The following is a 59,226-nucleotide window of genomic DNA, read 5'->3' on the forward strand; positions in this document are numbered from 1 at the left end:
CTTTCTATGAAGAATTTTACTCCTCATGCACAACTTGAACCTCCATTGGTGCACTTTAATACCATGTCTTCTCGTCCTGTTACTTGTTGCCAGGAGAAAACCTGCCTAAATCTCCTTTCGGGTGGTTGCAGGGAGCGAAAACGCTCCCGCGGAACCTCCGTCAGGCTGAACTCTCCGAGCTCCCTCAGCCACTCCTCACGGAATTCCTGCCCCAGCGCCCCCGCCCTCCCCAGGGGCGGAGCCGGGCGTCTGCCCCGCCCACCCCAAGATGGCGGCGCTGCCGCTTCCGCCCTTCCCGCCACCGCCCTCCCAGCTGCGACGTCATCGCCGTCGTCATCGTCGTCATCATCGGCGGCGGCGCGGGCGGCGCGAGGGCCGCCGGGAAGGGCGCGCGGAGGCGGTGGCGGCGGCGGCGCTCCCACGACGGCTGTCCCGGCGCGCGGGGCGGGAGCGGCGGGTCCGCGGGGGCGCGCGCCGCTCCGCGCGCTCCTCCCCCTCCTGCCCGCGCCGCTCCGCGCTCAGGCCCGGGAGGACGGACCCCCCCCTCGCCCCCTCCCACCCTCTCCGCCCCGGGCGGCGGCGGAGGAGGCGGCGGGGAGCGGCGCGGCAGCGCAAGGAGCAGGTGAGTGCGGCGGGGCGGCCGCGGGCGCGGAGGGTGGGGCGGAGAGGCGGGGCGGGACCCTGCGTTCCCCCGCGTTCCCTTCCCCCCGGCCCGAGCCTGGGCCCCGGCCCGTGGCCGCCGGGCCTCTGGCGCGCTCGGCCTGCGAAGCGCAGCGGCGGGGAAGGGCCGCGGTCTCGCCCGGCTTGGTGCGGGGCCGACGGCCACGGGGGGCTCCCCGAAGAGGGGTAAGGTGAACGCCCGGAGGCGCCATCCCGCCGTGTGCCCGGGGTGCCCTTCCGTCAGTCGGTGGTCGTGCTGGAGTCTGCTTCCCGTATAGTCGGATATTCCCTGATCGTGGGGGTTTTTGGTCAGATTTTGGTTTTGTTTGTTTTTTTTTTTTCTTCCACTTCAGTAGTGCTCTTCTCCCCCTTTCTGGCAGTAAAATAGGTTCTGCTCTGTGTGCTCAAGAGAGACTACTAATTTCTCTTGTATGAATTCATGCATCACCATCCCTTCAGGTAGCGCCTACAGCTAACTCCCATCCCTTCCAGAACTTGTAGCCGGGCACGTTGGGTTAGTGTGTTGTGGGCGGTCTGCTCAGGGCCTCGCCTTTGGCTTCTCGATGAATTCTCACTCCACCGTTGATCTCTTGTCAACCTTCTGCAAGAGTGCTTGAAGGTCAGGTGTTTGGCTTTCAGTGAGTTAGCAAACAGCGCTTTGAGGGATCTTGGGCTGGTGATGGAACACTCACGGTTCCTTTGTGCAGACGGGAGTGGACAGACTCAGCCAATGCACCTGAAAACTAAAGGTGTGTGGCTTTCTGTGGCTGTGCCCGAGATAATACACCCTGCTTCCCAGCATGTTTGCTGAGAGTGATGGCATGCAAATGTGCTGATCCAGCTCACAGATTGGAGGCAATGTGTATCCAGCAAGCTGGATACTAAGGCAGAGTGAACTTGGACCTGTCCACACCAGTCTTCACAGACTGTCCCTTAGTCTGGGGAAGCATCTTCTTTGGGTGTGAAGACTTTGTTAGACAAGGCGTGGAATACTCTATGTTTCCTGATATGGTACTGGGGCCTGATGTTTTTATTCACCTGTGGAAAGCCAACCATAATTTTGTACTTGTGCAAACATAATTAGCAGTTGCTTATTGCTACTAATGGAGAATACCATACTTGAAATTAGAGGGATAGGTTCAAGTTACTATGGTGATGGGTTACCAGCAAGAAGTTTTTCAGTTTGGATTAATTTCTAGTTTTCTGTCTAACAGGCTTCTCTGTGTGAGTATTTGACTTCTCTTTTGGAAGGTTCATTATGAATGCATTTTACCATTTTTAGTAATATTTTTAGGTAGTAAACCCCTGGACCTTCTTCAAATACCACTGTTTTATTAGCGATGTGACATGGACATGTTAACATTGTAATAGGACCCAAAAAATATTTTCAGGTAAAAGCTCTTAATTTTAAAAAGTGTAGGGAGTCATTCTCAAAGCTGTTATTCAGTTTTCAACGCATATTTAGTTTATCACGGAGTGTTAATAATGAGTTTATACCTGAACATCTATAGGACTTTGAAGTAATTTCACTTGTTATTCGAAATGGCATATTATTTGTCTCCTCACAGGTAGGATTTTCTGAAGTGATGTTGTGCGTAGCTTGTGTGTGGTGTGGTGTGCATGTGCAGACATTGACATGCTTATGAGTGATGTCTTGGACTTCCTAAAGAGATTTTTAATCTCCCTAAATGTTTTCTTGTTTTCGAACTTTGCTTTTGTTCTGTTACATCTCAGTTTCAAGTTTTCCTGTAGAATCCTTCAGGATTCACTTTTTAGTGGGCTGGATTAGGTTTTTCTAACAGAAAACCAGGCGTTTCAGATATCTCTTGATGATGACTTAAGTGGTATCACACTAATTTTGAAGAAAAATGTTAAGCATGCTTGACACCAAAATATAAGAATGTTGGTAATAAAAATTACAGAATTTCAGTGAATGCTGTCAATCATATCATGCCTCATAGATTTCAGTTCATTGGTCAGTGCTCAATAGGTGCACTCACTTTTCTCAAGTCTGTCACATTGTAGATGAATCATGTAAATAACACTGTGATATGTTCTCCTTCAAATGCTGTTGTAATTAATGTCATTAACAGATTGTCTCTCACCCTGGGAAAGTTACTTCCTTTAAAGAATAACATAGATGCATCTGTGAATGAGTTATCCTAGTGTTATGGTATTTCTAATTTATTTTAAAGGCTGTTATGGCTCTTATTTCTGCATGGAAAAGTGATAATTTACCATTAAAATTTTAGGTATAGAATTTATTTGAGGAAGTTAACTTTAACTTTGCTTAGTTTTAGAAACTTTGTTCTGTTTCAGAAGTAACAGAAAGTTTAGTGCCCCTCAGTAGAGTCAGCAGTGCAATGTCATGTACCCAAAATAGAGTAGTGTATAATATTCTACCTAGACTTTTTTTTTTTTTTTTTTTTTTTTTTTTTTTAATCGTGGTAGTAATTATTTGAAATGTTGAGAGTGCTTAAGGCTCAGTCCACACTGGTACTCACAGCTGTCTAATCCCACATTAGTGTTTTATATGGAGATGGTAATTCAGAGTCATAGACATCTGATGGGAAGTCACTGCACTGGCCATCAGCGTGGGATTGATAGCAGGGCTGTGATCATCAGTGGTAAAACAGCAGGAGGTGAAATGTTTCAGAAGGGAAATCTTTATGGGATGTTCCATTTAAATTGTTCTTGGTTGTCCATTCATGTGCAGTCTGAGAAATTTGGAAATTAAACACATATTTTTTTCCCCTTACAGTACTTGTTTATGGAACAAAAGGAGGAACCTTCTCAGAAACAAAAAAAAAACCTGTCATTATCCATCTGAGGTTTTCAATATTATTTTAATAGTCTCTTGGTTTTTCCAACTCACTTGGTCCTCAAAGAATGAAAATGGGACTGACTGCATTTGCAAACACAGTCTCTGAAATGCATAGTTTGACAAAGTGAAATTCCTCAATTTGCCTCAGAATAATGTGTCTGGACTCTAATCCTGCAGCCTTTCATAACATCTATATTCACTGAGCAGTGGAATTGCAGTTCTTGTTACACGAGTGAGGCCCTCATGGGATAATGTGTGCATACAGAAAATAATATGCTGTGCACTCCCAGCATGCTGGGTTTGTTTCTTTAGAGCAATCTATCATGAAATATCTCTTCTGTTAATAAAGGATCTGTTGTTAATTGTAAACTGGTAGATAGGGGCCAGACTTTGAGGTTAGAATTGACAGATTGCTACCCAAAATAGCACAGGTTTTTGTTTCTCATTTTAAGTTGTTTTGTTTTTTTTAAATAGGGGGTTTTACAAACCTTAGAAGATTTAGGGTTGAATGGTATTATTCTTAATTTCCATCTGCAAAAATACAGGGGAAAAGACCATTGGAATTAAATTGTCTGTTCAGTTAGGATGATGTTGCTTCTTCATCCTTTCCATGTTTGTAACTATCCTTTTTAGCCTAGTCATCATCATAACTTCCTATACAAGTTAATTCCAAGAAGGCACTAAATGCTGGGTAAAAATTAACATTTAAAATGAAAGTTTTGCCTCTGTTTCTTTGAAAACAAAAGTACATTGGAATTGAGGCAAAATGAATGTGATTTTTCTGTATGCTGCTACGATGTCAGTGTGTACTTGTGTATTAGACTCATCTGTCCTTCATGTGTTGAACCTTCTCCCTATGCCATTGCCATTTATCTAACTCTTTTTATTTCAGATATGGCTCTTTTAACTGTAAATATTGAATTCAAATTAGGCATTTTTTATATGATTGTCGTATTAAAAATGCTTTTGCATGTGTCAGTTAATTTTTATATCTTCTATAGAAAGAATGTGACTGTGTGAAACTGTAGAAATTTAGTAGTTTTTTTCTGAAATTCTCTGAGAATCCTGAAATGGAAGGGCACTCAGCTAGGTGAGATGTGGTATTGTTTTGCTTTCTAACTTTAATGGTTTATCCTGTCAGACTTTTTAAACTATTGCTGCACATTGAGCTGTCCACAATGACTCCTAATTATTTTTCTCAGAAGACTGGACTAATTTGGTCTCATCAAATATTTTGACAAAATCATTTCTCCTTGTGTGCATTGCATTATATTTATTTGCATTTCATCTGCTGTTGTATTACTCAATTCTCTAATTCAATTAGATCTTTCTACAAATCTCTGTTCCCCACAGTTCTTACTAACCCAGATAATTTCATACTACTGGAAATTCTAATGTTTGACTGTCTGCTTCCACTAATTGATGTTAACCATTGTTTTTAATGTTTGGTATACACCATATGGTTAACTTCTACCCTCCCTGAACATCTTGGTAATGTCTTGATTATCTGAACCTTTTTTATGAGATAAAATTCTTCAGATAATCAGGGGCTTGGAGAAGGAGTCAGTAGAGCAGAGGTCTACTGAGAAATCTCAAACAGACAGTGTAAGATTTCTTTCTTCCATTGTTTATAAAGGAGCTACAGTGCTTCACAAGAGCTTCAGCACAGCATTTGTTTGTAGAAAGTGCACAGGTGTCAGACTCCTAGGGAAATCTTGTCATGGAAGTAACTGTAGGGTTCAGATAATGAAGTGTCTGTGTTTTTACATGATAATATTTTGTTTCTCTGAAATGTAACCTTACCCTATGGAAACTGCGGGAACATATTGCTGATCAGATGGTGAAAATGTGTATTAATCCTTTCTGGTGGATGCTAGTTTAAATGTGTATTACTCTGGCTATATGGATGAATTTTGTCATTTGTAACCTGTTTTTGTATGAGATAGTTTAAGTGTGTGTATTCTAAATGTGGTGACGTGTGCTGTGCCTAGGAGCAGAAGGGTAGGAGATTAGGGTCTGGCTAATCATGATCTGCTGATTAATGAGGGTGATGGCACATTGTAGTACAGCAAAGAGGTGTGCTTTTGAGCTGTATATAAATTGCTGAGCACCTGGCAAATGTTCCCAAATTGATTTTATTTTTGCTTTCATCAAATAGAATGTAAGGAATGGACATTAGTTTTGAGGCCCACTTTGCCCTTTTTGTACAATCTGTCTGTAGTCCTAAATATATATGGTCCTTTTTTTTTTCTTGAATTATGGTTTGTTTGTTTGTTTTTTTTCCACTATAACTCCTTCCTTTCTCAGGTAAGATCAATTGTGACTTCTTGTTTATCAAATTTATGAATTTATGCTGTATGTCCTTTAAAATCTGTTTAATCTGTTTTTCTTAATGAGAAGGAGCTACTTTTTGAGCAGATTAAGAAGTACATCATCATTATGGAGTTGTTCGGGTTTTTTTTTTGGTTTTTTTTTTTTCCTAAACTCATGTAATTCCAAATAGTTGTAGAGATCAGACTGATAATAAACACAGGCTGTGGATGATAGCAAGGTGGCTTTCAGTATGTTGTCATGCACAACAAGGGGGAAAAAATATAAAGCTCTCATTTTTTTAAAATTTGTTTAAAAACTGGGAGGTGTTTTTAGTGGTTGGAACAGGTTTCTGAGAGGTTGGTGAAATAACATTAAAGGTTTTATTCACTTTAAGTCACTTGAGTTCGTGCACCAAAAATATACGATGAAAGAAAGCATTTGTCCTCTGTGGTGTTTGCTGCCTAAATGAATAACATGTCATATGATCTTTCCCAAGGGGAATCTGAAGAATCCAAAGCAGGTCATGAAATGAAATGAAAAGTTATCATTACTGGTGTTCAGCTGACTACTTCAAGTCAGAAGCATTCCATGTTATTAGATACATTTCACTCATTTATGACTTCTTTTTCTTTCTTCATCACCTCTGCAGCAACTCTTGCAATGTATTTCGTACTATTTTATTCATGTGAGTTCAGTGTCAAAGCCCCAAACTGAAGGATTTTACAGTTTTGCTTTTTTTTTTGGTTGAAGTAGTACAAAATGTCAAAAATTAGAAGGAAGGTCACAGTGGAAAATACCAAGACCATATCCGATAGCACATCCCGAAGACCCAGTGTGTTTGAAAGGCTTGGACCCAGCACTGGAAGTACTGCAGAGGTGAGTTGTAAAAGTGTTCTTCTTTTCCTCCCCACCCCAGCATCTTCTTTTCCAGGATTTATATGGTGGGAAAGAGTAGCTCAAAAGCAGCAAATGCTTAGATGTTACTGAGGTTAAGTAAAGGTGAAAAGAACTCCTTAACACATGGATGTTCAACAGGCTAATACTAGAATTTTCAAATACCGTGTGTTGTGCCAGCTTCTGGATGCAGCAGTAGTACTGTGCATATGAATAATATTTCCACCAACCTAAATTTTTCTCTGCCAGACCTGATGCTCTTTGTTGATTTTTTTTTTTAATCAATATATATTACTGGTGGACAGAAATTGCAGATAAATGGGACTTAATGTGGAGTCATTTGTTTGTTCTGCCACACTCACACCAATGGTATTTCCAGAAAGGAGTGTGAAATTCACCCAGTAATGTCTGTCTCTTAGACACAGTGCCGTAACTGGCTGAAGACTGGCAACTGCCTCTATGGGAACACATGTAGATTCGTACATGGCCCTTCACCACGAGGTAAAGGCTATAGCAGCAGTTATAGAAGGTAAATCAAGAACTCACTTTGAATTCTTCACATGCTGTAGGAAAATAGCTTTTGCAACTCTGTCTTTTGTTTTGTTGGGTTTTTTTTTTCAAGTGAAATGCTATGGTGTGCCTAATTGTGTGTTATATCAGTAACCAATTGCCTTATGAAGCTGCTTAAAACAATTATTTTGGCAATGTGCAGGATTTTTGTGTGTATACAGCTTTAAAAAATAAATAGTCAACTGGATGCAGATTAACTATATATTACTTGAAATAGGAAGTTAAGTACCTTAGTACTTTTTTGTTTTGGCATAGTGTCACTGCAGCTTTCTGGTATACTTTTCTGTCCTGTACTAAAATGCTGGTTTGCAATTACTTACAGCAGTGCACACACTCACAGCCCTTCTGCCTTTGCTATGTTATGTGATGAATGTCTATCGTTTCTCTCATGTTGTGAGAAAACACTTCTCTTCAAAACATGGCTTTGTGACTTTATCTATCAGATATTGAAAAATGTCATGTATTGTAGGGGGAGATCAAAAAAGTTACCTAGTTCTTCAAAAGAGAATATTTTTTATTATATGTGTCTTCATGTGTTTCTAAAACTTTTTTTTTTTTCAACTGTCCTTTGTGTGGCATGACACCGAACTTATCTGAAGCCAAGTATGGCAGTAAATTTGTAGTGTTTTTCCTATAAAAGACATAAAGATGTTATGGTTTTAGCATAGTATCTCTTTCTGTGAAGGCTTCACAATTTACAAACAGCTGTCCTCCATAATGCCAGCTTACCTATAGATTATGGAGGGGCACACTGAAGCACCAAAAAGTAAAGCAACAAAAGGAAGGTTGGCCTGATGTTAGGGTTCTGTGTTTGGTTCCTTTTCTTATTCATATGGCTTGCTCTTAGGATGATCTTGACTTTGTTTGATCTTCCATTGCTTCTAAGGTGGTGGCAGCTGGGATACAAAATACATAATACTGAATTTAATGTTTCTTTTGGTGTGTAAAAAATTTTACTCTGTTTGCGCTGAATGTTCCAAATGAATAAAGTAAGTGATTTACTGGTAGGGATTAAATTTTAAAACAGTTGAAATGTCACTTTCTCCTTGCTTTTAGTGTTTGGAACACTCAATGCGTAGTTTTGTTTGGTCATTTGAAGAAAAGTGACATTTCTTTTAATGATTAAAGCTGTGTTTCTGCTTCACTGTCACCACTGACATTTAAGAAAAACGTTTATTTCCTTCTTATTGCTAACTTTTTTACTAGGACTATTTGAAAAGTCAAAGGACAAACGTTCCTGCTTATTTGCTTGGCACATTCAGCATTTGATAAAAGTGTTCTTAAAAGTAAAAAGGGGGAGGAAGCCCACCACCCCCACACACCCCCCAAAACAGATAAATGAAAGAGCTGTGCCTGTCTTCAAAAGCTTCCACTAATAGCTCTTGGCCAGGCATAGAAAAAGCTGGTACATAATATATACATAATAAAGTGGTGGCATTTTCATGCCATTTAACATTAGAGAGATTTTCACAAATGTTATCCAGGCATTTCAAATGCAATTTTATTGGCTTCAGGCAAGCCAAACTAATGCTGCTTCTGCATCAGTTCAGTTCAAGCAATATTCTTGTTCAAGTATCTGGGATAGCAGAATGGCAGCGTGTGTGCATATGTTCAGTCACACCTGCCAGGGAGGTCTCGTCTGCTTTGCAAGGAGCTGGGTAGGACAAAGCATGTCTTGCTGTCTTTCTGTCTCCATACCTTCTGCCTCAAGTTCCACACCTGCCTGCAGTCAATCCTGTTGTTAATGGTTTTGTCTGACCATAATGCCTCCCATGGTTAAAAACATCAGCAGACTGTAGGAAAACTTGATTCTGAAGTATGATAAAAATTGTTCCATTTTAGCACTAGTGCTGTTTCTCACAGCATGAATTTTAATCTTGCTATAAAAATAAAACTTAACATGTTTTTACATGAAGCTTACTTGATGATAGTATTGAGAATTCAGTATTAGACCTGCCAGTCTTCCCAATATCAGAATTAAGTAGAAGCTAACTAAGAGTTGTGTTTAAACATGTTATCCCATGAGGAATTTTTCTCTTTCTGCACTTATAGATTGTTGGTTAGTTGCTTGGCAGCTTCCTGGCTGGCTCCTTCATGTGATTGTTGGAATCTGTGCCATTGCTGGGCCCTTTTCTTAGTCTGACTGGTCCTTTTTTTTTGGGATCATCATACTGCATTTAAAAACCAAACCAAGCCAGCAGTCATACTAGGAAAGAATGTATGGATTTTGAAAGTTTCAAATATGGGAAGCTGGAAAACAGGGCAGTATTTTTTGAACAGTTATAACATGTACATAATACACAAATATTGTTCATCTGCCTCTTTGCACGTGTGTGCTCTCACACAGGCACACAGAGGTATCCTCAGGTAGGTGTGTTGCAAGGTGTGCCTGTTGCTGGATGCTTGTTCCTGACACTGTAAGTAAGAAGTACAGGAGCAAATGAAGGCACTGTTATGAATGTGCATTTCCTGAATGCTTTTGAACATGGAGAACTGAACTGTTGCAGGAAGTAATGCTGTTTGAAATCATTTAACTGCCTTAGAATTTGAAATGAGGAAATTCTTCATTTCAGATCTTATTTAAAAGATAGGCCCAGCTCAAAATATTAAAAAGAAATTGCATAATGCCTTTTGTGGAAAAGGTTCTGTGGCAGTTGCAGTCTAGCCACATCGTCTTAAGCTGCAGAGGTAATTTGTCATGATCTGTTGAAGTTCAACAGTCTTTGAGCATGACCTGGAATAACCAAAGATCCCTTTTGGAGTGGGCTGGGGAAACTTAACGTAGAAATGAAGCTGTGGTACACATAAAAGAAAAATTAGCTAGTAGACCAGCTTGTTTTTCTATGCATTCAGCCAAAGCATCTGAAAACAGTCATAGCTTCCTGAGTAATTATTTCTTAAAATTTGACTAATTGTCAGTCTTACTTTATTAGAGTTTTTTGTGGGTTATGCTGTCTTTTGGGGAAGGAGAGATAGGGTGATTACCTTGACTTTGCTTTAGTGTTCTCCTAAAGCTGAAAAAAGCTGACCCTGTGACGGCAAAACCAAACAAAAAATTGTCCAGCAAACTCCAGCCCTGAATGTGTACTTTTTAAATTTCTGTGGGTTTTTTCATAGCTTTTCTAATATTTAAGTAGATTTGAATAATGCTTTAGCACAATACCTTTTTTTCAGCGTGGGAGGGAACAAAAATTTTTTTAATTGGGGGTAAAAATTGGATACTTTGTATCCAATTGGTGTAGATACTTTATTTTTTAACTGTAACTTAAAAATAAAAAAGTATTAGAATGTCAGATGTCACTCTATAAGGTACATGAGCTGCACTTAGTGATGTTCTCTTGCTTTCTCCTTCAGCTAATGGGATTTTTTCCTGAAGGTATTCCTCTCAAGGAACAATATTACAAATACATTATTGATAATCTTTCTGCCTTTTAGCTTAAGTTTCAGTTTCACTAATCCAAATCCTTTATATTTGTGGCTTAAATATTATTAAAAATTAAGGTGTTGAATTGCACTTTAATGCTGAAAGACAGTTTATTTGTTGAGATAGCTGATGGTTGGTTCAGAGAGTTTTAGTAATGCAAATTATTACCTTTTTAATATTGAGGGAGGGGAAAATACTTTGAATCGTAACCTTTACTAAATCCAGACACTTTGAAAATCATATAGTCACGTGTGCAAAGAAGATCACTTATTAATATTTGTATGCTGGCTATTATTTGATCCTTAGTGATGAAAAAAGCAGAGCTCTACTCTTCTATACATTTCCTCTGATCTAGATTGACCTGTTCTTACAATTTCATGGAGAATTAAATACTATTAAAAATGAGAGCAGTCACTGATCTTTGTCTCTGTAGGTCCTCATGCATTTAACCCTGTGATGCAGTTTAAACAATTAAATATAGGAAATAATGCAGAGGAGGAAATGGAAAAAAATTACTTTTTCAGATATTTGCATATAGAAAATGAAATGGTATTAAATTTTTAATCATTGACTGTGAAAGTTTACCCTTTATGTATAATGTGACAGGAAGAGTGGGAGAAATTACTTTCTCAATGGAAACTTACTCAGTCTGAAAAAAAAAAAAATGCAAATTTCATTATTCATATATTACGTATAAGTTTTCTAAAAGACAGCATTAGTAGCTCTTTGTGATTCTTTAGTGTCAACTGATAGGCACAGATGTAGTACTTGTATACAACCATTTCACAGAAGACTCTATAATTACAGCTAACAGCCATCACAGAAGTACTAAACTCAGTATCAAGACAAATGTATATGAAGAGAAAATTTGTTTTCTTGAACTGAAAGATCATCTGAAACAATTCCTACATTCCCTTAGCTTAGGAATTTGTTTGAATCATAAAATCACAGAATGGTTTGTGTTGGAAGGGACCTTAAAGATCATCTGGTTCCAATCCCCCCTGCCATGGGCAGGGACGCCTTCCACTCCAGCAAGTTGTTTGGAGCCCCATCCAGCCTGGCCTAGAACACTGCCAGGTATGGGGCATCCACAAGTTCTGTGGGCAACCTGTGCCAGTGCCTCACCAATGCAATGGTTATTCTCTTCTAACACGTAAGGGGTGAATGAACTCATGAATCCATACTAAGAGGTGACAAAGTTATAGTAGTGTAGGATGTTCCTCCTCCCACATCACAGTGATATCATTTACAGGAACTATATCGTAAAGTTGCACGACTAGCAGAGTTCATTCAGTATTTTGTAATTAAATAATGAAATAGGTGTTAGTGCACGATGGAAAATGGAAGAGGCCTCCAGGAGTTACTTTCTGGTTCATGGTCTTGCAGCAGTGTTTTCCTGTGTAGCAGCCTCACCTAGACCATGGGAGGATGGTGCTTATGATATCTCTGCTTGCAGATTTCATCCACATTCAGAGTTGTGCTTCTCTGTGACTGTCATTGCTAGTCTATAGTAGTTTGATTCTGCATTAATTGTGATTTTACATATATATATCTATATATATAGATATATAGATACATATATAGATATATATATGTAATATATAGAGAGACACTTATATTTATGTAATATAAAAAGTTGTTGCAGCTTAGATTAAGGAGAAGGCTAAATCGTCAAATATTTGGTAGGAGTGATTACAAAACACATCTGCATGATGGTCAGAAAAAGGTTATTTATTCTGGATGGGAAGCTGATCTAGAGTAATAACTGAGTAATGGCATATATACATACAAATATATTTTCTACTTAGAGTCAAGTCTTCCTTGACTTTCTGAAAGGGTTGGGGTTTTTATAATGCTTAAGCCCTTTAGAATGGAATATTTTCTTACTCATCCCCTTTGCCTCTGGGTGGGAGGTTTAGATTTTTCTGGATATACTAATAAAATAATAATTAAAAGATAATATTCCTTTAAAAATAGTCCCGTAGAACTGGTTATATTTTGTTTCTGTATTATACAGGTCACCAGAAAGACCCACTGGAGATCTTCGGGAAAGAATGAAGAACAAACGTCAAGATGTTGAGGCAGAGCCACAGAAACGAAGTACAGAGGAATCATCCTCTCCTGTTAGGGTAAGAGTGGAGTTTGCAGAGCTCCAGAATCCCTCAGTAACAATTGAGCAGTGTGTCCTAGAAACCTTATTGTTGTGACTTGTAATATTGAAAATGTTTTAAGGAACTGATCATTTTGTACATAGCATATCAGATTTTTTGTTATGAAGTGTCTTAACAATTGTACTATTTTGCAATTTTGTAGTGCTTTCTGGTCTTTTGGTTCCCAATGATTTTATAAACCCCACAGACTTAAAATGTGTTATAAATACTGATAAACAGGTATTTAATAACAGTGCAGACTCTTTATTACCAAGAAAGTATACTAACCATTGTTTCAGTCATCCACTATTTTTCCCCCAACACTTATTCATATCCCTTGTATACATGCATCCCAACTTAAGTTGTTCACCCCAAATTTGCTTTTGATGAAACCATGCAGTTATGATTGTGCTGGTTCATTTTGCCCTCCCCTTCACGTACTCATCAGCCACCCCAACTGCTTAATTAATGGATTTTGCAAAAAATTCATTATGTTCTTATTTTGTAAACATCTTTCTGCAACCCTGTGGCCCTCAAATATCAAAATTTAATTATTTTTAAATGGTGTTATCTGTTTCTGATGTTACAAACAAATAGGGATAGAGTTCATAGAGTGGCCCTGTACCTTTGTAGCAATAGCACCACTGTGTTCCTGCACCATGTTTAAGACCATATTCATATGAATAATTTTTAAAAGGTTTTATTTGTAAAAAAATCAGTTTTGCTTCTGCAGGTATTGACAATGTTCTATCATTTCCTCTTGGTCTGTTCCTACTTGTTGTGTAAAATGAATCTCTTATGTCAGCTGTAAATAAATCAGCAGCAGCTGCTATCATTAAATTTAACAGAATGGCTTACCTTCCAATCATGTTTTCAGTTGCTGTTAATTTTTGTAAACCCTCAATCTTTTTACTGAAATGTGTTTCTTTTATTTTCTAATAGTTTGAATAAACTGTTCAGTTATTGAGTACATGGTTGGTGGGAAAATTTTTTTTTTCCAACCGTCATTAAAAATTTGCTGTAACTTCTGTCCTGGTGCAACTCTAATTTTGATGTAATTCTTACTTTTGATTAGTTAACCTTGCTTTTTATAGTGTTTTCTTAATGTAATAATAAAATACTCTTAAACAACTAAAACCGAAGTGAAAGTGAACTGGAAGCAAGAATCTAAAGGAATTGGAGAATTAGTGTTAATGTATCAAAGAATTATTTATAGATTAAGCACATGGCAGAGTAAAAAATGCTCTGTTTCAATCCCATAAAATGGAAGATTGAGGAAACAGCTGAACTTTTGTTTTAGTTCCATGGAGGCAACTCTCAAAATAAAGGATATCAAAGAAAATATTCTGGAACAAATAGATGAAGAGGGACAGTCGTCAAGAGTTGCTTTGCAAAGAACCAGGATATCTAAAAGGACAGAAGACTCAAGTCACTGAACTGCTAAGAAAAATCTTGCTCCATTGGTAGAGCTGCTGTTATGGTGGAGATCTAATATGTTATGTTTCCATATTTTAATAAAGCTTTTGGGGTAACAGCAGAGCTCGATAAGAAAACTTTGAAATAATGAAAGGTAGCTTGTTCCATGAGAAATTTCATAATTTTGGTTAAAAATAAAAAAAGAGACCAATCAGAAACATTCCTGCAGACAAAATCTGTGCTTCACCAACCTACTAGACTGGTAACTTCGATGGAGAGTAGTGGTTAAGAGAGAACTGCCTGATATAGGTCAAACCTGTTTTGAAAGAAGACTTCTGAGGCATATGTATAGATAGTCAAAGAACAGAAGGTGCAGTATTTTAGGTTTAGAAGCCAGCTAAAGGGAAAATTTAGATTAAGTTGAAATTGAATTACACAGAATGCTTTTGTAATTCGTTTAAAGAACTATAATTTTAAATAATGTAGAAAAAAGTTGGACATCCCAAATGTCAAACTTGGCAGATTTGAAACCACTTTGGGATTACTGAAGTCTGAGGAATGCCATGGGGGTTGGGAAAGATAGTTTTTGGCAGTACAATGGCAGATGAAACTTGGTGCTGGCAAGTGCAAGGTAATGCACAGTGAAGAAAGTATTCAAAAAAAAAAAAAGAATTAATTTTTTTAAAGTAACTGAAACCACACAGTAGAAAAATAAGTTATTGTGGACAGCTCAATGAAACCATGTGTTCCAAGTGAAGTCACAGTTGTAGAAGCAAATGTTCAGTTATATAAAAATGGAATAGAAAATGATTGATAATATGCTGTAGAAATTCATGGTCCAGTTTTATTTGAAATGCTGTTTGGTTGTCATCAACTGTATGCAAGGAAACACAGTCAAAGGTCTTCTTGAAGTGGGTAAAGAGGTGAGACATAAACTGGAGAGAAGAAAGGACATGGGATGAATGCATGTAATGTATGTTTGAGAGAATGTGAGTTAGATGCGTCATATTCGTACTTTAACCCAGTAGAAAGGGTGGCAAATTTGAAAGTGACAAGGGGAAATGCTATTTATGTTATATATGATAATTCTGTCTGGTTGCCAGAAGACAGACACGCAAAGCTGAATAGGTTCCACAAGAAGCTAAGACAGTATAACTAGTATAAAATCTTTTCAGAGGAGATTTTTTATTCTTTGGAGACATAACTACTATAATCTGTATGTATTTAGGAAGAAACTTCCTGTATTGGCAGTTTATAGACTATATCCCTTTTTATTTCTTCATGCTTTGTATTATTATTTGCAGAGACAATATGCTGTGTTATGTGGACACCTACATTAAACTCAGTTGTTCTTGTGTTTCTTGGATTTGTGTTTGGAATTACTTCAGTACTGTACGTTAGTGTATGAATCATTATACAAATAATTAGATGAGGTTCCTGCTGTTACTATATTCAGTTGGAAATTTTTATTTTAAATTATGAGAAGACAGTTACGTTGGTGTTTATGAAGTCTTACCAGTCTTACCTAAAGTCTTAATGTAGAAGGTGTGTGTGATTTGGGAGAAACAGTGGGAGGAGCTTAATGTACATTTAGGAAGGTTTTTGTAAGGAATGTGTATCACTTGTTTCATATCTGTGGATTTTGTCACTGTAGCTTTTATTTCCACTGGAAATAGGACTCAGCATTGTCTTCCATCTCTGAAATGGGAACAAATACCATTTAATGTCAGGGGAACTTCAGATTCATTTACTTACATGTTTCTGTAGCGTGGTAGTAGTTATAAAGATATTGCACCTAGAGCAAAGTAGTACTGTGCTCGCCCAAAAGGTTGTAGCTGTAATACTTGTAGCTTACTGTAGGTTTAAAGGAATCTGTGCTTTGGAATGAGTTTATTTTGCTGCTGCATGTATGTGTGCAACCTGATAAGGTTGAAACTGAGATTTCTGCAATGCAAGAATTGTAGGTTGTATCAGTCTTCTGTTTTTTCCATCGGTGTTGGCAAAGTAACACTTCTTGGCTAGAAGCATGTTTTACAGAATGGATGAGTCCTTTTGTATTTGGCCAGGCTTTTGTGGCAGTAGTGGGAAATTTATTCAAGTAGACATCGTCTTGTGCTGTAGAGTGCTGGTCACATGGGTCATAGAACTTCAACTTGAATAGACATTAAATAAAATCTCACAGAAGTCAGCCATAATATCATGAGTTTTTCCCTTTCTTATGTGGCATCTCTCCTAAACATCAACATGAAATTGTAAACATCTATCCAACACCTTCCATAGCAGGTGTTTAGCTGTGAGCAGGTGTTTAGCTGCTCACAGCTAAACACCTGCTATGTTTAGCTGTGAGCATCTGCCTGAAAACAGCATAGACAAAGTCTACTAAATAATTTCCTCTTAAGACAAGCTACATTGTTTTTTAATAAATAAACATTTAATTATGTAAGTGTAGTGGTTCTCAACTAGTAAATGGCATTTTTTCAGAGTCTGAAGAGAAGTTGTTAACAAGAGTGAATATACAGCATCTTCAGGTACCAGTGACAGTCATGCTATTAACCTTTAGGAACTTAGTTTATTCTTGGATTGTTAAGGAGAGACAAAAAAGGTCTGTAAGGATATGGAGGAAATATTTCATTCCCATAGTATGAGGGAATCAAATGTGTTACAAGTGTAACAAGTAAAATAAAAGATATATGTGGAAGATTTTTTAGTGAGAAAAATTAGGTATGTGTTCTAAACCATCATAACTTAAATTCTTGATTAGCATGCCCCTGGAAAAATATACTCAATTTCTAAACTGATATTTATTTTTCTAGGTGCAATGTTGTCAAAATCTTTTTTCTTGACAACTAAGTAACATTAGTGTGAAATACCATGCTTCCCCTATATTGAGTATTTCAGTTTGATAGCTGTTTTTGTTCTCAATTCTTCTGTAGAAATATGATTGTGCCACTACCGAATCTTTCCACTGAAAGGAGAAAATACAGGCGCTTGCAAGATGCTTGTATTGGCTTGTAAGTCTGAGGAGGCAGGCATGATACATACAGGTTGTGTAGTATTTTTAGCATGGGTTATTAAATTGGACTTGAAGCATCGACTTGCTGCATGTTCTGTGATGACAAGGGATTTGATGAATTGTCTTTGGGAGATTTTTTTAAATCGGCGTAGAGAGGCTGTCGTACTGTTCATATTCCAGTTTGCTAGTAAGAGGTAGTGTTGAATTAATAAAAGCTAGTATTCATATTTAAGAAATTATGGTTTTGTTTATGTTATAGAGCGTAGTTGAAGTATGTAGAAGAAGTATACAGCCCAGTAGAACAGCTGTAGCCTTCATGGGGGGTGGGTTAGAAAAATAAGAACAGTGTTATGAAAGAAAAGAATGGTTGCAGAGAAGGCTTGTTATGCTTACAGTTTTTTAGATCTCATCAGAGTAATTTTCTTTTAAAGTAATTTGCTTTGGGGCATAGTAGAATTCTGGCCCTTAGACTGAATGTCTGTAGTACATGTTGAGACGATGGCTTAGTGGATGTAGACTTCTCTGCAGTTGATGTCAGCAGCCAGCATGACTCAGTAACTTATGACCTTCTGCATAATTTTAGAGATTTACATCACTAAACTAGAGATAAGTTTTTAACACTGTTGCTGAATAAAAAGTAAAATAAAAATTTTACTCATTTTTGAGTGACTGACTGCAATTTTATTTTGTTTCCTTAATGTGTTTCTAAGGTGATGTTAAGGGTTTAAATTAAGTAAAGATCTAAATCCCAGTAAGAAATAGCTAGTGAAATTCTCAGGCATCTCCTTTTCTTGGTGTTTCCCAAGAAAAGGAGAATCCCCAGAAAAGCAAAAGAGGGCAATATGTGAGCTGAGAACAACAGGACTATGGGACAGATTTTGCTGTTCTGGTTTCCTATTTAATTAACTACCTGAGATACTTCAAGCTTGAATTTTCTTCTTTTGGTAGTAGTGAAGAAATCTTGTTCTGTATTCCACTTGAGCCCAGGTACATCACACAGAGAATGTTGCTTCAGCAGATGCAGAGGTGCAACTATGCAGCTCTGTACTGGAATTTAGCAGTGGCACAAGAGCAGAACAGCATCAGTTGACTTGAAATTATCTTTTTTCTTTTACGGGTAGTCTCTGGCTTTCTTAGGTGTTCACAGGACATGGGAAATGGGTGCTTCTGCATTAGTTAGACTTTTCTTGGAGACTGTGAAAGTCAAACACAAAGCTGTCAATGGGACTTGATTTGATTGTGTTGCTTTAGAATTTTTCCTCTTCTGCCAACCAAAAGTCTCTGGGTTTATTTATTATCTCCTCCCCTTCCACATTCTTTATCCTCTGAAGAGTGAAATGGTTCCACTTCTGAGGCTCATCTGCCTTGCATATAAATATTCTTATTTACAGCTGAGAATTCTTGCTCAAGCTGTTAAAATTATTCTCTTTAAGTGTTCATTAAACTTCTGGTCTTTAGAACTTAATCTCTTCTTTCAGTGCCTATTTTAAACTTTATTCTCTGATAATGTGCTTGACTCTTGCCCTGACTTTAAGCCTTCTTATTTTATGAGTCCTTCCTTCTCTTTTCCTCATCTACTATTTGCATTCTGATTATATGAAAATGCATTAGAACATGTAGCCTGTGGAGTCTCTGCTTGTTTAGGAAAGTATTTGTTCAACAGTCTAAAGGGGAAAATGCTTTTAGTACTATAAAAAAACCCAGCCAAAATACCATGTAAAAATACACCTGCTTCTTCAGGCTTCTTTTGAAATAAAGTTGTTTACTCTAATGCAGCATTTTTCCCTTTATAGAAAGAGTCCTCTCGAGGAAGACATAGAGAAAAGGAGGATATCAAAATTACAAAGGAGCGAACACCAGAAAGTGAAGAGGAAAATGGGGATTGGGAAACAAATAGAGAAGGTATGTATTGAACTGACAGTATTGAACTGACAGTCCCCTGATGCCTCAGAGAACTGTGAGGTTTCTGGGCTGTGTGTCAAGTGGAATGCTTCAAGATTTGGTTTCTAAGCCGAATACTTTCATGCAGTAGCCAGTAATTTTTTTTTTTTTTAAGGAGAACTAACACAAGTTACCTGAGTTGGACTGCTGCAGTGGTTCAGTGGTTAAACCAACTAGCTTTAAAAACACAAGCTTTTTTTTTTCCACTCCTGACTGGCAATGAGGAATTTTAGTATAATCTACTCCATGATGAATCTCTCACATTAAGGTCACTAGATGAATCCAGGTTGCATCTAAAGTATTTTTGAAACCTGTCAGTCTGAGAAGAAAGTGTAACTCCTTTGAATTCAAAAGTCAGCCATTTTTGTTGCATAATTTTTAATAGTGTAAACTGTCATTAACAAGGTCTCCATTAGAACAACAACAGTTGAAGGTGGACATTGGTGAAGTATTTATGTTCTAAAAATACTTGAAGAATGCTAAGTGTCTTGTATTACCTTTGTAGTCACTTCTGTATGAGTCGGTGGGTGGGAGTTTTTGGGTTTGGAGGACTTTTAGCACTTACTGAAAGTTTCATTGTTGCTGTGGGCACTTTTTTTCTCTCCTAAGTTTCACTTCTGTTAAGAGTCCAGGTTTCCCCTGATAGAGATGTTACAGGAGCTTCTACTGAACTGTGGTGTTTCTGTAGTTTTTTGAGAATCTGTGTTTCAGAAGTAGTTACAACGTTGCAAGAAAAAAAGGCAATTCTGATCCCATCTGAGGGAATTCACATATAATGAATATGTTTGCAATGAAGTTCACCTTTTATGTAGTTCCTGTATGTAGGAAGGGAGTGAAAGCTAATAACTTTTTAATGAAGTTGTCTTTTCTCTGACAGATATTTTCCCAAAATGCTTTTTGAATATTAGACTTAAATATCTATAAACAAAATTAATATAAAGAGAGTGAATAAATTCAATTTTCAGTAAGATTTCAGTTGCCAGGTTGGAAGCTTAAGATATTAACTGTCCATGACTTAATGAAAAGGTATGAGAAATAGCATTTTTTCTACTGTGAAAACCAAAGAGTTGTAATGCTGTAAAACCAGATGTAAACTCTTGAATTGTATGGTTATCCAATGAAAAGGTTAATACATAACTCCTCTGTTATTTTAAAATACATGTTTACATGTAATTGAGTTATCAATTGATTTGTAAGACACTGCATTAAATAGACCCCTCTAGTATTGTGCATCACTATATGAATCTGTTTCATGTGAGTTCCCCAGCTGAGTAGTGCTCTGTGTATTTTCACTCCTTGTCAAGACACACAGTTTTAATTTTTTTGTTATTTAAATATAAAATGGTTTACTTTGTTTCCCTTGCAACCTCGGATGAATGTCCATGAAAGAAGTTAAGCTGTTCTTTTTAATGAAGTTTTAGAGTTGAACTTCAGGTTGTATGGAGCTAACTGGAATTACTTCAGGTTTGCACACAGAATTGGAGAAGAAATTTGGCATGAATGCCAAATTTCCTTGGTCCATTTTTGCAGTGCTTAAAAGTCATGGAAATATTTGTGGTTGGCATCTAGTATGCTAAATGTTATTGTTGTATTTTTCATAAGAAATTGTCTACTAATCTATTTACTTTTTTTTTTCTTCAAATAAAGACTCTGATAATGGAGATGTTAATTATGATTATGATCATGAGCTGTCTTTGGAAATGAAGCGCCAAAAGATTCAGAGAGAACTCATGAAATTGGAACAGGAAAACATGGAGAAACGAGAGGAAATAGTAATTAAAAAAGAGGTTTGTATTATGTAAATGTGAAATTAAAAAAAACCCAGTCGTCAGCCACTTCATAGGCTTGTAATTGTTTCTCAGAAGACTTAAAGTTTTTGGGCCACAAATGCACAACTGTGTTACGTGATAGTAAATAACTGGTACCTATATAATTAGTATGTGACTTGAGTACTTGAAGTGAGTATCTGATCAGTCATCAGATCAGATGTCAAGTTTTCTCCTTCGGGAAGTCAGCTATTAAATGAGTAGGAATTAATTCATTTTAGTGATACAAAACTAGTAAGATCTGGAATAGAGAAAATAGGTAAAGGAAAACACAAGGCATTCCCCAATCTCATTTTCCAGCTTGCCTAGTAGTAACAGAATAGAGCGACAGAGACAAAGCTGTAGCTGTTAGAAACTCTAAAATTTTGGGGAAGACTAAAAAAAAAAATTCTCTAAGGATTTTTCTTTATTTTTCAGACAATTGTGAGGGTTAGTTGTGAACATACTGATTTTAACCCTTAAATTACAGTTTTTGTAACATATTACAGAGTGCATCACTTTCCCTTCCTCCACACTTTATCTGTTGTCTTCCTTTTATGCTGTTCTTTGCAAACAATGTGATGAGATTGAAGTAGAGATGTACATGGTTCTCATACTCTCACTTGCTGAATTTACATGTTTGACACACATATCAGCATATAGTTACAGTTACACTTTTGAGCATCAATATCTTACTCGTTAATTATATTCTTTCCCTCAAGATTTCTCCAGAGGTGGTTAGATCTAAATTATCACCATCACCATCACCAAGAAAGTCCAGCAAATCTCCAAAACGAAGATCCAGTCCCAAATCATCATCTTCAGCTAGTAAGAAAGACAAGAAAGCATCTACTGTCTCTTCACCACTTTTGGAGCAGCAGAGGTCAGTATGTAGATGCATCTTGTAAGAGAGTGAGAACAGAGAACCACACTTACATTTATTACTGAAGTTTTCATAAATAATGTTTTCCATTTTCCTTCCTTTCAGTGCTCCTGATTATATAAATTTAGGAGATCTCTAAATTGTGCATTGTGAATCATCTTATGCAGATAATTCTCATATGGATGTAGTTTTCAGTTGATTATTTTCATGGTTTACCAGCGGATCTTTTCTCTTTGAATCCAGAATCTTTGTGAGGTGATGAGAAAATACAAACCATTGAAAAGAGGAAAACACTTCTGTTTGAAATGCTGCAGCCTGTGAAGCAGCCTCTCTAAATTGAAGTGTTTAAAATCACTGTTCAAGATAAAATGTGTGACTTTTAAGCAGGGAATTTCTGAGAATTCAGGAGAGAATAGGAAATGAGGGACGTGTTGGGGGGGGGGGGGGCAGGGAAGAATTAAGGATAAAATATGTAAAAATCAGAGAATTTTAACCGGCTGCAGTGCCACCAAAGTCAGTCTCCAAACCTGCTTCTAAAGTTCTTGCTGGCCATAAGGTATTTTGAATTGTTGTTTGCAACTTTTAGATAGGAAAGAAATTACTGTAGCAGTGTAACCAGATGCATCTGTGTTTGGGAAAATCCCCTATTTAACCTATTTGTTAAAATTCCCTTTAAAATAGGGACAGAATGACATTGTTTTTGCTACAGGAATGGTTTAGCCTGTGCTGGTGTACTACTGACATATGCAGTGATACCTAGTTGACAGGATTTATCTTAGTGGTAAATAATGCAGAAAATACATAATGTTTCATATTGTGAGATGTGTACTCAAGAATGTTTAGATGCTTCATCCTGTCAGGTAGTTAGCATTAAAATGAAAACATGAGTAGTTTAAGTAGTTTTGTGTGTGTCGTTGGGGTATCACATTGCAGAAGTGGGAGTGTAAACAGACAAGGTACTGTATGGTTTTTGTCTTCTGATGTACAGAGTTCATGTAAGGGCATTTTATCTTTGAAAACTGGTTCTTCTGAACAAGAGCAATTCCTATTTTTGCTCACTTCCTTCAGGAAAAAAGGCTATAAATCGAGGAGCTCAACATAGATTTTTACCACCTCTATTCACCTTTCTGTCAAGTTCTGCTATTGAATGGTGCTTGCTAAGGGAGTTGGTAAATCCCATCCTAAAAGCTTGAAGGGCTTTTATGTTATAACTTTCCTGTCACTGTCTGAGAAATTATTGTTTGAAATAGTTGTCAACTCTTCGTTTTTCTACCCCCACCCCCCACCCTGGTAATTTCTCTATAGGAGTTCTAAAAGTAGCCAGAGTAAAAAGAAAGGTCCTCGTACCCCTAGCCCTCCTCCTCCAGTACAAGAGGAAACTCCGCTGGGGAAAAAACACAAGGAAAAACATAAAGCAAAAGAACGTTCAGAAGAAAAGGCAAGGGACGTGAAAGAAAGAGGGCGTGACTTTGAAAGGCACAAGGAGAAAAAAGAGAAGCAGAGGTAAGTTATGTTGCATCATTAGCTTTTAACTCCAACCTTGCTTTTAAAATTATACTCTATAGAACACTGAATAATAAGGGTGGTATTACCTACTTTGCCAACAACCTTTTCAGTACTCAGTGAAGTATTTTCACTATGTTGTGTAGGTGGGTTGATAGACTATAACTAACAGATTGGTAGATGTAATTGCATTACTTAGTAAGTTTGTAAAATGTCTCTTTGAAAGCTTCATTACTTCTCAAGAATTTGGATCTTCACCAGTGGAGCAGGTTGTTTGCCAAAGTCTTTATTGAAGTCATTCACTTCTGGTTCCATGCTTTTCTGAAATCTTAGAGGACTAATATCTTTACAAGTTGTCAGTCTGCATTTAAACTCTCCCTAATCTTCAGTAGGTTAAGGTATTTTTGAGGTTGTCAAAGACTAGTGACATTTTAGAATTGCTTCATTTTTGCATATATACATATTTATATATTGAAAAAATGGTGGATTACTATGACTATTCTGTTATTCCTGGAGCATACACATCCACTTAAGCTGCAAGATACATGAGCTGCATTTTTATGTCCTGAATTTTCTTGATGAAAGTAGGGTACATGTTGTTAAGTCGTACTTTGTAACTGGCATAGCAGACTAAGGATTGGAAGAACAGTGAATCATGTATTTTTAATTGATTAAATAAATTCCACCATACTTACTTGAAAGTATTTTATTTCCTTCATGATTGAACACTCCATTACTGGAAGGAAGGTGCAAGCAGTAGAAAGGAACATTCTAGGTAGTGCTGAAAGCACCATGACAGTACTTGTCTTATCATGGTACTATAACCAGGTATAGTACCAAGGCTGTGGTGACTACAGCCTTGTATCTCACTGTTGGAATTTTGTCTTTTTTTTTCCCTATGTAATAAAAATGTAGTTGTAATGTCAAATGTCTGTGAGTTGTGGTCAGTGAAATAGGTTGAAGGTTTTGATGGATTACTTTCATTCACTTGCTGCTGGGATTAGCCTTTAAAAATGTGTTTGAGCTTGAAGCTGCGTAAATAAAGTTCTGATATTACAAAAACTTTTTAATAAGATAGCAAAATATTTCTCCATTGGTAAGAATTCTGATTTACCACTGTATGAAATGTTAGGTAAAATTGCAATAAGGTTTTTTTGGTTTTACCATATTCTAGTTTTTACAGTCCAGTGTAGCAAGAAATTTTGTGCATATCTTACATTCTTGAGTTTTGCTAGCTTAAGGTAACTTCCTATGTGAAGTCATAGGTGGAACAAATGATTGTATAACATAGCTCTTGATATGATAATCATAGGTTCTGTCTTGGAGGTGTCTGTAGTTTCTTAGAATAGTGCTAATGCCATCTTAGCCCTGTTATACAAGTTGCTGTTTATGTTTCCCAGGGATCCGTCTGAAAGCTCCCGCAGACAGAAACGTTCTCCGAGTCCTGCAGATCACTCTGGCAGTAATTCTTCCCCTTCCAGGGAGTACTCGCCACCTGCTGCAAGGCGAAAGCAAACCTCCCGAGCTCCAGCCAAGTCAACCACTCACAAACATAACTTCTCACCCTCTCGCAGGTGGGAGGTCAAGTCTGTGGATTTTATTTTCTCTAATACTTCTGGTTTGGAAACTTCCTCTCTTGGTTTGACTGCTTGTTTATGAGTCTGTTGTGAATGTTTGTGCCTCAAACACTTAAGCTCTGAGACCCTTTTTATTTTTATCAATGTTACTACACGGAGGTATCTGTCACCTCAAGAACACAAGTCACAGTGAAAGTTTCCGTTTATCAGTTCCTCTCAAATGTTTGGCCTTCAGGTAGAACTTCAGAAGTCTGATATGAGATGCAGACAGCCTGCATCTCATATCAGAAACTTTCTTTCTTTGGGAACTTTCTTCCTCCCTTACCTTCCCCTTTTTTAAAAAGTGGAACATGGAAAAATATTTTACTTTTCACATTAGAAACAGGCAGAGTTTCTCTGTTCTAGAAAGGGTAAAGTGATACACAGGACCTGATTCTGCACCTCTTTCTTTAGAAGCAAGTACAACTGGCTAAACAGTACTGGACAAAGCTTCTTGCAGGAAGTTTTAGGGAAGGTATCATATCTGTTAGTTCTTGAGGCTTTGAAAGAAATGTTTTACCATCCATTAAAAATGTAGTAGGCTCCTTATTTTGGCCTGAAGGAGTGTAAGCTCAGGTTTAGAATGGCAGTGCTAAATACTACTGTATTAGTCCCATGTTTGTATAATGGAAAACAAGGCATTCTTATTTTCTGCACCACTGTTGAAGTGTGGGGGAAGTTCCAGATGTCATACATATTCATGCAGGCTGATAAAGCAAGCAAAATAAAACCCATCCATTCAGCAATCCAAAGAGTTGTAAGTAAACTGTTTGGCTGTTGTGGTGACTCCATTCAGCTGGAAGAACATTGGATTGTTTTATGGTAGATGGGACTGCTGGATATTTTTGCTATATTGCATTCTTCATAGGGAAGAGAGTTCTTCCTGGAGCAGTAGTATGGAGTCTGCAAAATATCTCTTCTGTACTCTTTTCCCTGTTTTTTAACTTATTCCAGTGTCCTGGTTTCAGCAGGGTTAGAGTTAATTTTCAATTTTCTTCCTGGTAGCTACTGCAGTGGTGTGTTTTGGATTTAGCATGAGAACAATACTGATAACACACTGATATTTTAGTAATGATTACCACAGTTTCCCACACCCTGCCAATGAGCAGGTACACAAAATACTGGGAGGGAGCATGGCCAAGACAGCTGACCTGAACTTTTTTATATTTTACTTTCAGTTTTTAAACTGTTCTTACCTCAACCCACAGGCTTTACTTTTTTCCCATTCTTCTCTCCACCCTGCTAGGGGTGGGTGGGGGAGTGAGCAAGCAGCTGTGTGGTTCCTAGTTGCTGTCTGGGGTTAAACCTTGACATCCAGTATTTTGCTCATCACTGCCTGCTTGTATCAAATGTTGTGCAAGGGAATGTTAAGCATGGAAGATAAATGGGCCTTCTGGTAGAAGCAGGGAAGGGTATTTGAAATATTTTGTCTCCATACCTTTGAAAGCTTTCCGTGCAAGCCAATCTTGGTAATTCTGTGTCTCAAAATAATGATTTCCAGGGAAAAACAGATGTAGTCTTAGTTTAAAGACAGTAAGTCATGAAAGTATTTTGGATTCTGTCAGTCATATCTAGCCCTGACAAAATTTAAATTGACTGCTTTGGAAGTTTTACTACTAATTCCAGGTTATCTGTTTCATTTGCATGTGAATTGTCGTCTTAGAGGGATGCAAGCTACTTGTTTCCTCAGAAACAGTGATATTTTTGAAGATATGTTTTACAAGTGAGGCTTTTTAACCCTTGTCATCTCTGGAGTTTTGTGAAGTAGAAGGGATGTGGAGTTAAGGGCAGTATATATTTCATGAGAAAAGATACTTGCAAGTTACTTTGGTGTTGATAAGGGAAAAATACCCCACTACTGAACCTAAAGACTTGAAGTGTGATTTTGTCCATGTTAGGCATATTATGAGGAAATTTTTTGTTGTTGTGTGAATTATCTTTAGTTGGCGACAGAATTTTGAAGATCAGAAATATTTTGTGTACATTTTCTTATTCTATCAGATTTGAGTTTTCTATGTTTGTGTAAATATTCACATTGGCTAACATTTTAAATAGGTATGGTTATGGTTTTTCTGGATCTAAGAACAGTTTAAAGATCAATCCTTACAATAAAAGGCATTTAGAAGTGTGTAAGGAGGAGACACTGTTGCTTTGTAAAAAAAATTCCATGCTGTTGTAAACAAAAAGTCTTAATTATACCTTGTAAAAATTTTCAGTGTAATTTTATTATGAACTCCAAAAAACTATTATATAGTGAAGAAAAATTGGTTTTTGTTTGGGAATGGGAAAGAAGATAATGATTTTTTTTCCTGACTCCTCCTTTCCTTCCCCTACATTCTGGAAGCTAATTGTAATTGTAATACAATTTTGATTGAAGAAATTTTTCCTGGGCATTAAATAAATAAGAATAATTTAAAGATAAGCATATTTTGAAAACATATACTTGCCACCCTGGAGGGAAGCCAAGTTTGATGTTTTATAGAAACAGCACGTATTTTCAGCAGAGGGTAGAGAATACAAAAATTATTGCTTTTTTGTATGGTATGTCAAGAACCTTTCAAGTCAAATTATTACACATGCCTGTTTTAACTCTTCCTTGCAGGTCTGCTTCTCCATCAGGTCAGCATCATTCTCCCATATCCTCCAGACATCACTCCTCGTCCTCACAGTCAGGCTCCTCTGTTCAAAGACATTCTCCTTCCCCACACCGCAAAAGGACTCCTTCTCCATCCTATCAAAGGACAGCTTCCCCGCCTGCAAGGCGGTCATCTTCCCCCTATCCCCCACACTCTTCCTCTCCACCTCAGAGGAAGCGAAGTCCCTCGAGACACCGATCTCCTGCAAGAGACAAGGGAAGACACGATCGCGATCGGACTTCGCAATCTCATGACAGGCGCCACGAAAGGCGGGACGGTATGAATGAAAATAGCACTTCAGAATCGTTTTTATTGGTTTGCAAATTGCATTTTGAAACTTGATTTTCAAATTGCGGCATTGTGTGCACCCATCCCACTGGCTAGGGGTTAAAGAAAATACTGGCTGTGTTTACTCTGGCTGTGCTGGTGGTGCTGTTTGCAGGTACTGTGTAGTAGCATACTCCTGGCAGAACTGCTTATGTAGGCTCAACTGATTGTAAAGGTGCTTGTAGGTATCTGTGTAGATGTTCCTTGTGTAATGCAATAGTGGTGTCAGTAGGAAAGTGATTTTCACGGCAGGCTACACTTAAGTAACTATTACTCTTTTCTGTGAGGTGCCCAAATCCAATCCCCACTGATTGCTTTCTGTTGTCTTTGTAATTGACATTAAGTGAGGTGTCTGCAAAGAAACAGTCATTTCCTCTATTTGAGTAATATGTGATGAGCAAATATGCTGTTTGCCTCGAGAGACAGATTACAAAGAGTATGTATGTCAGCTGTATTTTAGACTGGCTTAAACTTACCTTCCTATTGCAGTAATATTATAAATATGTTGTAGAAAAAACCCAAAACAAAACAGACACCCAAACTCAAACCAACAGATTTCAGCAGGGCACTGAGGCCTTACAACTGGTCTAAATATAGCACAAATGTTTAGGAAGTGTTTCTGAGTGTGTGTGTAGAAAATAAGACAAATCCGTGATTGGAGGAGTGTGGTATTCACATGCCCTCTGAACAGAGAGAAGCTGTGAGACAAGCAGAGAAGAAAGAAAACACAATTCTTATCTTGCTTGTTGTGCTAAAGTAGAAAGCAGTGTGGAGATTGTTTACCCAAAGTGAGGATGTTTTGCTCCCTTGGCCTGTGTGTGTGTGGGACTGTCACGGGACAGTCACCAGAGAATCAGAGAGGAGTGCAGTTCTGTGCAGTTGTGAGCAAGAGTGAGTGCCTGGCAGATTCAGTTTAGACACATTGTACATAGTATAGTATAATAAAGTAATTCATTAGCCTTCTGATGATGGAATCAGATGCATCATTCTCTCTCCCTCACCAACGTCAGAGTTGTCTTTGATTTACAATAGAGGAGTAATGACCCTACCTTAAAATTTTTGAAGTGCTCTTGCTCCTTAGTATGTTTGGCATTTATTTTTGTTTTTCTTACTGTGTTTTGAATGGGTAAATATCAGTAGAGATTCATATTCAGAATAAGATTGTTAAAACTTACTAAATGTATAGATGGATAACCCAGCATAATCTTGTCCTGTTTATATATTAATTTTGATTTGGTAAGTGTATTTTGAGTATATGTTGTTTAGTGTTATTTGTGTGCTAAATATTTGCTTGCTCAGATTAAGCCAGGTATATAACATTCTTTCAAACATTTTACAGAAACAAGAGGGAAAAGAGAAAAAGAAAGAGAAACAAGAGATGATCGTGACTATGACCAAGAGCAGAGTACCTCCAGGGACCATAGGGATGACAGAGAGTCTCGTGATGGAAGAGATCGGAGGGACACAAGAGACACCAGAGATCGGCGAGAGCCGCGGGAATCCAGAGATACTCGAGACTCCAGAGACACGCGGGATTATAGCAGGGACACCAAGGACAGTCGTGACCAGAGAGACTCGCGCTCCACACGAGACTCCCATGACTACAGAGACAGAGAGAGTCGAGATGCCCATAAAAAGGATGACCAGTATCAGGACGACTTGCGCAGCTATGGAAGATCCCATGGCAGAGAGGAGAGCTCTCGTGCTGAAACAAGGAATGACTCCAGAAGTGACTCCAGAAATGAGAGCAGAAGTGATAGAATTGGCAGAAGTCGAGGCCGAGGTCCAGAATTATCTGACAAAGGTATTGTGTAATTTAAAAAATTCATGTGTCCCTTTCCTTGAAGACTGAGCATTTGCATTCATACTGCCTTGTTTGATATTTGATATGCAAGTACTGCCAAATAGTTCATGCTTTTAAAGCTGTGTTCAATTCTGTTGTCATTAAATTAAAACTATTATTGAAATTTATGGCACTTCTGTCTTCTCCATTCATTAAAGTGGCACAACATTGGTATTCTGCCATCCCATTTTAAAACAAAGCCTAATCCTTACATCACTCTGTTTAATGTTTCTGCAACCCTAGGTTTTCTCCTTGGCAACAAATGCAAGAGGATGATGTGTAGTGGAAAATTCATAGGGGGTAGTGCATCTCAAAGCACTGGGCAGCAAGTTTCTTATGCTCTTTCAAAAACAGCTGCATAGCGTTTGGTGCCTGGAAACCATTTCTCACGCACACCCACCTCTCCCTGCCTCACCACCCTGCACCATCTGATTTCCAAAAAGTGTGACTTTATTCTTTAAAATGGTTTCTGAAGTCTGATGCATTTATAATAATAATAATTATAAAAAATAACTTTTAATAATCTATATTTTGCTTTTTCAGGCTTGTTGTAACATTTTCATTAGGGAAATTTTGTAGTTTTTACAGGGAGAATGATCTCTGCTTTCTCTGCCTGTTGTTGCTGCACTATTAGCTTACAGCCTATTCAGAACAATTGTTAACTGGCTTTTGGACTGGTGCTTCTAGTCAGGAGACCTCATACTGTGACCAGGGCTTGAGGATTCAAAAAGGATTCTTGATTTTGCAGTTTGCAAATAATAACTTCAAATAGTTAAAACAAATGAAATTTAAGTTGTTGGTTAAGTAGAGTTTGATGTTACAATCTTCAGCCCATGAACAGCTAATTGAATTTTATTAGATGTTAATACATCAGTTGGTATAAAATAGCAGTGGATGTCCTCATGTGTGGAAGCTCATGTTTTGTGTTGCTCCATCTCCATTAGGAAGTCGGGGGACTAGAGGATCCCAGGCTGATGGTCACAGCAGCAGTGGAAACTACCACGACAGCTGGGAATCGAGGAGCAGCTACGCTGATCGGGATCGCTATGACAGTCGGGATCAAGCAAGGGACTCCTCCTTTGAAAGAAGACATGGTGAACGGGATAGGCGTGACAACAGAGAAAGAGGTATTTTAATGGCTGGTTTTACTCATACATCTGCAGTCAAATGTGCAAGTGAATGTGTGTGTTTCCCTCCTTTTTCTACCTTGTTCTGCCCCCAGACGGATTCATAAATAGCTCATACACCACACACTGATACTTCTCTTATCCTTAATATGACTTCTGTTGAAAGATCTTTCATTGGTATTGTATGCATGAATGCTGTCACCTTTTCTCCAGCCCTGTGGCTAGGATTTGACATCTTCTGTGTTTATTCATCCAAGTATTTTTTAGACAAACTAAATTTCAAGGGATTTCATTGTGCAACTTCATTGTAAAATGTTTTTGCTGCCTCCTCCTCCACTTCATGGTACATAAGTGTGTCAAGCTTAGAGTCATGATTGCGTTTCATTACTGATTCTGTTTGCCTATATAGAAACATGCTTCTGTTCTGTAAATTGCTTGAATGTGTTTTGGGGAGGGCCTAAACTAGACTGACAGTTTAGTTGAAACTAAATTAAAACTGACAGTTGTGGACTACTTGCTACTAAAGTAAGTGACAGTTTCAATTTATGCTTAATTCAAATATTTATTGTCTGGGGAGTTTAATAGCGATGAGTGCTTTGCAATTGTCAATAATTATTAACTAAGCATTGATACAGATACCAATGATCAGGAAAACAGCATGCAAGACTTACTTTGACATAGTATGCAAGATGTCAGACTTCTGTACCAGAAAGTGCACTGTGTTGGCTTGAAGGAGCTTAATACCAGTTTATACTCTGGAATATATTTGTATTGCTCACCAATTAAGAGAACAGGAGGAGTCAGGGAAATGAAAATAGCATGAAAATTGAAAGAGGAGCTTTGAAGACTAAACATAAAATTACAGTAGGTTATTTTCTGTCTTGAGTTTTGATTTACAGGTGACAGATACATTCTAGCTGCTGTGTAATTTCAGTTTTTCAAAGAGCTATTTTGTATGCCACTTCAAAAGATACTTTTTAGCCTATTGAAACAGATCTGTTGTTGCTTGTTCTTGTGAAAGGCTCTGCTTCAGATGCTCTCTCATCTTCAAGGCAGGATTTCAACAGACCTAAACTCCAGGCTTCCTTTTTTCATGTCAGCTGAAAAATCCTGAAGACTGAACGTGTCCTGGGGGTTGGCTTTTTCAGTGTGGCTTTCATCTCTTTCACCTCCCCAGCCCAAATAAATCTTAAGATATATATAATATAATTCTGTACCCTTCATATCCTAGCAAGTTCTTAATTTATTAAGAAAAACAACAAACATCCACCCCCAAAAAACCCAAAACAAAACCTTAAGCCAACAGAAAAAACTTTGGAAATAAAAGCATGCAATGACAACAAAATAAATTTCTAGGGGGAAATTGCTTTGAATGGATTGAGTTTCCCTTTGAGGGGAAAAATATAGAGTGTAAATTCAAAATTTGTTGTCTTCTTCCTTAAAAACTTAGATCACTTTTTGTAATGATTAGTCCTCCCTTACAATTCAAGACAGTTTCCCTAATTAGCTGCAGTTTTAGTATCTGTCATTCTGAGAAAAATTGAGATATATCTTGATTATGTGATATGCAAGGAGTATGATTTTATCATGCAAGCTTGCAAATTTGAGCTGTCTTTATTCAACTAAGGCAAATATGTGAGTGTTCCAAACAACCACTGGAACACTACTTCAAAAAATGAAGTCACATAAGAAATGCTGACTATCTGCATTTAATTGTGTAGTACATTTGCAGTGTTTGATTCACATACGACTTTCATGTGGATGTTTTGTCACCAAAACTGACATAACAAATAGGAGTTACAGAACTTCTCTATAAAATCTAATACTTGGTATGCAGAGTAAATCATATTGCAGTGCTGTAGGCCCCATTAAAAGAATGTGAAACCTGTTCACATAACCTATTGCGTGGATTGATGGTTTACCTTTTTTAAAAGGCAGAAATGTCACTCAGCTTTGCTTTTAATTTTACATGGTAACAGGGGAGCACTAAATCATTGTTAATTCACTCAGGGATGAAAATTGATTGAAGTGATGGAAATGCACGTTTTATTGATTTAGTTCTGTCCAAACTCTGCCTGCTCACGCCTAGTGGACATTGTCTCAATTTACAACGAAGTGCACTCAGCCTCCGAGTAATGGACCGAGAAATACCAATCTCTGTTCATGCCATTTTTTCCCTCTTTTGTGTAGTGTTTCTATATATATGTTGTAGGAAGATAGTTTTATTGATTTGTTGTGGCTCAAATACTACTAATGCAAGCATAGAACTTGCTATAAAGTAGTCAAAACTTATAGAAATACTCAAAAATATCCAAAATATAATGAAGAATATGTAAATGGGTCTGTAGAGAGTAAATACAATTGGACAAATCAGATTTCACTGTCCTTCATTTTCTACATGTTTAGTTTTCCCTCTGACTAATCACTGTCTGAACAAACAGCAAACTCAGATTCTAAGCTGTAAGGCTCTGCAAGAACACAAATGAAAACTTCTGGCAGCTCTGCTTCCCCTACCTCATCTTTGCCTCTCCCTATCTTGTAGATTTGGTTGTGTGTTTCTGTGCAGGGATCTCGTCTGTGATGAGACAAGCCAATATTTCTGATTTTGCATAAACTTTTACTCTGTGTTGTAAATAGCTTGAATCTTAGTAAAGTACTTGACTCCTAATAGATGTAGGAAGTAAAATCTTTGTACAGGAGTCTTAACATTTCTTATGCATGCCATTCCCAGCTTTTTTAAGATCTTATACCAGATTTGGAATCATTAGGTAATGCTATAGTAAGAGCTGCATTGTGAGGCATACATTTGTCTTTTGAAGCCATTCAGAAAAATCTGGTAGAAAAGGTAAAGATTTTTTTTGGCAACTTTTGGTTAAGTAAGCAAAGACCACTTCCTAAATGTTGAAAAATTCTTTCGAAATTAGTTCTGCTTTTTGTCTTCCTTCCTCCCAAAAGGGGATATTCAAGTTTCTGCAGGGAGTTGCTTTTCATTTAATGTAAACCAAGATCTAGATTGTCAAGACAAAGGGTCTTTTTTATTAGTGCAGTGGAAGCTGTGTATATCCCTTAAGCACTTGGTAATCAAACCTGCTTCTGTTTGCAGATCAGAGAGCAAGCTCACCGGTACGGCACCAAGGACGGAGTGAAGATCTCGAGCGGGATGAGAGGAGAGAGGAGCGAAGGGTGGATCGGTCTGATGACAGGAGAGATGAAAGGGCCCGGGAGAGAGAGCGGGAAAGGGAGAGGGACCGAGAGAGAGAAAGAGAAAGAGACCGGGAAAGAGAGAGGGAGAAAGAAAGAGAGTTGGAACGAGATCGTGCTCGGGAACGGGAGAGGGACAGAGAGCGGGACAAAGACAGAGACCGTGAGCGGGACCGAGACAGAGACCACGACAGGGAAAGGGAACGAGAGAGGGAGAGGGAGAAGGAGCGGGAGCGAGAGCGGGAGGAACGAGAAAGGGAGCGAGAACGAGAGAGAGATCGGGAGCGGGAGCGCGAAAGGGAGAGAGGTCGAGACAGAGACAAAGAGAGAGACCGCCAGAGGGACTGGGATGACAAAGAAAAAGGAAGGGAAGACCGCAGGGATAAGAGAGAAGATATTCGAGAAGAAAGAGGCTCACGAGATGTCCACGAGGAAAGAAAATCCAAGTGAGTGGATCTAAGTGCTACTTCAGTCAAAGAAAAAAAAGGCAGTCTTTTACTGCTGAATTTGGTAAGTTAGTAGACAGGGGAGTATCGTAAGGAAGGAGACAACTTGTTTATGCATAGGCTTGGTCTGGGGCTGTCTCCCCTGCACCTGTGGGGCACATGCTGGTAGCCCCCAAATTGATACTGTGCTGGTGAAGTTATTCCAGTGTTTTGTTAGTGCTGAATCATGGAACTCATGAGCTGAGAGTTGAGTCTGACAATGTAATTTTCCCTTTTATGTATGCTTGCCTTGTCTTGCCTTTAATAGTACAATCACTAATGGAAACGTAGTAGAAAACTGTGGTACGTTATGAAGTCTGAAATTCAAATAGCAGCCGTCTAGGTCAGGGTTTGTGACTTGGTTAATTAAATTTCTTTAGAACATGCATTACCCTTTGCACTACCAAATTTCCAACACCAGAAGGCTACCAGTGAAGGTGTGAAAAATATCCCCAGTGTTGTGTTGTGCTTTCTTTAAGTGCATAGCTCTTACTTGGAATGGCAACTTAGAAAACTACAGAACTTCATGACATCTTTAAATGTCTTCTGTATGAGGTGCTTAGACTTCAGGAATCGTATTGATGATAAATTCAAAGCATCCTAAAGAAATTTGATGGTTCATTTTCCTTTTGCAGGAAGCGTCACAGAAACGAAAGCAGTCCAAGTCCCCGTCAATCACCCAAACGTCGCCGTGATCATTCTCCTGATAGTGATGCCTATAACAGTGGAGATGATAAAAGTAAGTAGGAGTGGGCTCTCTCTGCAACTGGACACAGAGCAGAGTCTGATAGTCCTCTGTCTATAGAAAATAACTTGCAATTTTAAACAGAAAAAACATGGGGAAAGTTTTGTAACTGTTCTCTGTATTTTTATGAGCCCTACAATTTTTCTTCATCTTTATTTGTCATTTATCTTCATTTTGTCACTATGTGTTATGTCTGCCAGTGACTTCCACATCTTCTGTGTAAGGTGCATGTTTACCAAACTGGAAATTGTCTTTTGCTGCTACAGCAGTAGAAAACCTGAGAAATCTAACTGCAGTAATGGGTTATGTGTTTCAATGGACACTTTTTTTGACATGCAGAAGACAGCAAATGCTCACATGTTCTTCCTACACAATAAAGGCTATGAAAAACTGTTCTTCTTAGAACAGGATGTTCTTTTTCTCATTTCCCTCTCATTTAGAAAAGAATGTTCTTTTTCTCATTTTACAGATGAAAAGCACAGACTCCTGAGCCAGGTTGTGCGGCCACAGGAATCCCGGTCACTGAGCCCCTCTCACGTCACGGAGGAGAGGCAGAGCCGCTGGAAAGAAGAAGAGAGAAAATCGGATAGAAAGGAAAGTTCCCGGCGCTATGAAGAACCAGAGTTTAAAGAGAGGGTTTCTTCAGCAGATAAGCAAAGAGAGCAGCCAGATGCTTCAGAAGGTTCCCGGTCCAGGGTTCAGGAAAATCTTGGACACCGTCCTTCTGAAGAAAGAGATGCTTCTGATAGAATGCATGATGACAGCAAGAAGAAATCTAAGATACAGAAAAAGGCCACGAAGAAGAAGAAAGATGATGACAGTGGGGTGGAAAGGTACACTAATGAACCAGCAACTGAGGAAAGCCAGGTCTTTTCCCCTAAAAAAGGTCAAAAAAGGAAAAATGTGGAGAAAAAGCGGAAGAGATCCAAGGGTGATTCTGAAGTTTCTGACGAAGAAATTGTTCCACATCATAAAAAGAAAAAAGGCCCAAGAACCCCTCCTGTAACTAAAGAAGAATTGGTTGAAGCACCACCTGAGAAAGCAGTGGCAGAAGCCCCCACAAAAAGAGAAGATACAACATTTAGTGACTGGTCAGATGAAGATGTTCCTGAACGTGGTGACATTGTCGTTCCAGAAAGAACCGCTGAGGATTCCCATAGAAAAAGTCACAGGACAAGGGTAGAAAAGGTGGAAGCCCCTCATGTGACTATAGAGGATGGACCACACCGTAAGCCTGTGGACCAGAAGCGCAGCAGCAGCCTGGGTAGCAATCGGAGCCATGCCTCCAGCAGGCTCAGATCCCCCTCCAATGAGTCAGCGCATCGCAGTGGAGATGATCAGACTGCACGGAAGAGGATCCTGCACAGTAGCTCTAGGGACAGGGATAGGGATAGGGACAGGGACAGGGAGAAGAAAAGCATAGAAATCACTGAAAGGAAGTCCCGAATTGATCAGCTGAAACGAGGGGAACCCAGTCGCAGCACATCTTCAGGTAATAAGATAAATTTTAGTGAGACTGACCTATCATTCTGTGTACAAGTCCCAGATTGTTCTTCAAGGCCCTAATTAGTGTGATAGGAGAGGGAGGTCCTGTCTGCATTTCATTGTAAAACTAGAATGAATTAAGATTTCTGCAAGTGTTAATATATTTGAAATACATTCAGTGGGCAGGATTACCATTTTGTTTACACCAAAACATTCAGTTGGATTTGGTTCATGCTGTCTGGGGAATAAAATGAATTGTAGGACAGAAAAACCTCATAAAGAAAATGCTTGAGCTAACAGAACATTGAGGTAGTTTTATCATCTAAATAATGTTCTTAAATTCATTATTATTGTTAATTTTGGTGTGGAAATTCCTGAAATTATGCAAAATGAGATAATTTTTTTGTGGTTCCTGTTAGGCATACTTTTAATGCACATGGAAATCATCTTCATTGCAAATCAAAATAGTCACATTTTTTTTATGTGTGTAGTTGCCGTGAAAAAAAAATAGGTAAAATATTTTTAAACTGAAACAATATCAGTACAAAAATACCTTCTTCTGAAAGCATTTGGGCTCTCTGCTCTCCTCATGGTTACATGCCTGAAATTATTTTTCTAAATTCGTCATTTGTTAACTAAGGCATTCCTAGATTTTAGAAGACATGTTATAAAAATTTTTAATTTTGATTCTTTTTTTTTATTTTCCCCCATGCCTAAATTCCTGAGTTAAGATTGTATACCTTCAGTTGATTTCTCTCATAGTAGAAAGTAGCCACTAAAATTCTTTTTTGGAAGTGGGAAAAGTTACCTCATGTTTTTAAGTAAGGTTAAATCTTCTAAGGCAATGTGAAAGCATTAATAATTTGAAGATAATGCTTTTGAGAATTATATTTTCATTACTAAATCTTTAAAATGCTTTGGTCTAGTAAAATGGTATTACATTTAAGTGTCATAGTCATGCTTATACATTTATAATTTTTTATGCAGATCGTCAAGATTCAAGAAGCCACAGCTCCAGAAGAAGTTCCCCTGAGTCAGATCGTCAGGTTCATTCCAGATCCGGGTCCTTTGACAGCAGGGAAAGGCTTCAGGAGCGAGATCGACATGAACATGATCGAGAACGCGAGAGAGACAGGAGAGAGGGGAGACAGAGGGACTGGGACCGAGATGTGGACAAGGACTGGCCAAGGAACCGGGAGCGAGAGAGACTCAGAGAGAGAGAGAGGGATAGGGAGAAAAGACGGGAGCTGGAGAGAGAGAGAGACCGACAGCTGCCTGATCCTGCTGAAAGAGAGAGAGACAGAACTCTTGACATCTCCTCTCAAAAGGAATCAACAAAGCACAGTGAAACCAAACTGGACAGAGATCACGAAAAGGAGTTTGATGGTGCTGGCCGGGACTCAGCAGCTTCAGAGAAGGAGAAAACAGACAAAGATTTAGGAACTTTACAAGGCTTTGAAGATGGAAATGAGGCCGAAAAGGTGGAGAGTCTAGAAGGTGAGCTGTTCTGGGAAATAACCTGGACTAACAAGTGTTTTCTTCTTTCTCTTTTAGCACAGTGCTAAATAGAATAATTTTCTACTGAAAAGCTTATTGGCTTTAGCTTCTCTGCTGTGGAAGCAGACAATGAGAGAAATCTGATTATCATCTTTCTTATTTTTAATTATGTTAGCTGTTTCTTAATTTCTAGAGAAGTCTTGAGGCAAAGAAGCTTAAATCATCTGAAAAAAATTCACCAAACTGCAGTGCTTCTGAATAAGCAGTTTACTAAAAGATAACACCAAAATTTAATTGCCTTGTTATATCATTTTAAGATCTATTTCTTATTTTGGGAGTGACAGGTAATGAGTGAAAAAAAAAAAAAGAACGTGGACTTGGAACTGTTTTTTGGGTTTTTTTTCTGCCAGAGCCCAATTATCATAGAACTGTTTGGCTGATTAGTAGGTGAAACATATGTATGGTTTGGCACAGTAGTCCAAAAATAGCTTTCCTGAGGTAATCTTATAGGTCTTTCCAGACCTAACCTTATCTGAGGTGATCTCAGTAATATCAGCTGAAAATGCAGCTTCATTTTCCTGGTCCTAATGATACTGGGGAGAGTGGGCTTAGAAAGGGGTGAACACTGACAAATTTCTAACAGTTTGTCACATGGATTAGAAGCTTGAGCTTTGCAAGAATAGGGAGTTGGGAAGTGCTTTAACATGAACAACATAAAAGAAAGAGTCTAAATCCAGAGTAACTAGCGTATGTTATGGTTATGCTCATTATGTTTGCCATTCTTAGTAAGAATTACCTGTAGTGTTCATTGTTAATTTGGGCTGCTAAATCAAATGCTGTCTCAAGAGCATGGTGAGGAATATTTAGCACTTAGGTCTTGTACCTGATTACTCACAAAGTGGTCTTTAGAGTTGAGAGATCCTGTTGGGAAAGTTTCATTTAAGGAGATTATCTGTGGAGTGGAAGCACTTGACAAAGATAGTATTTGAAATAAGACTGGAAAAGCCTGATTTTGCTACAATAGACAGAATTAACTATTTTTAAACTGGAGGAAAAGCATGGTGTGCTAAATCTGAGAGTACCATGTAACTTGAGAAAAGAGTAATGAAAGGCCATTCTTGGGTACATGGCCTGTTTCAAGAGGGCACCTGTAACCATATAGGCTGTGCATGTTAAATGTGTTTTTAGGTCTAACCTTTCAGTTTTGATGTGTATTCTTTTGTTTCTTTTTCAAAGGTTATGTTCTAGATTTTCTGCAGGTTATCATCTGTAGGGCGTTATGGTATATTTAGGATTTCTTTTTTTTTTTTAGGAAAATCTATTTTGTAAAATATTAGATGTCATTCCATTTCATTAAAACATATTGTATATAGCATGGTTATGATTTTCTAAGGTTTAGTATACTTCATTATCTTCATTACTTTGTAACTCCTCTTTGCATTGCTCCATTCAGCTGATGAGTGTGTTGAGTTTTTAAGGCAGAATTAATATAAAAATACACTTCCACATAAGAGTGGTGAAAGATAGTCTAGAAATTATCAAACTTTTAATTGAAATTCAAAATATAAAATAATTTTTTTAAATTACATATTGAGAACCATGAATTGTATTATTTTAAATTTCTTAATACAGTAAATTTTTAATGGGTCCAGGCATGTAGTACTGGTGAACTAGTGTATCTGGTACATCAGTGTGGATGCAGCAGATGGATCTTACAGGCAGTGAATATTTAAAGTTATGAGACACAAAATGAAATCTAGTGTGGATCACCTTATTCTCCTTTCTAAAAAGGAAAAACTTGTTAGAAAACTTGTTAGATGGGCTAATGTTAGGAAGGTATGTGGTATTTACTTGGGCAAATTACTGTTGTATGTTGTCTTAACAAAATATGTCAGGATATTTAAATCATCTTAATGTTTTGAACCTAATGTGTTTGCTTTAGGAGTGGGCTTAAATAATGCCTAAGATGCTATATGCTAAATGCAATAAAGCATTGCCAGATGGTCTGAGTAGTTTGTTTATGCTCTACTGGTTTGTCTTTTACTTGCTTTTTCCTTGCTGATTTTTAGGTTAGTTGAGGTGACTACTTTTTCTTCCCACACAAAGGCAAGCAAAAAAAAAAAAACCCAAAGAACAGCTGGGGAACTTAAAATGGAAGCAGTTTCACTCTGGCTGAGGGAGCTGGAAGGTATCAGAATAGTCAATCACAGAGGAGGATCCCTGTAAATTCTGTCCAATGTGTGTGGCATAACTCATTGTTAGTACCCATGGTGGAGTACCATAATAAAGCCTGAGTTTGGAGCAATGGAATTTTGAAGTGCTTGAGTCAGATCTTTCAGTCTTGGAGGTGAGAGGATGTCCCTTTTGTGAACTGCAAAACTCAGTGTTTGAGTGTCTTGTGTTCACAGGTTCTAAGGAATATGTTTCCATATACAGCACACGTCTTTATGTGTGCAGACAGTATGTGGATGGAAAGGAGGGTAACAACTAAAAGAAGTTTGGCATGGTTTTCTAAAAGCTCTTCTTGTGACTGCTACAAAGAGTCTAAAATTCTGTACATAATTGTTTCATTCAGGATACATGTTACCTTTTGTATTTTGGAGTTTTGTTATTTATTTTAGGACCTTTGAACTGAATTCTGTTTTTAGATCAATGTGCTAAAGCATCTGAAAGACTTAGTGGCACTTAGATTTTTATAAACTATTTATTATTATAAACTACATATCAGATCTCAGATAATCAACATGTATGTTGTGAAAATGACCTTCTCTGAGCATTTTGACTAATACTGCACCAAAAAACTGACCAGTGTATGTAAAATTCGAACTGCCACATTGTGTTTGGGAGGAATAACTTCACTGTTTCTCTGGGTTAATAACAGTTTTTAGGTTGAATATACTTGTTCCTAAAAGCTAACAGTTTAGTTTCTAAACCTTTTTGTCTTCAGGCAGTGTACAGTATGTTTAGAAAACAAATATGATTGCTTTAAAGCTACAATATGTATCTGTCTCTATAGGAGGAGAGGATGAAACAAAGACTAATGATGTGCAGTCACTGGGGTCTGGTGCTGGAGAATACGAGCCTATCAGTGATGATGAACTGGATGAAATTCTGGCAGGTGATGCTGAAAAGCGTGAGGATCAACAGGAGGATGAGAAGATGCCTGGTAAAAGTATATCAACCACCTTTTGTGATAATTTGAATATAAAGATTAGAGCCGTGTGCATATAATGCTGTTGTTGTGATGCTGACAGTATTTCTGAATTAGGAGTGCAGTCTGGGAGCAGATTCTGTCTGTGCTTGAATGCTTTCCAAGTGCATTGGGAAGAATGGAATTGCCTAATTGTCCTAAGTTCAGTTGGGTAATCTGGGCTCTGTGAACCAGCTTTCTGAGCATTTAATTTGAATCCATCTTAGCATGTTCAGTTGTACTGTGACTCTTCTGAATTCATAAATAATATCTCCAAACCTGCTGGCTAAGCAGGATCTGAGCAACCTTTCACGAAGGAATTGCAATAAAAATAAAGCAGAATATTAGGCATGGGTTGGGGTTTTTAATCCATATAGCTTTTTATTTCTATTTCTTTTTGTATTTCTGCCATTTTCCACACATTCAAGTGAGTTTTGACATTCTTACATGAAAGGTCCAAGAGGTCTGCAGAACAAAGTTCATCTAATATATATTGCTTTCAGGAGACAGCCGTGTGCACAGCATGTGAAATTAATCAGCTGTAGTAAGGGGTGGTGATGGGATAACTAATTCTCCATCAATGTTTTTGCAGATCCAGTGGATGTTATAGATGTAGACTGGTCCAGTCTTATGCCAAAGCAGCCAAAAGAACCACGTGAGCCTGGAGCTGCACTCTTAAAATTCACACCAGGTGCTGTTATGTTGAGAGTTGGCATTTCCAAGCGATTGGCAGGACCAGAGCTCTTCACCAAAATAAAAGAGACGTGCCAGAGAGTGCTAGAAAAACCTAAAGGTAACTTCTGCTGGGATTAAACTGTCTTTTTTTTGTAGTGACAAAGTCCTTGTGAAATGTGCATTAGTTCATTATTTTAGGTTTCAAAGACCACAGAAAGTGTATAATGAGTATTGTGTGAAAATTACAGAAATGTGATACAGCAGTATGTTAGTCAGATTAGTGTTTTGATTCCAACAATGGTAAGGAGGTCTAGACTAATAAACAAAAAAGAATTGCTTTTATCTTAGTGGAATATTCTTTTTGTGAGACCATTCATGCTTTCCTAGTCTAAAGTGTATTAGCAGTTTCTTAGAGAGCTAAATATCTTTTCCAGTGAAATGTATTATTCCATAGTAGTAGTATTTCAAGAAAGAAACAAGATTTCTTATTTTCGTACTAAGGATCCTTTCTAGAATTCATAGATAGGGGTTTTGGATCAGAATGAAGACACTAAGTTAAATATGTATATTATACCTCTACTAAAAGTGGAAAATACAATCATTTACAGGTTTGGAATTGGAACAAAGTGTATGTCATGAGACATGCATGACAAATGGCATAGACATCAATTGTACTAGTACTGTTTACTACAGTTCTGAGTGTTAGCAGGGTTTTTACATGAGAAGGAGTACTAATTTTTCTCTTTCACATCTCAGGAACCAATTGAGCTGTTTGCAACAACTTGCATGGTAGAATGGTGCTTTTGGGACTATGAAAAATTTGCTTTCTAAGCAAATTAATGCAGGATCTAAATGTTAGAAAATTGTGGCTTATAAATAATAGTATCTGTGGAGCTCGTGTTTTTTTTACTTGGTGAATTCTAGTTCTTAATTTGGAACAATGCCTTTCACTTTACATTATTCTTTGTGCAGTTGTCTTGTTCTGAGAACCTCACATTCTCAGATGGGGGTGAGGGGGGTGGAAATCCAAAACTTTCAGCTGTGCTAATCACCATCAATGTCACTGTTTGCTTGAGCCATTTAAATTACTTAACCATATGAATCGTGAGCTGTTATACCTGCTCCTACATTTTTATTTTTTTAAGACAAATAAAATACTGAGTCTTCCTGAGCATACAAACTGATAATAGTCAAGGTATGAACTGTGTCTCTCTCCCTCTAAGCTTTAATTTCACTGTATACTTCAACAGTTCTTACCAGGGATTCCTTGCAACAGCAATTGCACTGCAAGATCACTCCACCTGGCTGTTTAAAATGATATCTGAACTAATCTCAGCAGTCTTTGCATACTTCCCTAGAAATAAAGTCCTTAGTGATAACAGGAGGCTCTCCAGTACTGCCTTTGGACTGTCTTAAGTATACTTGGATTCAGCAGAACCTTGTTCTGGAGAGGATGGGGGATTTGAAGTGCCCCTCTTGATTTCCCTTTGGCGTGTGTGTTCAGTCTCTCACACATCAGAGTTCCTTGACTGCCAGTAGGCTTTCAAGTGTATGCACTTCCTCTGCAATCTGCCAGGTGAATGTTCTCTGTGTAGAGATTACACAGCCACAGCACATTATCATCTAAAGAAACACACAAATACAGTGCCCTGAAAACTGACTGAATCTGAGCTAGTGTGTGTAACAATGCAAATGTAGCATTTTCATTCTGGACTTCATGGTTGTATAATTTGTCTCCCTGTCTTATTCCTTAGGTTGGTGTTCCCATCTTTGTTCTTGTTGAGGAACAAATTGAAATATTTTTGGTAATACTATTAAATACTGAAAGTAGGGAAATTATACCTTGTTTCAGGGTGTGTTTTTTAAATTATTTTTTCTTTGGAAACAAAAATCTGTAGTATGTGATGTGATGGTATTGGGAATTTTAGCTGACTTGCCCTCTATTATATGCAATTGTTCCTCTAAGGATATAGACATGCTTACTTGCCAAATATGCTCAGCAAGCATCTGGCATCTGAGAAGACTCTGCATGCTGTCCATGTTACCTTTGAAGTGGCCTTTTTGTGTCTTGTCACTTATTTCCATTTTTTGATTGTCCATTGAGGTTGTCTTTGACTACAGTGCAGTTCTTTTTAACCTGGCCTTCATTTCATGGAACTTTCTTGTTTCTTTTCACCTTGTTTAAAAACTACTGAGTTTCATCTGCATTCTGAGTAGTTTAAAAAATGCATCTTTGTCCTCTTCTGTGTTCATACTGCCAAACTGCTGAAGCAGTCTTTGCTTTTGCTTTTTTTGGTTTGTTTGGTTTTTTTTGCTTTGCTTTATTTTTCCTCAGGGTTCTTCACATCTAGAGTGAGGTGTTAAATTCTCTGCTGAACACCCAGCTTTACTGTATAGAGGCAGCTGGATTGGACTCAGCCATGTACCTTTTCAGCTTTTTGTCTATTACATGATAATCTTCCTATTTGCTGTAAAAGGGCTATAAATCAATGAGCTCTGGTCCACCTCTTTTTGTGCACTCTTTTTGTCTTTGCATTTCATAGAAACAGACTTGTTGCAGAGCAAGATTCACCTCAGGACCCATCTTTTCTAAAAGTGTTCTTTCTGCACGCTGTTTCTTCTGGTAAATGTGTTGAAGGACTGGTCCTGTCACCTTGAGTTCTGTTAAATGCTTTAGGTGAGCCAGTAGGAGGGGGTAGTCCACTGGCAGCTGCTGACTTGTTCTCCAGGTTCGTCCTCCACAAATGAAAAAATTCTTCTAGGTGGTTGTATTTCACTTCTGCATAGCCATACAAAAACAGTGTTGACACTAGCACAGTTACCTGATGTCTTGCAAAGAAGTGAAACTTGGGCTACTTTATGATTAATGCAGGTGGTAAGCAAACACCTTTTGTCCGTCACATGTCTGACCATAAATCATACCCCGTCTTCTGTCCAAAGCTGTCACTTGATTTTTAGGCTTCCCAGTGATTGCTGTCTCAATATTGCTTTCCAGTGCTGAAACTAAATACAAGGGTATCCATCCTTCCCTTTCGATGGTGAAGGATTTATTAATGTTATTTTATAAACTCAAATACTCTTTTTTTTTTCCCAAACCTTGATATTATATAGAAGGCAGAAATACAAATAGTAAAACATAAAGAAAATTCTTATGACTGTTTGGTGCTGTTGAAAACTACCATGTATATATTAATCTCTGGAAATCTCAATTCTTTCTAGATGCAGAAAACCTTTTTGAACACGAACTGGGAGCACTGAACATGGCTGCACTTAGGCGAAAAGAAGAGAGAGCAGGTCTTCTCAGCAATCTGGGTCCTTGCTGCAAAGCACTGTGCTTCCGCAGGGATTCTGCAATTCGTAAGCAGCTCATGAAGAATGAAAAGGCAAGTGGTCTGCTGACAGTGCTGGGTCAAAGTGTGGCAGCACAGATGCCCCTAAGCAGAGCTTTTCTCTGGGAGATAATTTTTGTGTTTGTTGTTCTGAAGGAGATCTGATCCTTTAAATAATAAACTGACTTTTATTTAGAGAGGTATTTATTTTTATGTAAATTGAGAGATTAACTTAAATTTGAGACTAGAGCTAGTTCCTGTTTCTTATCATTTTGTTGTTTAAATTCTGGAGATACATTTTCTATATTTAGAGAATACATAATGAAAATAATTAGGTAAAAGATTATTTCAAAGGTAACTGTTGAATGACTTCCTTGCTTAAGATTCCATGTGCTTTTATAAGAATTGTAAGAATCCAAGTTAAAATTAAAACTTCAGCAGTGGGTTTTATGATTTTGAATGCTAGTAGAAAAATCATTAATTCTCCAAGTCTTTTCTAGTGGTACGATTAGTATGATTAAACCTGTAATTACTGAGAGTACTTGAGGTTAATTTCCCAGCTTGCATGTTAAAAGACATTGTTTTCAGTTCTTCCTTTTTTTAAATTCCATTTCCACTTTCAACAGGGTGCAACAAAACAAACTTACACAAATTCTGCAGCAATGGACAGCGACTTGTTACGGTTGAGTCTACGGTTATTCAAACGAAAGACTGTGTGCCAGGTTCCCGGGCAGGAAAAGACAGAGGACAGCAAAATTCCACAGCCAGCTCTCCAGCAGGAAGTGTGTGTGACTTGAGGAAATGGCTGCAGTGGCACTTCCTTGATTTTGAGTTGATTTCTCACTACCAGTGTTGGTGTTGCTGTTTAGAACTGGTGGTTGTAAAGCGGCTCTAGAAGATGAAAGGAAATATTCCATTTGTACACAGTTAAGAGTATTGGTTTTAGATGTGAATAGGAGTGAAAAATTAAGACTTCTGTGTGGAGGTCTCTGCAATTTTTGTAATATTGAACCTTACACTGTAACATAAACCTGTTTTATGGTGCATCAAGTGTAATAATGTGAAGATGTCTGGGTTTAGCAGTTTATAACATCAAATGATATTAAACTGAGGAAAACTGTCGGTGTATCTTTTTCCTTATTATGAATGGGTATTTCCACTACCACCTTGGTCCCTCAGTACACTTCTCAAATTTGTTAAATAGCTGTGAGTCTGTTTGCCTTTTTTTTTCCAAATCCCTTTCTTATAGTAGCCTCTGGTGTGGATTTGGATCAAACTCTAGCTCTTTTCCATCTTTAACATAGGAAATTTCCTTTAATTTCCTTTAATTCCTTTTGGACACAAAAACCTTGTCCAGTCAGTTAAGGCTCCCTTTTTTGTTGATTAAAGAGAAAGTTAAAAATAAACCAAACAAAAAAAAAAACCACTCAAATTATTTATGACCAGTTTTAGGTGTCTATACTTATGAGACTAACTGCATTTTGGAAATGCTGCCTGCTTTCAAAAGGACTGACTGGTGCATTTTGAAAAACACCTGAAGAGAAGCGCAGTCATTGGTCAAAGCCAGCAGGGCTTTGTCCTTTTACAACAAGGTAACCTACGTGCTTGATCAAGGAAAGCCAGTTGATGTAATCTTCTTGGATTTCAGTAAAGTTTTTGGTAGTGTCTCTCAAATACCCTTCTGGACAAAAGGGATATCCAGGACACAGCTGGATAAGCACATCGTGTCATTGGTGAGCAGCTGCCTCATGGGTCAGGTACACTGGGTTATAGTGAATGGGGTGACATCAGAGTGGGAACCTGCCACTATTGGGGTTCCACAGGGCTCCATCCTCAGCCCCTGTGCTCTTGGTCATCTTCATTAGGGGCTAAGCAAGCTTCCCAGTGATACTAAGTTGGGAGGAGCTCTTGATTCCCTGGGAGGCAGAGGGGCCCTGAAAAGGGCCTTGACAAATTACAGATGGGCAATCACCACCCATATGAAGTTCAACAAGGGCAAGTGCCAGATTCTGCTCTTGGGATGGGACTATCCTGGAAGTATGGACAGACTGGGGAATGAGATCCCCATGGAAAGGGTCCTGGGGGCCCTGGCTGATGGCAGGTCAGGAGTGCCCTAGCTGCCAACCCTGTCCTGGGGTGTTTCAGGTACAGCATCACCAGCTGGGCAAGGGAGGGGATTGTCCTACTCTGCTCTGAATTGGGGCTGCCTCATCTCGAGTGCTGGGGGCAGTTTTGGGTGCCACAATATAAACAAGACATTCAACTATTAAAAAGTGTCTGAAACGAGGACAGTGAAGGACCCTGAGGGAATGCCATAGGAGGAGCAGCTGAGGTCACTTGGTCCATTCAGCCTGGAGGAGAGCAGAGACCTCATTGTGGTCTTCAGCATCCTCACAAGGGGAAGAGGAGGGGCAGGCACTGATCTCTCTGGTGACCAGTGACAGGACCAGAGGAAACAGCATGAAGCTGAGATGGAAGGTTTAGGTTGGATATCAGGAAAATATTCCTCACCCAGAGGGTGCTTGGGCACTGGAACAGGCTCTCCAGGGAAGTGGTCAGAGCACTAAGCCTGACAGAGTTCAAGAAGCATTTGGACAAGGCTTTCAGGCATATGGTGTGATTCCTGGGGTGTTCTCTGCAGGGCCAGGAGTCTGACTTAGATGATTCCTGTGGGTCCCTTCCAACTCAGGGATGAATTTTATATTCTGTTAATTATCAGGGCAGTTCAATCCCATGCAGCAGCCTGAGGGTGTTTCACAGTTGCTGAGTTTCAGGAGGTTTTGTGTGTTATCTGTAGAGGCAGTGACCAATGTTTTTGCTGGTTATTAAGTTTCAGAGGCATGTTAGGGACTTGTCAAGCCTAGGCTCAATTTTGTAAGAATTGTTTTGTTACAAAAGGGGTGAGGGATCTTTGGATCATACCAGTAAGGTATTTTTAGGTAGTCTGTGTTGTCCTCTTGAAACCAAGACTTCTAAAACCTCACACTAAGTCTGTATACACCTCTACACTTTTCCTGGCACTAAACTTGAACTGTTGCTTTGAATTCTGCTCATAGAGGATTGAAAAAAAATCCATAGCTATAACTTGATACTGGATTGATTTGTTGTTCTCACACAGGTTGAAAATGAGTTATGAACCACTAAATCTTTTGACAAGTTTATATCAGTTTCTTATGCTTTTTCTCCACTTGGAACCAGCACACTGTGGTGGGATGTTGAGTGTGCTAACAGCAGGTCTGTCTCACATCTGTTGTGATTGCTGACAGTTGTATTGGCTTCAGGCAGAGCCCTAACTATGAACAGCAATGCAATTCAAATACAGAGATTTCTTACTACAATGCTTTCTGTAACACTTGGTACCTAAATGTTCTTCCACTACATTTAAAGAATTGTTGAAGAAGACATGAGGAAGTTTCTACTTCTGTTTTTAGTTCTATTTTATTAAGTGCCCACACAGCAGTGTATAGTATTCATATCAAATATAAATAATGTGAGAAATCTCTGCCTTTTTTTTTTAAATTCTTACTAAATTATGTGACTCAGGCAAAACTTCATTTTATGTCTTTCACTTGCTGGACATTTTTAGCTTGCTAACTATTATTTGTGATGTCATTGATGATTTTATATACACTTATAAAAAATAACGTGTCTTAAACACTGTAGTACCTGAACAAGAGTTAACAAACCAATTCTACTCAGCATTTAAATGTGTTCTCACCTGTTTTATAGCTACAGTAATGCTGACTTTAAGCTGAAAGTATCAGATCATTGCTACCAATTATGTTAAAGCCTATTTTAACCTCCGTCTCTAAAAGACATAAAAATATTTGATAGCTACAAACAGCCTTATCTAGACCACAGTACACAAAATAGATCAATGGTGTGGCATTTAATTACACTGTGCTTTAAACCATCTTCCTCTAAAACAGTCAAGGTGTATATATGCACTTAGTTTGGAGAAGAATATTTCACATTACCCTAGAAAATGCAAAAAAAAGTAGGTCTGTTGGGCTACTATGAGTATCTCCTGAAGTGATACTCTCCTGTCAAAGCCAGTGCTGGGCTGTACCATCATTTGCTGGGATTATACAAAGAACAGTGCTGAAATTGCCTGTTACACACCTTCACTTTTATTCTATTTGCAGCACTTATGACTGGGAGAAAACATATGTGTTCCTATGTGAAGCACTAAGATTTTTTTCAAGCATTTCCCTTCACCTGGCAGGAATTACTGTACAGGTAGAGCCCAGTAAGTGTGAAGTTCCTATACATGAGTATTTTGGTCTCCATCATTTTATCTAAAACAGTTAGATAAAACAAACAAAAGATAGATAAACTATCTATCTTTTGTTTGTTTTGTTTGCAGAGAATATAAGTTAAAAACTGTGATCAGGTAGTTTTACAATAGCTTTAAGAAAAGGAGAATTGCCCACATCCCAATTTCAGAAAAAGGCATGAAACTTCTCTGAATTGCACACCTTGCTTTAGGACCTCCCATCTTTGGACCCTCCACTCCTTCCCTGCATTGATCATCATTTCTGTGATGGGTCTTCTTGCATCTTTTCCTTCCTCCCCATTTCTCTCCTAGCTTGATTTTGTGTGGAAAAAGAATGGGTGGAACAATTTTACATTTTACATTTCCCATTTTGCAAGGCTGCAGGAGGATACACAAGAGCCTGTAATGTATCTGGCAGTGGGGCTAAATGTGAGCCTTGGGTTCCCCTTTGTGCTCTGGCTTCGAGTCTGAAAACATGGAGAAGCATCTCTCCCTACTCAGTTTCTCCTTTTAAGCTGTGGCAATGACTTTAAAGCAGTCCCTGAACCAGATTAGAGACGTCTGCCCTCTCTGCTGCTAAGCCCATGCTGTGCCTAGTTGGATGATAAATTAGTTTGAAGCATCCCTGAGGTGCCACTGGCACGTGGCTCTGCAGAGCAACGAGCTGTGCCTGTGCTGCTGGATGAACCCGGCTTTTGTCCCAGTGAAATGCTGGGCCCAGCTCCTGCAGCCAGAACAGATCCAAAGGCAGAGCAGATTTTTAGAGCCTGGAGACACAAATGGCACTATGACCTGTATCTTGGGGTAGTGTCACATTCATTATCCCAAACAGTACTTTAGGGCTATTGCTGCTTCAGCTAGTGGAGGGAGATAGGGATTTTGACAGTGGGCCATCTGCACAGTGTACTCAAAAGCAGAGTTTAAACAATTTTGCTAGATTAAGGCTTTTATTTGAGTTGCCTTGACACGGTTGTATTCTCCTTTTCCTGCTGTAGAGATGCCCTTCAGCAGGAAACAGGCTGAGTGGAGCTGGACACAGCCTGTGTGTTCAATTCCAAAATTTGCTACCAGCTAAAAGAGTTCAGGAACCTCTTGTTTTGCAGTAGCAGTCAAAGTATGTTTTTCAAAAGGTCCTTTTACAAAGCAGCTGGTTTTATTGTGCAAGTCTTTGTTTTAATGCCAGTTGGAGGCCCAAAGTTATAGTACGAAATGCTTGGTCTTGCTGCACACATTGTAAAGTGAGTAAGGGTTTGTGGGCAGTGTGGGTGTCCAAGGTGTTTTTGGATGCAATTTGGATTTGGATGCAATTGAGAATGTCAAATGAATTGTTAAAATAATAATCAAAAGCTCTAAGGAAAGCCCTAAACTCCAAAGTAAAGCATGTGACCAAACGTCAAGATGTGAGGAGTTTCTTCAACAAGTAGCCTCCAGAAAATTTGAAAATTTGTCCCATCAGACTCCATAAAGGAGACTAATCATGTGGGAGAGACAAGTACTAAAACAAATGCCCAGAGTTTTATGGAAGAAGACTGGTTTTGTACTGAACAGCCAGTGTTATTGCCTCTCTCCTATCAGCAGGGATCAATTGATGAAAGGGGGAAGATAAACATCTTCTGGGAAAGCTTAATTTCTTAATATCAGCTTTCACTGCTGGGGGTGCATCTACCACAGGCTTGCTTTCTTTCATTAGTGATGAAGTTGAGGTAATACCTATAAAAATTGAAGTGTCAGAATACATGTTAGTACAAACTGCTGAGGCACAGAGCAATGTGCTGCCAGATTTTGAGTGTATGTTCATATGTGAAAGGGCTGTGATAGCTGCAAGCATGCAGTTCTAACCAAGGGGAGACTGAAGCAATGGGTTTTGGATGAGGATTTTAAGACAGCTCTCAGCTTTGGGTGCAATGGAAAATGTTCTTTCTCATTGACTTAATGATTCAGTTCAGTGTTTGGATATATTCACAATCTGAGTGGGACAATCTGAGGGCACAATCTGAGTGGCATAGGTTGTAGTTTTCAGGAGTGTGGGTTCACACTCCTAAAAGCTGGGGACTCACTCATTGGAATGAAGGAGGCAGAAGGATCTAGGTGTGCTAGGTGAGTACATGAAGCACTGGGGAAATAGCTCTGGAAACAGGCTGTGTGGCTTTAACATGGCTCCAGATGGGTGTTTCCAGCAGGGAGAGGAGTGGTTTTACTGCTCTCTCTAGTACCTGCAGATTCTCATCTGGTCTGCTCTGGTCTGCTTCCCTGTGCTTTCAGAAGCTGGATTCAGCCTACAGACTCAAAGAGCCCTGAACATGAGGAGAAGCACAGAATATGAATTTTGTCTTCTGAAAAACTGAGAAACAGGGAGGACAAAACTGAAGGTTAGAAAAAGAGCAGTGGGGGCCTACACTGCTGATGTGTACTTTTAAGATGGCTACTGAGATCTGAATAGGTGCACACAAAGTTTACCTTCTCTCTGAGTTGCAGAGGTGCTTTGTGCCAGCACGAAACATACAGTTGGCTCTTAGACATCCTGCCTGCATCTGTGCCATGCATGCTCACAGAAAATGTGCTAGCAAGAGGTTTCAGACCACTTCTGAAATGTCTCACACAAGGTTAGCAGGAAAAAATTAAGCTGTAGTGAGTGAGGAATAAAGAAATGACATGAATTTAAAATTAACAAGGAAACAGAAGGAAAAATAGAGGATTAACTGATCATGTCTTATCACAAACAGCTCACAGTGGGTGACCTCCCTGTACTTTCATGATTTGGGAAGGAGCTGACTGAGAAGAAAGATGAGAAAATTTGCCAATCACAATTACAACAGGAGGGAAACCCAAAGAGATGTGTTTGCTGCCATGTGGCTCATTCATTCAGTTAATTTCAAGTCCTTCTGCCAATCAGCATCAAGATGTCCAAAAATGACTTTATTTGGTTTGCTTGACATGGGTTCAGTCACAGGGGTCTTTAGGGATGGATTCAGTGAGAAGCTGCCAGGAGCTTCCCCCATATCTGGCAGATCCAAAGCCAGCTGGCTCCAGGACAGATCCCCACTGGCCAAGGCTGAGCCCAGCAGTGACAGTGGTGGTGCCTCTGGGAGAGCAGAGTTAGGAAGGGGAAGGGAAAATCCTGTAGCATTGGAGATGGGGAGAGGAATGAGAATACATGAGGGAAACAGCCTTGCAGACACTGAGGGCAGTGGAGAAGGAGGGGCAGGAGGTGCCCCAGGCATCAGAGCCGAGATTCCCCTGCAGCCCCTGTCCATGGGGAAGACAGCTGAGCCCCTGCAGCCCATGGGTGTCCTTGGAAGCAGAGATCCACCTGCAGCATGTGGAAGAGCCCACACTAGAGCCAAGGGATGCCCAAAGGAGGCTGTGATCCTACGGGAAGTCCATGCTGGAACAGCTTCCTGGCAACACCTGTGGTCCTGTGCAGAGATGAGCCCACACTGGAACAGACTTGCTTGCTTGCAGGACTTGTGACCCTGTGGGGACTCACCCTGGAGCAGTTCTTGAAGAACTGCAGCCCATGGGAAGCTCTCAGGCTGAAATTATTAGAGGACTGTCTTCCAGAGGAGGACCTCACACTGGAGCAGGGGAAGAGTGTGAGTCCTTCTGAGAAAGAGGAGGAAGCAGGAGCAGAGACAACAACTGATGAACTGACCACTGCCCCCATTCTCCATTCACTGGTGCCACTGAGGTGGGGGAGATAGAGAATTCAAGAGTAAAGTTAAGCCCAGCAAGAAGGGAAGAATGAGGGATGGTGTTCTAAGACTTGGGGTTTATTTCTCATTGCTCTACTCTGATAGTAAATTAAATAAAATTTCCCCAGCTTGAGTCTGTTTTCCCTTTGACAGTAATTGGTGAGTGATCTCTCCCTGTCCTTATCTTGTCCCACAAACCTTTCATTATATTTCCTCTCGCCTGCCCAGCTGAGAGAGGTGAATCCAGTGGCTTTGGTGGGCACTTGATGTCCAGCCAGGGTCAACCCACCATATTGACATAACACTGAAGCAGAAAATTTAATCAATGTCTATACCTTGTAGTGCCATAAATTTGTGGTATTGGTGCCAGAAGGAAACCTGTAGTTCACAGGAAACTTCAGTCTGATATAAAGAGATATGTGTAAAGCCAAAAATAGAAGAATATACAGAAAAAAATATGTATGCAGAGGTAGAAACTGCACAATGAGTCGGTTTCTAATGTAAGAAAGTTTATTGCAAAGCAGGTGAGAACTCGGGGAAGGCACATAAGATCTTAAGCCAAAGGTATTAAAATTCTTGGGAGTGTGCCCTTGGAAAGGAAAGGAGTAATAGTCGATATTATTAAATTATGTGAAGTTGTAGTCTAGAAAAAGAAGCATGGAAGATACTTTTTTTCTGCTCCTTATGACAAAGTTCAGTCAATACACAGTAAAATTGAGGACTGGCAGAACTGAACAATGAAAAATAAATTCTTGTTTTCCTTGCAATGCCTAATTATGTTTAGAGTTCAAGCTGTAGGACGCGGCAGAAGCTAAAACTTACCAAAATTTTTAAAAGGTTTAAGCATGCTGTGAGCATATACAGCTGCTTCTGGGAGGTGAACTAAGACTGTGTCTAAACCAGCTTCTATTCCATGAACTTCTGCACAGTGGGGAAGGCTGTCAGTAAGCTCCTGGTGTCCAGCAGTTAGTTTCTGTGTGAGCAAGCTGTCCTAACTCCTGAAATGGGATAGCTGCCTGTTGGGAAAAGTCCCTGACCCAGCTGCCAAATCACATAGAGCATTTGGTTGGGAAAAATTTGCATTGGGGTGAGCCAGGCTCCATCACACAGTCATTCAGACTCAGACACATTCCTGCACTTGGGAAGCTTCCTGGGCAGATTTGAACCTTTCAGGGTATCATATGTGGGGCTTAAACAGCTCATCTCTTGGAGACTGTAAGAGCTGCTGAGCAGGCTATGTCAGCCTGTGCCTAACTCTGGTAGAAATTAGGAGACTCTGTCTGATGGTTTTTGAATTTCCCTTTGAGGTGTCTGGTTAGGACCACTGTAAGAGAGAGATAAATTGACAGAAAACATGCCCAACTGTGACATTTTCCCTGCATGATCTGAATTTCTTTTTTTTTTTTTGTTAGGAAACTGGCTTTTTTTGCCAGTTTATCCAAAAACGAGTTGTGCAAGTAATAAATGCACTGTTAAATCCACATTTAGCAGCAGCTATTCTGTTCTCCACTCCCCCAAACAGTGGTACCCCTCTTTGAAAATCTCATCTGATTCATGAACTGTCAAAATATAAATGGGCAACTGTGACTTCTCTACTGTCTGCTCTGGAATGATAGCATAATCTATTTGCTGTATTCATGCCCTTAATTTCCATTTTTATTGCTATAATCTCACCTACTTTTTCTTTTTTTTCTTTCTTAGTGCACAAATTATGAATATGGCCTTGCCTATTCATCAGTAGAGTCTAAAGTGCATGCAGTGTGTGATGCACAATCCTGTCTTGTTGTTTGGTCTAGTTAATGCTGCACTCATAACTACACATAAAAAATGGGAGTGCTGCCTGATGACAGCTTGGTGTAAATCATGGTATCCTCTGGCCAAAGTGGAAGCTTGGAACCTTAGCAGATCTGAAGCTTAAAACAAAAAAGAAGAGGGATAAACAGTGCTTTAAAAACATTTCTAAACCTGTGAAAAACGGAGTTGTGCTGCTGTTCTGTTTGTTGTATAGGTTTGAATGGACACAGGAGACTTTTCCTGGAACATAGGGCCAATGGCATCCCCGTTTACACTGAAATGTCATCATGGGAGGGTTACATAACCACAAGATTTGTTCATAAGGAAATGCTCAAATTAGGGTCCCACTTCAGCATCATTTTAGGAAAAGTAATTTAAGACTGTTCAAATTCAATAAGAATAAACCAGCCTGCTTTTGCTTAAATTGCAGGAGCCTATAACAAAATGTATTGGGTAGTTAATAAATAAGGCAACTGGATAGAGTTTGAGAGTCAGATTTTTTTTCTGGCAACAGGCATATATCAGTTCTAGGCTCAGCTCAACCATGCACATCTGGATAGAAAGGAAATATCACATTTATGTATGGGAGATTCAACTCTAATTTTCACCTGTATAAACCAATATGAAGTGTGAAGAGAATGACATGATAAAATTGATGTACTACCAAAGTGATAAATCCAATATCTGGAAAGATGTTTTCCTTCCCTGCTTGCTTCTGAACCGTAGAAATTGGTTTTCAGCTCTTCACCCGAGAACAGCAGAGGAGGATTTATCACGTGGGGTTATTTTTTTCTTTAGAAGTATTTTGTGTTGCTCTGAAAGCACCTAATCACCACGGTATTGATTTCTGTATCAAAAGGGAATATTAGTTAAAGAGCAGGAGTTTTCTTGTCACTGATTATTACTGGAATACATATATATTTTTTTTACTACAGCTTCCAGAGGGTAATTTCTCTGATCTGGCCATGGGACACAGGCAGTGGAGTTACTGCCATCGTGCTTGAGCCTGTGGGGTGCCCCTGCGGTGGTCTTGGTGCCATGGAGGGGCTATGGGCTCAGTGTGCTGCTCCTGGCTGTGCACAGCTCCAATGAGAGGCACCAACATGTTGGCCATGGCCCAGGGGGCTGTCACACCTCAGGCTGCCTGTGGGCAGAGGAATCCTAAACATGTTTGGAATCAGCATCTTTAGAAGGATTTACGTGATGTCACTGTTTTAAAGAGCAGCACAAAAGCACAAGGTCCACAGCTACAAAAGAAATATTTTATCTGCAGACATTAATCTGATAAATGCTGACACGGTCCCATAAAGGGATGGAGGGGAAATCAATGTAACCCTAAATTAATTTGAAGTGTTGGGCTTTTTTTCCTCTTGCTTTTTCAAGACTAGGGTAGTTTTGTGATTCATTGATCAAGAGCTGGGAAAGTTTCTTTCCAGACTTACAGAATTAAATTTCATGCTGCTTTTGACCTGGATTAGTGGTGGACAGAGCAATATAAAGCCTGATCCCAATTATTTCTTAGCTGTCACCACTGGCCTGCTCCATCCCTCCAGTGCTGACATGTGCTGCTGCTTGCAGGCTGGCTGCTGCACAGAAGCTTGCTGGAAAAGGAGTTGTGGAAGGGTTACTGGATGGCAATAGAAAGCTATTTTAAACAAAAACATTCAAAAAGCCAGTAGAAGTCTTAGGCATGTCTTGAAATACATTGTAAAGAATATTGCAAAGACCATTTTAGAGATATAGTAATCTTTAATACGGCTTTCCTTCTAATTGAATCTTAGACTCCCACTGGTTAAATGAAAGACTTTCTATCTACATGGTTAAATGTACTTCTTTTTTCCAGATAAAAATTTATGAACACTGCTCCTGTTACAAATCCTGAAGTACAATTTACATTGACAATAAAACCTTTAACAATTGCTAAAACAGTTAACCAGCACACTAGAACATTCTTCATCATGGATCTAGCCTTAGGAATTTAACTAACAAACATGTTATTAACCACTGATGAGGAGATGTTTGGAAGAGATCATTACTTAATTAATCTTTGTACTGAGCTAATAAAAGTGTTAAATGGGCCTCTGTTGAACTGGGTTGTTAGTACAGATTGCAAGTTCCCTCGGGGGGGAAATCCGAGGCCAATATGACATTAAAGTTAGCCATCCAACAAAGAAGATATTTTAGGCATTAAAAACAACAAAGCCAAACATCTCCATTAATAATGTCGTAAGGTTCAGTGGCTGTGGATGTACATGTGTGTATGAATTACTGTGCTCTTTCCTCTTCTGGTAAGAAAGCTTTGTCAAAAATCTTATTTAGATTCAGTGTTTTTCATCACTGTTCTGTTGTGGCATAAATTAAACTTGTCGCACTTATCTGAAGGAGGCAGGTTCCACTGATCAGGAAGGCAGAATCTGACACAAACTCTAATGTCATCTGCTTATCCTAAAAAGACAAACAAGATCAAAAATCCCTTCATATTAATGAACTGGATAAGCCCTCTGCTTGATACAATTTGATGCCACAGTAAAAGGCAGTGTGACCAGATTGCCCTTGTGCTTCACAGCATTTTTAGCAGTGAGTGCTCAGGTTTTAGCTATGGAGCAAGGTGCCCATACTTAATATTAAACATTTGTTTTGGAAGCCATTATAATTCCCTGCACGAGAAGTTACCTACTATCTTGAGCTCCCTTTTAACACACACGTTACATCTTTTGGGAGAAGAGATAGATTCCATAAAAAGAAAGGTTGGAAAGGAATAATTTGTCCTTGGACATCTGGTGTTAGTAATTCAGAAAGGATATCAATTTGCCACTAGAGCCACTTCCAACTCAGAGCTGTTGACTGTGTGTGTGCCTGCATCCCATGATCTGAATATCACATTCAGTGTGTGATTACATTTGTTATGTATGAAATGATCTCAAAAAGGACTAGGCAGAGAATTCATAACATGAAAATGGCAATATGACAAGAATGCATCCATGCATACCTGTATTTTTGATGTTTAGGCTTTATCTTGCCTGAATTCTTGCTGGCTTCATATTTAATATACTGCACACACCCCCTTGGCAAAACCTGGGTGTGTCTAGGTGAGATCAAATCCTTGTCTGCCTGACTCCTCTGTGACCAGCCTTTGACATCTCACAGGTTTCTTTCACGGTTTTTTGCTAGGCACACTTGAATACTGATAAGAGTCTTGCACTTCGGGAGAGATCATCGCTTAGTGGTCCATGGGCTGGCTTCTCTGTGTTGTCTATGTGGTCACTAATGCATCACATTGAAGCACCAAGGCAAAACCTTCTTGATTAGCAAACCCTTAGAGACCTCTAAATATTGCCTCACTTCATTACTACTGCAAAATGATCAATATGCCTCACCAAAATTAACTGTACTTTGGACATCTCCCTTGCCTGATTACTGTGCATATTTTATTCCTCAAGGATAATGGAGGTTTGTTCCCTGCCTAGATGTTATCCTGGTTGTAGGCACAGCTGCAGTGTCTCTACGCCTGTGTTCTTTTTGGGAATGGGCCTTAGCTACTAATCAGAAGTAGTCTGTGCAAGTGCACTTCTGTTTGGTTACTTTGAGCTGAAATTCACAAATGGCAAATGAGTGATTAGAATAACCCATCCCTGTGCTTTTTTAAACATCAGGATGAGGGCTGTAATAACTCACTCCTGACTGTCTACAGCACATGTTCACAAACCAGAGATGTTTTTCTACCCCTCATTTCATGGTGACCTTTTAATGCAGTAGCCAGAGCTAATGTTGCACATACAACATCGTATTGGCTGCCATGCAAACATTGGTTTTGTTACAAATAATTAATATCGCCCTAGTCAGACATTTTCTCATTTATTATTTCCAGTTGCTTCACGGTTATTAAATGGCCACATTTCAAGTGTGGACAAG

At 38.8% G+C, this 59,226-nt stretch overlaps 1 protein-coding gene across 3 annotated transcripts; it reads left to right on the top strand.

The window, feature by feature from the left end:
• The first annotated feature begins 452 nt into the window (after positions 1-452).
• ZC3H13 (zinc finger CCCH-type containing 13) lies at positions 453-46,674 on the top strand. Of its 3 annotated transcripts, none has more exons than XM_050981538.1 (20): positions 453-622; positions 6,551-6,673; positions 7,111-7,220; positions 12,703-12,814; positions 19,058-19,166; positions 20,853-20,992; positions 21,733-21,893; positions 23,199-23,396; positions 24,797-24,970; positions 27,615-27,925; positions 29,315-29,779; positions 30,763-30,945; positions 34,049-34,592; positions 35,267-35,370; positions 35,846-36,868; positions 37,849-38,358; positions 41,375-41,524; positions 42,141-42,341; positions 45,443-45,606; positions 46,179-46,674. In XM_050981538.1, the coding sequence occupies exons 2-20, from the start codon at positions 6,557-6,559 to the stop codon at positions 46,347-46,349; spliced, it is 4,947 nt and encodes a 1,648-aa protein (XP_050837495.1). In that variant the 5' UTR covers positions 453-622; positions 6,551-6,556; the 3' UTR covers positions 46,350-46,674. The 3 variants fall into 3 exon arrangements, with proteins under 3 accessions (XP_050837495.1, XP_050837443.1, XP_050837365.1); XM_050981486.1 differs by having other exon boundaries at positions 454-622; positions 6,548-6,673; positions 41,375-41,530; XM_050981408.1 differs by having other exon boundaries at positions 454-622; positions 41,375-41,530.
• Positions 46,675-59,226: the final 12,552 nt, after the last annotated feature.

This window comes from Serinus canaria, chromosome 1 (genome assembly GCF_022539315.1).
Source record: "Serinus canaria isolate serCan28SL12 chromosome 1, serCan2020, whole genome shotgun sequence".
NCBI lineage: Eukaryota > Metazoa > Chordata > Aves > Passeriformes > Fringillidae > Serinus > Serinus canaria.

Excerpts from the sequence above, each read along its gene's own strand:
- ZC3H13 (XM_050981486.1), top strand. The coding sequence starts at position 6,557 with ATGTCAAAAATTAGAAGGAAGGTCACAGTGGAAAATACCAAGACCATA. Across the intron at positions 20,993-21,732 it reads AAATAGTAATTAAAAAAGAG|ATTTCTCCAGAGGTGGTTAG; the intron begins GTTTGTATTATG and ends CTTTCCCTCAAG. Across the intron at positions 38,359-41,374 it reads AAAGGTGGAGAGTCTAGAAG|GAGGAGAGGATGAAACAAAG; the intron begins GTGAGCTGTTCT and ends CTGTCTCTATAG.